Below are 72089 nucleotides of genomic sequence, written 5' to 3'. Positions count from 1 at the left end.
ACCCAGATCTGAAGAATGTAGTGAAATGCACGCGCCAACCAGCATTTAACACATGTATTTTCTTATAAATCCGTTTTTTATTAATTTTTCCCTAATTCTTCTTCTTTCCAACATACTTCCACCATTAAACGATTTCAAAGCTCCAAATTGAAGAAAAAATAGAAACCCATCATTCAAAGGCTACCAAAAATCAACAGACAAAGTATTGTTTCATTGAAAACCAAAAATTAGGATGAATTCTTCTTACCCAGCAAGAAGAAAACTTTACACTAGCTTCAATTAAAAAAAAAAAAAAGTAGCCGAAGTTGAAGAGGAAGATGGACCAAAATCCGGTGACTTGTTGAAGAGAAGAAGAAAGAAGAGAAAGAAAATGAAAAAGAAAGAAAGAATTTAAAAAATCAGAAAATTAAATAAACATACTTATAAAATTAAAGTTTTAATAATCTATGTTTGTCTCACTCTCTTTGAGAGAGTAAAATACACTTTCTTTGCCACCTCAGCATTTAGGGAGTAATATATTCCACTTTTAAAATGCTCAGGGGGTAATAGGACCCCCCGCATTTAGGGAGTAATATATGGCTCCCTATAATTATGGTTTACTACAAGAGTGTTTTCCCCAGCCCCGAATCTCCATAAGCATTTTCCTAATAGTGCCTTGCTGAAAACTCAAACATCGCTCACCCCTATTACCCACATTTGTTTAGAGACATGGCATCCTCACTTACAAGGTGAAACATTCTTAACCCCATTTGTTGAATCCCATTGAAAGTTCCTTTAAAGTCTTCCCAATTTACCTATGATGTTGGCTGGTTCATGAAGCAATGACATGAAATACGTAGATGAGTACTCTTAATTGAAGTCCAGAGATTTCAGGCAATCCTTTTTTAGCTAAAAAGAAGGAAAAACTTACATACAAGAATGAATCAGATGAGCACCATGGTGCTGCAACTCAAAATTTACAGCGAAAAGCTTCCACAACCAGAAAACCACTGTAAGGGGGAAAATGCACATGCAACAACAACCCCCCCCCCCCCCCCCCCGGCACATAGTTCAAATATGTATATGTAAAATTCCGCGGAACTACTAAAATGCCATTTGTAGGATCTGAAGGTAAAAAGGAAATGAACCTGGGATAATCCAGCCATAAATGAGTAACTCCATTAAGATTGAAACAGACTTAACATTCAATGAATTGTAATTTGTAAAGAACCATAAACAGATGGCTTAGAACTGAAAATTGATGGATAGTTGCTTCCACCAAAGTGGGATGATATGAATGTTCTCAACTGATCCTATTGAGTCTGGAAAGGAAGATGCAGATGGTCGGCCATCATCATCCTACTGCCACCAATTAGATAAATTTAGTGCTTCAATCCGAGACTGGTGACAAAGAAAACAGAATATAAATTGATTACCTCCACTTCTGAGGACTCTAAGAGAGTCTTTGCCCACTTATCATCATAACTCATGGAAGGTCTAGAAATAATATTCTCCTCCTCAACATCAGGAGCATCAGCAGCCACCAGCAAGAACTCACTAGCCTAGAAGCGAGAAAAACTCTTCATCAAGCATGACAAGATTGACTGAAGGGTTCTGAGACAAGGATATTATAATGCAACATCTAATATTTTGTACTGAACAAGTAAATATATATATGCCGAAACAATTCCAGCATATGAAGAAAATATATCAGAGCTTTTAGCAATTAAAACTTGTCGTGCTTGAATGAAGAAGCCAATTTCGGATACAAACAAAAAGAGGGATGCTTGATACAAATGACCAGTATAGAATTACCAGGACATTTAGACAGTAAAAAGCATATTAATAAATATGATAAGGAAACATATATTAAAAGATTAATAAATAAATGTCCTCTTTCTAAAAGTTTAAACTTTTGAATAAGATGGTTCATGCAATTCAACAAAATATGTCGATGAGACTTTTCCCTATAACCTTTCTGGGCTCCAGTTGTAATGTATGAATCGCCTCATTCAAAAGTTCTATGTTTTATTTGAGAAAGAGATATTTATTTCTTTTATTACAATCTCAAGAATCAACCACACCAAAACCCAATAATCAAAAAGTTATATGTTTTGTTTGAGATGGCTACAATTGATCCGCACATCTCTAAGTAGTTATAGATGCCTTTGAGCAAGTTAAGACACAATGCTAAAGCTTTTCCTCATAAATAGAAGAAAAGGGACCATCATGTTTCCTGATATCAATCAACTTCAAATTATAGATTAGATGAAAATGATACGAAGTTTCCGATCCATCACAACCCAAACTTCACTATAAACATCATTCCATAATATCAAGTAAGCCGAGCTTCTCCCCTCGGACATTTCACTATGACACCGACACCCACCCCAATGAACCTAGCTTACAATTTAGAGGTATATAACCTAAGTTGCTCGGACTCGGGTGCGTCCGCTGCGGGTATTGATCCGAGTGTCGGATTCGGCAAAATCTAAATTTTAAGATTCAGGGGTGCGGATTCAAGTATGGATACAAGTGCAGGAATTCGGCCAAAAAAATTCAAAATTATAAAAATAGAGCTGTAAAAGACCCCAACTTCTTCTTTCAAACTCTCTGGTTCTTCCCCTCAAAAGAGAAAAAAAAAAAGTCATTCAAGGCCTTCCACCAACTCTCCTTACAGATCGCTGCTATTGTCTGCCAGAAGTCAGAACTCAGAAAACAACCTCTTGAATTCTTGCTTCTCTCTGTCTGGTATGAAACATGAATCAACAAATATGAGACAAAAGGACTATAATATTGAAGGCGTGTCATTTCCATGTCTGAAATACTTTATGTTTTATCTTTCATTTTGAGAAATCAAAATTTCAATTTTCCACCCAAAATTGTTCATGGACTCCGATCAAAATATCCGAAGTTGGTTGACCATACCCGAAACGTATCCCGCACCCGCACCGTGTCGAAACAGGTGCAACAGGCAAAAATGAAGAATCCACACAACTTAGTATATAATTGGCCAAGGGTATAGTATCAGAGATAAAATCTATTAAATCACATGTTAGAAGCTTATAAACTCTTTTTTACGAGATAGAAATATTTAAGAAAACATTACACATCACAACTTCAACCTCCTACCAATTAACAAAGGAATTAAGAGCTGAGGCCCAGAAAGTGATCCATATGAATACTTGTGTCCAGAGGCGAATCTAGGATTTCTGGAGCATGGATTCACCACTAAAAAAGGAAGAAAAAAGTGTATTAAGCGGGAATTGATCCCTAGTGCCCTAGGTAAATAACTTAATTTTCAACCAAGTACATCATTTAGTCTTTTGGAGTATGTGTTCCAGTAGGTAGTATTATACTAATTTTAGAAAATATATACATAAAATACCTAGTTTTACGGCGAGACCATATGTTCACGTGCTCCAAAAATAGGGCCTAAAATCGCCCCTGCCCGTGCCCACATTAAAAGGGTGTGATAAGGATACGGCACCTCACATGGATTCCTTAAAATACATTAAAGACTAGTAAAATGGCATACTCGTACTGAATATTTTGATGCGGTCATATTAGATACATACCCATAAATAATTCTGAAACCTAGTCTATAATTATGATGACCACAATCTTTGAAAAATTGTTAGTGTCATCTTTTGGAAGAAAAAAAAGTTCTATCCTCCACATTCATTTAGGGACGGGAAATACCACATTCAAGGTAAGGCTGCGTACACATTACTCTCCCCAGACCTCACTTGTGGGATTACACTGTGTGTATTGTTGTTGTTGTTACAAACTTTAAGATCCATCTTCATTAAACCTCACTCCGTTTTAAGGTTTTCTGTCCCTTACCTGCTCGAGTCCATGTCACATTAAATGTTGGTTTTACTTCTAATTTCAGCTCTCCTCCTTGGTCATTTCCCAACTTGATGAAAGAAACTCTATTGTTGCCTAATTTCGAACCTAAAGGATCTCTATTACTACACACACGCACGCACATATATATAGCAATAGTATGATGAATCAAAGCCATCAAAATATACACATACAAACTTAACTCAAAACTATAGTTCATATAAATGAATATGGAATCCAACGTATTAGGTGATTAGCTATGAAAAATACCTTCTTCTTTTAGTGTGAAAAATACCTTATATTGTGAAAATGGATGAGAAATTACAGCAATGAGTAGGGTGTGATCTGTTGGTAGTGAAATAAATGGAAAGGAGACACCAAATTGGATTTCTGAAATTTACAGGGGAGAAAAGGAGGGAGAAAAAGATATTTGACTTCTTCAAATTATTCCTATTGTTGTTCTTCTTCCTCAAGGAGTTGTTTGATTACTAAATTATTCCAGAATTATTATCCTCAGATTATAATTTTTGGATTAATTTATCTCACTTGGGAGGTGGATATAATAATCTCAAATTTAATGGAATAAAATGTATATCATAATTAAGTCAGAGATTAAATTTATAATGTATTTGATTGACAGTTTAATGTTATCGCGCCTACTAAAAAGCCCGTAAGAGAGTAACAGATGATAGCTCCCTCTCACATCTCTGTGGACTTGGACCAGGTATTAGGCTTTGGGTTGGTTCGTATTAGAATGGGCCTTGGAAGTCCACGTCAATAGGGATTACGTGCAACAACAGCGTTTTTAGACCTCTATCTAAATAGGGTAAATTACGTATATATACATATTAAAGAGAAATATTTATGAAACGTGATGATAGTTTTCTATTTACAAAATATAACATTACAAACCCTATAACAAACATACTTTTTTTAAAAATATATATTTATTTTTTGTTTTATTCGCTCAAAAACTTATGTATGAAAGTTGTATGAAATGTGTATATCTCGCTCAAGGCTTAAAAAGTTTGCTCAAAATTTAGTGTATGAAAACTGTATGAAATGTGTATATCTCGTTCAAGGCTTAAAAAATCACCTCAAAATTGTATGTATGAAAACGGTATGAAATTTATATCTCGCTCAAGGCTTAGAATTTCGCTCACATTTTCGTGTATAAAATTCATGTTAGATTTCTCTAAAATTAATACAACTACAACAACATTGTATACAACTTTGATACAACATTCAAGACTTAAAATAATCGCTTATATTTTTGTGGATGAAATGTGTATATCTTGCTCAAGGCTTAAAAAATTCGCTCAAATTTTGTGTATGAAAAACATATGAAATGTGTATATCTCGATCAAGACTTAAACATTACGCTCAAAATTTTATGTACGAGAATGGTATAAAATGTGTATATCTCGCTCAAGACTTAAAATTTCATTCACATTTTGTGTATGAAAAAATATATTAAAAATCTCATTTACACCATTGTTTTAAAAGGCAGTGTCAGGACTCGCCCCGGGGCTCGCCTCGGGGCAGGGCAGTGGCAAAACGCCCTGGGGCTAACGTGCGGGGCTTAGTTCCTATGAGGCTTACGCCCTAAGCGCCAAACCGTACGCCCTAAACACGCCTAACGCCCAACGCCCAAGACTCGCCTAACAGTTCTTACACAAATTATATTTTAAATTCCTTAATTAAAATCATTCACCCTCATAATGGTTTAACAAAATAATGATACTTAATAGTTTTTCATCTATAGAAATAGAAGATTGGGTGTAACTCATATAACAAGTCATAGTGTTGGATATTTACTATTTGAGAACATCGTGAGGGTGAATATCACTTATTTTAAAAAAAAAACACATAGCGGAATTGTACATTTTCACTTGTCATTTGTCATCAGTCCTATGTATCAGAATTATCATATAATTTTATTTTTTGTTCATGAAGAAGTTATGTTTTAATTGTAATATTGATAAATTTTATTGATTATTTGCTTATAGGGAGATAAAATGAATAGTATGATAGTAATAGTGTTTTAAGAAACTGTGTTTTTTTCCGTGTTTGAAAGTTAAAATGTTAGAATTGTTTTGCATTTCATAATAGCTTTTATTTCATTGTATTATTTATACTTGTAAAATTATGTTATATATAATTACAAGTTATAAGCGGTGTATAATGGGCTTTGATCATTTTTTTTTGTGAGGATCAAGCGCGCGCGCTCACACACACACACATACATACATATATATATATATATATATATATATATATATATATATATATATATATATATATATATATATATTTCATTTATTTATAGTTTTCTTTTATTTTTTTTATGTAATTTTACCTATTTAAAAATATTTATTGTAATGATCTTATTTTAAGAAATACTAAAAATTAAATACCCATGGGGCTTACGCCCCGTGCCTCAAGGCTTACGCCTCGTCGAGACGTATGTAAAACGCCCCGCCTTACGCCCCCCGCCTTTTAAAACACTGATTTACACATACACATTTCATATATTTTTCATACAGCTTTCATACACAAAAATTTGAGGTAATTTTTTAAGCCTTTGAGCAAAAAAAAAAAAAAGAGTTTTTTAAAAAAATATATAAAAAATTATTTTCTGAAAATAAAATTAAAAAACTAAAAATATATGAAAATCCGTCATGTTTCGTAAAATATCGTTATGTTTTGTAAATAAGAAAAACTATCGTCACGTTTCGTAAATATTTCTCTTTAACATGTATATATACATAGTTTTCCCATCTAAATAATACTCAATGGGTCATTCGTACAAATAACCTATTTCGGGTGGTATTTAATTTAGGTCCTTTGGCACTTTAAGTGCCAAAAATACTCCTGAGATTCTAGGTTCAAACCCCAATAGAATATAAAAATAAAAACCTCAAGGAAGAATTTTGTAGCAAATTATGCGTAAAGCCTAACTTCTGCAGAAACCCATCAGAATAAAAAAAATCGTAAAGCAAAATTTTATAGCAAACTATGCCTATTCGGGATAAAGTTATGTCCTAAGCTATAGTTCTCATAGTTCTGTAAGATTCTGCAGAAGTTAGACCTTAAGATATAACTTTGCCCGAATAGGCATAATTTGCTACGAAATTCTGCCTTGCGATTTTTTATTTTTTGTCATTGCTGGGGTCCGAACCCCAATCTCTAATTTCATACACCAGTGAATAAGGATACTTTGGCCCACAACTAGGGGCAAAATTAAAGACCACCGATTTGAGCGGAAAAAATTAAAGACCAATCTATATAAAGGGCAATCCGCGCAATTTTTTGATACTCAAATCGTTTTATTATCAACTTCAGATATGCCGGTTGAAGCACGATTTGAAGTCGGACTCTGCAAAAACAATAAAAGTAACGATACATTTATTAAGCCAGCCGTTTTGCACTTTGCAGGATAGTCAAATAGAAAATAAATTTATGTAATACCACCGCCAACTTTGAAAATTGGCTGCTTATTTTTTTCGGTAAAATAGCCACTACTGATATATTAACATATATCTGCAATAACAGTTGGCTGCTTATTAATCCTGTGGGTATTATTATCAATTATGTCAAAACAAACTCCATCTAAAACTTTTTAAAAGAAAAATGGTTGGTCGTACCTAATAGCTTAGGCAAATTCTGATCTAGTTAGACAATGATTTACGAGTAAGATGTAGCATTCTCAATAATATTCCTAAAGTTGCAACACAGTCAAATATTTAGTCAAAGAATTATGCTTTGAATTTCTAGGTCATGATCAAAGAATGTTTTTACCTGTTATTTATTTGACTTTGTTTTATTTAAATATTAGCCTATTTTAAGTCATTGCTTCTTAAGAAACAAGAGAATTTTTAATGTAACTTGATCTTTAAATAAATATGTCCACATCTGAATTGTTTAATTTTATTTTGACCATTTTACTCTTTTAGTTACACATATCATTCATGCATTAAAATAGTACTAGTAATTAGTATAAAGATATTACATCTTGACTTCGTAATATGTACGCCTATTGATGTTAACCAAATAGTATAATAATATTTGTTATTGTATTTAATTTATTTCATGTTGACAATTTTTCCGACCAATATTAAAAGATTTTTTTATTAAATTTTCAATTCACCAATTTTCTGCAGTTATTATCATATATATATTATATATATACAAAGGTCAATCTAACAGGTTTTGTCGTCCTCATTTGGATTATAACTAAGCTTGTCAACTAAAGTTTCTTTTTCCAAATTCGCTTCTGTTTTTATCCTTTATTGCTTCTCCTACTAAAGGGTACTATACATGAATAAAGGCACTTTCATGCCCTTTTTGGTAAGGTGACCTATTTGACTAACTTTTTGCTGGAGAAGATATGTACTATGAACCTAATGTCACCAACTAATAAAAACACGCTTCTGTTTTTATCCTTTATTGCTTCTCCTACTAAAGGGTGCTATACATGAATAAAGGCACTTTCATGCCCTTTTTGGTAAGGTGACCTATTTGACTAATTTTTTGGTGGAGAAGATATGTACTATGAACCTAATGTCACCAACTAATAAAAACACGTGTAACTAAAAGTACAAAAAAACTCTTTGTTCATTTTTTTAATACTTTTGTACAATTTAAATTTCTAGAAAGTCCTTTATACATGTCAAACTTCCTTTTTTATAATTAATACACACATACTCCCCTGTCCCAATTTATTTTGTCATTTCTTTTTTGGTCAATCCCAAAAAAATGACACATTTTTAATTTAATAAAAAAATAATTTTAAACTTCTATTTTCCCTTAATGAAATGCTTTCTAGCCAGACAAATTTATATACTCCCCCTGTTTCAATTTATGTGAACCTTTTCGAAGTACGAAGGTCAAACTTTATAACTTTGATCATAAATTTTAACATAGATCTTTCAAGTTTGTAAAAATAAAATTTATATATTTAGAAAGTCTTCTTTCATTATTAAACTGCGTGTCAAGTCACATATCCTCATATAAGTTGAGATGGAGAGAGTAATAAAAGTTAAGAGCAGACAAGAAAATAAATAGGGTAATTTCAAAAATCTCTACCATGTTTGTCATTATAACATTTACCTTCCTTGTGGTTTGAAATGTTAATATTATGTACTTCATAACGAATAATTGAAATGTTAATTACATTTACATCTATCGATGGCTATATCTGATGAAAATAAAGTATCCACTCTTTTGATCTCTGTCATGTTTGTTCTATTTCACCTATTTACATTTGATGCTAATTACATATCCCTTATTTTCGTTTGCAGTTCAATATGACTATGGCGAGGTTGTACAAAGGTCTTTTGATGGTTTGTACATACCAAACTTTTGATGGCCTAGACGGTCATGAATCAGCAGTTGAAATATACTGGACTATAAAAATGCTTAAGAGTCCTGTAACTATATTCTAAACTGCTTGTTCAAAAATGCAACGTAAATATAATCTACATTTTGGTTTGAATCAGATTGTGATTAGATAGTTTCACTACTTTAACCTCTTCTTATAATTCTTCCTCCGGTGACATAAGTGATATACTTTGGATATGTTTAATAATCCAAAGTGCGGTTAAAAAGAATTTAATACAAATTTTTACATTTTGAGTTTGGGCCCGGGCTTAGCACGGGCCTGCCATAACTAGTATATATATATAGTATGACAAGAAAAGTAAGAATATATTTTGAGCTAAATATACTATCGATAAGTATAATAACAACACGATCCTCGTACAAGTTAACTAGTTTCAAATTGATATATTGCTTGGAAACAAGCTACAGTACGAAAGTTCAATTCAAATTTATACAGGTAAAAGTACTAAGAAAGAATATTTAAATTATTAATTGTTTGATTGACCAGTTCATTTAGAGTTTGCTCAAATTTTCAAAAAGGAAAGTGCACAATTGACTTGAAATTTCATCATACAAGTTTCTGATTTAATATAAACTGTAATTGCGAAGGTTCTGCAATATTTGATGTGACTTCAAAACTTTCAACTTTTTGACTCACCATATTCGTGTCCATTAATCGTTTTTTAGTAGTCATGATCGAAAATGGGCGTAATAAGTTTTTTTTTTTATTAATTTTAAGATTTTGAATATAAGGACGATTGACGGTAAAAATTTATATGTAACAGATGTTTACACAACACTCAATTTATCATGATTAAGTGATTTTATAAAGTTAGAATATGTAATAATTAACCATGGATAAGTGAGAAAACTCTATATGCAAACACATGTTGTACATCTATTGGTTTGACGTAAACATCCGACACCATTAAAAAAAATTCACATGTACCTTGAGTTTTGCTACTTTCTGTACTTTGATTACTCTATTTTATCTGTGCCGCTTTCGTTATTTGCATTTCCATATAGCTTTGAATTCCTTGATTATCCTGTTTTACTGTGTCGCTTGCATTATTTCATTGCAATATCGTTTTGAATCTTTTAACCTTATCTAACTCCCTTTTTATGCTTCTATTGAGCCGAGGGTCTCTCGGAAACAGCCATCCTACCTTGGTAGGAGTAAGGTCTGTGTACATTCTACCCTCCCCAGACCCCAAGATGTGGGATTTCACTGGGTTGTTGTTGTTGTATGTACCTTGAGTTATTGAAATTATTTTCAAAATAAATATTGTTATATGAGACTCTACACCTATTTTTATCCATGATTTTTTTTTAAAACACGGCAGCAAACTCTCTTCTATTTTTACCTTTAATACTCCAGAACTCGTGATATCTGTTGGAACTATTACTTTGCTCATAGAATATTATTTTTTCGGTGAATGCAAAATACTACTATTTTGTTCATTGAAAACGAATTATAGCTATCTATTTAATGCTTAATGTAACCATATCAAAATGAGTTAACGAGCTGCACAGACAAAAAGAAAAAAAAAAATACTAATATAAGGACGATTCCCTAAAAGTACTTCTTTTTTTTAATAAGTACTTATTTTTAAAAAGTGAAGTGTTTGATCAAGTTTTTTAAAAAAATAAGTATTTTTTGAGAGTAGCAAAAGTAATTTTTCATAAGCTAAAAAAATAGCTTATGCCCAAAAGCACGTTTGAGAAAAATAAATTTAGAAGCACTTTTTAAAAGTTTGGTCAAACATTAATTGTTACTCAAAAGTGTTTTTTAAATTAATTTAGTCAAACACAAACTGTTTTTTCGGATTTTTCAAAATAAGCTGATTTTAGAAGTTTGGTCAAATAAGCTATAAATAACATTAAATGGCGCGTGTTTTCGCATAAATTCTTGTCACATAATTATTTTCAATTAGAAATTTGGATAAATTGATATCATTAATTAAGTAATTTTATTTTTATTTATTACATAATCATAGTGAATTAATAATATTTGGTGCAAACTCAATGTGAATTAGCATTTTCTTGGGAAAAGACAATCTCTATCAAGAAATTACATATTCGCAACCATCAAAATAACAAGTACATAACAAATGTCTTTTATAAAGTTTATCACATAATTAAAATTAATTAATATATTAATTTATTACTTAATCTTAATAAATTAAAGGGTCACTTGGTGCGTGGGATAACTAGGGATTAAGTTTGTGATAAGATTTATACTGTATTTGGTGGATGGAAAAATTTTGTACCGTCATCCAAATACAATATATATATATATATAATCCAAACTTAATCCTGAATATCCCATATCCCATGAAAATTGAAATTATTTTATCCAATCTTTAAAATAAGTCAATCACAAAATAATTTGTCCATGAACCAAATGACCCGTTTTAACACTCTTTGGGTGCATGCACCTTTGAAGTCTTTTTTCTAGCTTAATTATATCTATAATAAGTTTTATATATTGCAGATGAAGGTAGAGCCCACCAACCAAGTGGGAATGCAAGGAAAGAAGAGTAAGGTAGGAGTGACCACACCAGATGTCTCCTCACTAAAAATACCAGACCAACACTTGCCAACAATGTAAACAATAATAAGTACCTGCTACAACGCGAATTCGGCAATCGGTTCCGCTTTGCATGCCCCTTGGTAATCAACAGGAGGTTTTCCAGGTGCAAACACCTTGATGGTAGTAAATACTCCGATTCCATACTCCTAAATCACGATTACAAGTTGTTTATCCCAGATTCGGATAATCAATTAAATTTATAAGTGGGTATAGGATATGTGTTTTATTCTTAATGTGTGTTAGATAGAGAAAATAAGTATTTGAGAGCTCCTTAGTAAAACGGCTAATGATGATAGTTTGCTAATAATGTGAACGTTTGTGAACAATGTGAGATACTTGATGGATGGAATGCAATAACAATAACAACGGGCGACCTTGGCCGAATCAAATATTGAGAGAGAGATTGTATATATGAATTCTTCTACTACAAGTGTTCTTGGAAAATAAAAGGAGCCAACCCCCTCAAAGGAGGGGGATGTGCTCTATTTATAGTGTCACTCCCATGGTTCTCATACAATATGAGCTAATAAAATAATAGTAACAAGGACTGCTCTGCACGGATTTGGTGGGATTAGACTGACGGCGCCGTCTGACACACGCATGGTGGGTAGTTGACCATGACTGGACGTTACTGGCGCGTGGCTCGTCCGCAACGGCCACACGGACAAACGGCCACTCGGGCTAACGGCCACGCGGACCAATGGCCACGAATTTAACCGGAGTCCTCGGGCTTGGCCGTTTCAACGATGCAGAAGGCAGACCAGTCGGTGCCCTTGCTCAGCTTCGGCCCAAGCATTGTTCCGGTCAGGGGCGAATAGCATCGGGCGCATTCCTATTCCCTCCTCCGGTTCCCGTTCCACCGGTTTGGCTCACATCCGGTTTTTACCGTATACAGATAGCCCCATACTTCCCGGATCTACGATCTATCGGAGTAACGGGAAGTGGATAATTCCCGAAAACCGGTGGTTCTGGCAGCTCGTCGTTATCTTTTTATTTTGGCGGGAACGGTTGCGTAATGCCTCCCCTTTCATCGGCCACGTGTCCTGCTCCGGATGGCTCGCCTCTGCCAACCGCCTTTTTCACATCGTTTCAAGTCACTTCGAATTAATGACGGGACACGTGGCGCCCCTTGATTGGCCGTCCTCGGTAACCGCTCCTCTTCTTCGCCTATATAAGGCCCTTCACCTCCTTATTTTTCCATTTTCACGCATTTGCTTTTCTTCAACTTCACTCCATTTTCTGCACTTTTTCATCTCCACTACACACAATCAACTTCCCATTTGATCTGCAGCTGGTTCATTGATTCACACAACGTGCAAAAGAACCAATTCTGCTTCCCTTTCTTTTAGTCATCACCAGTCCCTTCATCTTTCTTAAATCCCTCTCTTGGGCCTCCCTTCTTTCCTGTTACCACGATGTCTGAATCCACTTCTCATGATGCTCCACCGGTATCGTCCCCGGGGGCCGAGCCTGCGACTCCGGTTAAATTCGAGCCCACGGCCTCGGATATCATACCGGCTAAATTCAATTTTAACAAAGATCTTGAGATCGAGAAGCCTTCCTCCGTTTCAGATAGGGGATTTGACGTGAGGCGGTATCCCTCATCTATCACTGAGGAGAGGCTCGACATAGTCTGGGCCGATTGCGGGTGGGACACCCGTCCGGTTCGGGTTTTCGCCCCCGGCCAGATGAATCCGTTACCGACCATGTTTATACATACCCCTTCACTCTCAAACTCGACCCCCGGTGGACCCGGTCATTCTCGACATGTGTCGGGTTTACGGCGTTACCTTGGCTCAGATCGGCCCAAACATTTGGAGGGTCGTAGCGTGTCTCCGGATGTTGGCCAACAACGCCGAGGAGGAGTTCACACTGGCCCATCTGATACGCATTTACTCCCCGAGGCTGTTCCGGGGTGGCGTAATGAAACTGGCCAAGCGGAGCCGGAATCAATTCTTCTCGAAAATGGATGAAGATAGAGACCGGGGATGGTTGGAGCGATACGTCCGGGTGAAGACCGAAGACATAATTCCAGCCGAGCACATGCCTTTCCCGGAGAAGTGGAATAACAAGCGTAAGCCCGAAGTCTCGAACAATTGCATTAGTATTGCTTCGTCAAATTTTGATTCTGCTTTCTCACCGTTTCTTTCTTACTTTTGCTAGCCAATGGGTACGTTCCTCCGGTCATCCGAAATCTGAATGATTGGGTCACTGTGCTCCTTGCCCAGCAACCCTATGACGACCGGACATGGGCCCACCTGTCTCGTGGCCGATGGATCGCCCAAAATCACGGTAGCCTTCTATTTTTATTCTGCTGCATTCTCCTTTATTCGTTTCGTCCTTTAATCTTTGCTAACATCTTGTCTTTTCAGGTTTGCCTAAAGGCTCAGTAGCCCCAGATCGGAGTCGGGGACCGCCCCTCCAGCACCGGCGGACGAATTTGACACAGCGGGTTCTTCCCGTGTCCTCTCCGATGCTGCAAAAAGAAAGCGGCCCTCCAAAAAGGGGCAGACGCCGAAAAGGAAGAAAGCAAGGAGTGTTGCTCGTCCTTCGAGGGAAGTGACAGAGCCCGACATCATTGTTTGGAGAGTCGGCTCCGTTCCCTCCGTGGCTTCAATACCGGAGGAGGAGGTCTCTGTTCCGCCCCTTCCTTCCATCGGCGAAGGTCTCTTGGTTCCTGTTCCACATTCAGGTGCGAAAGAAATACTTTCACCAGCTCCTCTTCGGTCGATTGACTTTGTCGACATTTCAGGTGAAACTTCTTCGGAGGACGCTCCCCTGCAAAGGAAAAGGTCCGGGGAAGCGGTTTCTGTTGAAGCCGATAATAGGACCGTCCCGGTACCGAAGAGCGAAGCCCCTACAGGAACTCGCCCGTCTCCCGAGCATGAGCCCACTGCAACTGCGGAGCCCTCGGCCTTTGCCGAAAATATTGAGGCTACTCCAAGTTCATTTACCCCGTCTCTGCCGGTAGATGATTTTGACGACATGTTCTCGAGCACCCTCCCCCCCCCCCCCCCCGCGCTACCGGCGAAGCAGCGGGCTTTGGTCATCTCCCTATTCCTCGGGCCACGAGGCCAGCCAATCGGGTTTCCGAATCAGGCGGCAGGGACAGCTTGGTAAATATCTTCCCGGCCCCGAGCGTGGAGCCGAGGAGAACCAGATCTGCCGTAGTCGCCGTACCCGAGGACTGCAGCTTTCTGTCGCACCCGGTGGGCGTAGCGAGCTATTTGCGGCCCCTTATCTCTGACTCGGACAAGCGCAAAATGACCGGGCTCACTTGGCAGTGCCTCATTAACAAGGGTATGCATGCAAGCAACCGGGTAAGCTCTTCTGTCATCCTTGTACAGTTTATCTGTGGATTTTTTCCTCATTTCGCCTAAGCCTTCTGACTTGTTTCACTTGTAGAGTGTGGTACTGGTTAATGAAGCTTTCATCCGTGCCCAGCATGAGATAGATGATCTTCGAGGCCAACTGGATGCCCAAGGCCGAGAAACGGAGAAATACCGGCATCTTCTTCAGGAGAAGGAGGAAGAGTTGAATCGGGCGGCCGTGCTGGCCAACATTCGTCCTGAGCTCGATGCGGCTAAGGACGAAAACCGTCGTTTGAAGGGTGAACTGGCCGCTATGACCGACTATAACCGGAGCCTTGAGGCTGAAAAGATCGGCCTTTGCCGGGATAAAGCCCAGTTTTCTTCGAGGCTAGATGAACTGGAGACCACGGTTTCCTGACTCCGGGGGGAGCTGGACTCGGTGAAGGCTGATGCAACAACCTTGGCCGAGAGGAACCGGCAGCTCGAGTCCGAGGCTGCTTTGTCCAACGAGCGCAGGAGGGTGTTCGAAGAGAAAGCCGATGAGCGATCTCGGATATGCCAAGGCCTAAGAACCGAACTCGAGGAGGCGGCTATCGCCAACGATGCCCTTAAGGCCGAGCTGGATACAGCCACTGGTAGGATAAGTGTCCTTGAGGGGGACCGGGCTGATCTGGAAGAAACATGGAGAAGTGTTGAGGCGACCGAGGCTCATACTGCTATTGTTTCCGAGTATGAGAAGTGGAAGTCTCGGCGAATCACCCTCGAGCAAGCCGAGCATGGTCTCTCGGATCTTCCGGCCCTGATACTCGAGGCCAAGAGGATTGAGGAAGAAGCCAATCGTGCCCTCGGGTCCGAGTCAGACGACTCCGAACGAACCGAGTCCGAGCACTCATCCACCTCTAGTCATGCCGGATAGTATGGGGCTTGTGCCTTGCTTTTTGTTTTTGTTTTTTGCCTTTGTAGGGCTTTGTTTTTCTTTTGATGTAAGAGACATCCGTTGTATAAATGAAAAGTGCATCTTTCTTACTTCTTCGTTTGAATGTTTGTTTACTGCTTTTGCTATAGTTGTTGGTCCGTTCTAGGACCGGTCGACTCATAGTCGTTAATTCATTGTGCCCGCAGGTCTTATCCGATATTTTGGGGCCGGTGGCTTATCAAATTTTGGCTTGGATCATAGTGATCTCGTTGCCTTTGTCGAATTTCGACCAAGGTACCCGGCGTAGGGTATGCGAATGAGGCAGCGTCGAGATACGACAGTTATCGACTGGGCAAAGTATATTTAACAGATGTTTGTACATATGAGAATTTTAACTCTTTCTTCCTTAGCCGTAGCGAATGTAAAATGGGACACGATTCATTATGATCGTTTGGTCCTTACATCGGAGGCTATGGCCGGTGGCCGGGCCTTAGTTTTGCCGTAGCAAATGTTGAATGGGACACGATTCATTATGATCGTTTGGTCCTTACATCGGAGGCTATGGCCGGTGGCCGGGCCTTAGTTTTGCCGTAGCAAATGTTGAGCTTCTCCGTTTGTTTTAATCGGTGTCATCTTTGGTGTGGCATAATACTCCCCTAGCACTTATCCGATCTCCAAGGTCGGGTGAGTGCTATTATGTCCCCGATCGGAGGATGCGACACCGGGTATCCGGGTGCTTGCCCTTCATATTTGTCAAGTAACACGTTGTACTCATTGCCTCATTAAAAACCTTGTCGGAAAACCCATTTTGGGACAAAACCGTACTAAGAAAAAGAGTGCAACACGTGTTTTCAGATCTGTGTTCTAATTTTGACCCGCTCTTGCCTTCCTGCAAAAAAGAGAAAAGTTAACAAGAGAATACGGGGAGACCATACCTTAGCAGTAGTATCTCTTTAGGTGGGCCACGTTCCAGTTATTACGTAGACGCTGCCCATCCATGGACTCCAATTGGTACGATCCTTTGCCTGTTATACCGGTTACCTTGTACGGGCCTTCCCAGTTCGGACCTAGCTTTCCCTCGTTAGGGTTCTTGGTGTGCAAGGTAACTTTTCGCAGTACTAAATCCCCGACTTGGAAATTCCGAAAGTTGGCTCTTCTATTGTAGTATCTTTCCATCCTCTGTTTTTGGGCCCCTATGCGGACCGACGAGATTTCGCGTAGTTCATCTGCAAGGTCGAGCTTCACGGCCATGGCCTCCTCATTTGACTCCTCGGTGGCGTACCTGAAACGGAGGGTCGGCTCGCCGACTTCTACTGGGATAAGGGCTTCGGCTCCGTAAACCAATGAGAACGGGGTTTCCCCCGTGCTCGATTTGGATGTGGTTCTGTAAGCCCACAACACCTCCGATAATATCTCCCTCCAATGGTGTTTCGATGCTTCAAGTCTTTTCCTCAGATTTTGGATTATCGTTTTTTTCGTGGATTTTGTCTGTCCGTTCGCACATGGGTGATATGGGGTTGACACGATTTTCTTGATCTTCAATCCCTCGAGGAAACCGTTGACCTTGCTGCCCACGAACTGAGGACCGTTATCACAAGTTATCTCGGAGGGGATGCCGAAACGGCAGATGATGTGATCCCATATGAAGTTGATGACTTCCTTCTCTCTTATCTTTTCGAAGGCCTGTGCTTCAACCCACTTAGAAAAATAGTCAGTCATAAACAAAATGAAACGGGTCTTACCTGGTGCCCAGGGTAACGGGCCCACAATATCCATTCCCCACTTCATGAAAGGCCAAGGCGAGATCACCGAATGCAGCAACTCCCCAGGCTGATGAATCATCGGAGCATGCTTCTAACACCCGTCACATTTTCGGACGAAACCTTTCGCGTTCTCGTCCATCCGGTTCCAGTAATAACCGGCCCTTATAATTTTTCGAACCAGGGCTTCGACACCGGAGTGGTTGCCGCAGGTTCCCTCGTGTACCTCTCTCATTACGTATTCCGTTTCACCGGGGCCCAAGCACTTAGCCAGGGGACCGAGGAAAGAGCGTCGATACAGTTGGCCGTCCACCAAGCAAAAACGGGCAGCCTTGGTCCGTAGTGATCGTGACTCCTTCGGGTCATTTGGGAGTTTGCCATCACGCAAGTAGCCGATGTACTTATTGCGCCAATCCCAGGTTAAGCCCATTGTGTATATTTTGGCGTGCCCGGTTTCTATGGCCGTGTTTGATAAGTGCACCGTTGCCCCGAAGTTGATTTCCTCCCCCTCGACCGAGGATGCCAAATTTGCTAATGCGTCAGCCTCACTGTTCTGCTCCCTCGGTATGTGTTGTATGGCCCATTCCTTAAATTGATGAAGTACCACTTGGGTTTTTTCGAGGTACCGCTGCATCCGTTCGTCCTTTACCTCGAACACGTCGTTCACCTGGTTCGCGACCAAAAGCGAATCGCACTTTGCCTCGATTATATCGGCTCCTATGCTTCGAGCCAATTCCAAACCTGCAATCATAGCCTCATACTCGGCGTCATTGTTAGTCAATCTAGCAGTTCTAACGGACTGTCGGATGACATCCCCGGCCAGGGTCCTAAGGACAATCCCTAGTCCGGAACCTCTAAGATTCGAGGCCCCGTCCGTGTGTAGAGACCAAATGCCTGTGGTCTTTCCCGAGGTCAGCAAAAGTTCCTTCTCGACCTCGGGGACCATGGCCGGGGTAAAGTCTGCCACAAAATCGGCCAAGATTTGGGATTTTATGGTCGTCCGAGGCTTGTACTCGATATCGTAACCGCTAATTTCTACAGCCCATTTTGTTAATCTACCTGATAACTCAGGTTTATGCATGATGTTTTTCAAAGGGTAAGTGGTTACTACACATATGGGGTGGCTTTGAAAATAAGGTTTGAGCTTTCTGGAAGCACTTACTAGTGCTAATGCCAACTTTTCCAAATGGGGATAACGGGTCTCTGCATCCCCCAAAGTTCTACTTACATAATAGATAGGGAATTGCGTACCTGATTCTTCTCAGACCAAAACGCCGCTTACCGCCATTTCGGAGACTGCTAGGTAGAGGAAAAGTGGTTCATCGGTCCTCGGTGTGTGCAGCAACGGGGGGCTGGACAAATACTTCTTTAACTCCCTTAGGGCTTCTTGGCACTCCGGTGTCCAAACGAAGTCGTTCTTTTTTCTGAGCAAAGAGAAGAACCGATGACTCTTGTCCGAGGATCTCGATATGAAGCGACTCAGCGCCGCTATCCTCTCGGTGAGCTTCTGTACCCCCTTTATGTTGTTCACGACCTCGATATCCTCGATGGCTTTGATCTTGTCCGGGTTGATCTCAATTCCCCGATTTGACACCATGAAACCCAGAAATTTATTGGACTTCACCCCGAAAGTACATTTCTCCGGGTTGAGCTTCATGTTGTATCTGCGGAGCACATCGAAGGTTTCCTGCAAATGTTTTAAATGGTCCTCTGTTTCCAGGGACTTAACAACCATATCGTCAATATAAACTTCCATTGTTTTCCCTATTTGTTCTTCGAACATCCCATTAACTAGGCGTTGGTAAGTTGCACCGGCATTTTTTAACCCGAAAGGCATGACGTTATAACAGTAAGTCCCATAGCGGGTGATGAAGGACGTTTTCTCTTGATCCTCCGGGTGCATCCGGATTTGGTTGTACCCGGAGTAAGCATCGAGAAAACTTAACATTTCATGTCCGGCCGTCGCATCGATCATTCTGTCGATGTGAGGCAATGGAAATGAATCCTTCGGGCATGCCTTGTTTAAATCCTTATAATCGACACACATTCGAAATTTATTACCTTTTTTGGGCACCACCACCACGTTAGCGAGCCAATCCGGGTATTTCACCTCCCGGATGGAACCTATATTCAAAAGCTTTGTTACCTCGTCTTTCACGAAGGCGTGTTTTGGCTCTTCCATGGGCCTTCTTTTTTGCTTTACCGGGGGAAATTTCCCGTCCAAGCTGAGTTTGTGTGACGCTATTTCCGGTGATATACCTGTCATATCTATATGCGACCATGCAAAGCAATCAACGTTAGCTTGAAGAAACTCAATTAATTTACGCCTGAGCTCCGGGGTGAGCCCCGTGCCCAGGTATACCTTTCTGTCCGGTAAGAACTCGAACAATATGATCTGCTCCAGCTCCTCCACGGTTGACTTGGTCGCGTCCGAGTCATCCGGCATGACAAAGGATCTGGGTATCCCGAAGTCATCCTCTTCATGCACTGGATCTGGTCCAGCATACTTTAGTTGCTATTGGGGGACCTCCCCTCCGGTTGTACCCTTCTCTTCCTGAGCCGGCTCCTCGGGCCGGGGAGCTGTCTCTTCTACTGCGAACATTTCCTTTGCTGCGGGCTGCTCGCCTCGGATGGTTTTCACCCCCTCCGGAGTGGGGAATTTCAGCAACTGATGCAGTGTTGAGGGAACTGCCTTCATGCTATGTATCCAAGGTCTACCCAATAACGCATTATATTTCATGTCCCCTTCGATCACATAGAACATTGTTTACTGAATGGTGCCATCCACGTTCACGGGCAATGAGATCTCTCCCTTCGTGGTTTCACTAGCCATATTGAACTCGCTGAGTACCCGAGCCACCGGTACAATCCTATCGAGCAACCCTAGCTGTTCGACCACTCTCCATCGGATGATGTTGGCCGAGCTACCTGGGTCAACCAAAATACGTTTAACCTTAGTTTTAAAGACAAGTACAGAAATTACCAGTGCATCGTTGTGCAGTTGAATGATGCCTTCCGCGTCTTCGTCATCGAAGAAAATAGAGCCCCTGGTTGAATGGTCTCGGATGCGTTTTTCACGAACAATTGAGACCTTGGTCCGTTTCATTACCGGCCCCCGAGGGACGTCAATACCCCCAACTATCATGTTGATTGTATGCTGGTGTTCAACCTGTTCGACCCTCCGATGAGTTTCCCTTTCCTTGTAGTGATTTTTGGCTCGCTTGCTCAATAGATCTCGGAGATGGCCGTTTTTTAATAACCGGGCTACCTCTTCTCTCAACTGGCGGCAATCCTCAGTTTTGTGACCATGGGATCCGTGATATTCACACACCACGCTCGGATCCCGTTGTCCCGGGTCTGATCTTAGTGGTTTTGGCCATCGCACATCCGGGACGCGGCCACAGTTCTCGGGACAGAGCTCCAGAGTTCCAGGCTCACAGGTGAGCAGAGGTCCCGGTCAGTCGAGGCCACCTATACCCCCATGTTCCTACTGTGGGAGGCCCCACCCGGGGGAGTGTTATCGCGCTACAGGCGCTTGTTATTTTTGTGGCAGCCCAGATCATCGTGTGAGAGAGTGCCCGCATAAGGGTGGTTCAGGTTCAGTCCAGCCTACTGGGTCAGTTGCTGGCTCATCTTCTCCTTTGGCAGCCATACGCCCCACAGGGCGAGGAGCACCAGCACCAGCGCCAGCGAGTCGTGGCAGAGGTCGAGGTGCAGCTTCTGGTCACAGCGGTCCTACGAACCGCGTATTTTCTTTGACCGGCCGGCAGGACCCAGGAGCGTCTTCGAGTGCACACCCAGGTATGTTAGTGATCTTTTCTTGAGGGATATGTATATGATTGGGTCTATACTTTATCATATTATGTGATTTTCTTCTTCTGGGTATTAGTAAGAGTAAGGTAATTTTCGACCTAATAGATACTAAGGATTCGAAATGGTGATATAATAATTGTATGGTTTAGCCCGGGGTGGGACCCGCTACGAGAACTTTCCGAAAATTTACTAAGATCCCGATCTGCCCTAAATTACGTGACAAAGGTCGTGCGGGGTAGTCGACGAAATTATACTAGCCTTAACGCGTCAAAACGCGTGAAAGTTTCGAGGTTAAGCGGGCTAAGGCTAGAGCAATTCTGGGATGGGTGACCCCCTGGGAGGGATACAAAAAAAAAATTTCACAAGTATAAGTATGATATATAAATGGAAAATTGGGGTAACCTAAAGGAAAAGAGAATGTGTGGAATAGCTAGTGCCCTTACAGGAGTCGCGCAGACCGAGACAGACTAAATGGGCGAAAAGAAGAAGCGCAATACCGCTCGAGAAATTGAACGAATTTGAACAACGGTCGGAGACGTTCGCAAATAAGATATTAGTAAATGTATATGTATGTGTATGATTTTCGTCTGGTGATCATATGGATTAAGAGCCGAGTCCCGGCGACTAATGTTGTGATAGACGAAAGGTCTTACTAAACCGGATACATGAAACGAAGCGGAGGTGAGGACACGAATGTTGTCAAAGAATAGAAAAACCCCGATTACCTTACAACTTGGTTTAGTGCGACGATATCTGAAAAAGAAAATGAGTATGGATAGTAGGAAAGATGAAGGATAAGAGATGTGATTAAGCAAAAACTTTCGAAAGAGCCGATAAGCGACACGTAAGACGATTTGTATGACAATTTGACGAACAAGTTTGTGAATGAGTGAACAGATTTCGACGAGATAATTCGTGGTATAATTGTCAGGGTGAACAATGAAATGTCGACAAAGGGAAATTTTCGTAAATCACTAGAGCCTTAATAGGAGTGGTCTGATGCTAATCAAAACTCTATTTGTTATACTTCTGCACTTCTGACTGTGATGAGGTTCTGCCTATTACGCCTCTGTACTTCTGAATCCGACTACGCTTCTGTCTGATATACCTCTGTACGATTGACTCTGAATACGAATCTGTCTGATACATCTCTGTATGTCTGACTCTGATCACGAATCTGTCCGATACATCTCTGTACGTCTGACTCTGATTACGAATCTGTCTGGTACATCTCTGTACGTCTGACTCTGATTACGAATCTGTCTGGTACATCTCTGTACGTCTAACTCTGATCACGGATCTGTCTGACATACTCCCATACGTCTAATTTTGACTACGAATCTGTCCGCCATAGTTTCGTACGCTTGCCTCCGATTACGAATCTGTCCGATACGCTTCTATGCGTCCGATCCCAGTTATGAATCTGTTCGGTATGATGTGGGATTATGATAATGTGGTAAGGAACCGAGGAGTGTGACAAGAAGTAATATTAATTATAATGTTTGAAAAGCTTTGAAGGAAAGGAAGAAGGGACATAACGTCCATGAGAGAGCGAAAAGCATTCATCTGTTACTAGAATATAGTCCATGGCCCAGTGACGGTGTGGGATACGAGAAAATACGTTATGAAAACATATGAGTCAGTAATGTGAAGAATTACTCCATCATATTGGTGAAGAATCCATATCAGAAAGTTAACAAAGGATAATTATAAAAAGAACCCTCCCGAAGTAGTATGACGCCCTATGAGGTCAATTTAACATTCGAGGACGAATGTTTTAAAGGGGGGGAGGATGTTACATCCGGCATTTTTGCATATTCGAAAAAATTGAGATAACTTGACTTGTAATGAATGAGGCCATATTTGGACCTTACTTGGTATGAATGTGTCGGCTATGAACGCATTGGTGTGAAATTACGAAAGGAGGCCAAGGGAAAAATTGGAATTTTGGAAACTTGCTTCATGAATTACAACATTTAGCCACCAATTGGACTAAAATAAAAATAAAAAAATAAGGCCCAACAAAGGGAGGCCCAACCGGCCACTTATGGCCCAAGTCCATGGAAATTAATTAATTTCCATGTGATATTATATATGGTCATCCATATCCATAGAATCTTCAAGAGAAAGCAAGAACAAAATAAGAGAAAAAAAAAGAGGGAGCACGGCTAGAGAAAGAGAGAAAAGAAAAGGAAAGAAAAATTCTTGGAGCTAAATCCTTTGGTTCAAAAATCCATTTCTTGTGGGATTATTACTAAGTGCAAGATTCTCTACAACTTGGTACAATTATCTTGGCAAGAGGACAACTCTAGTGGCAAGTGAAGAACTTGAAGGAAAGGTAAGGATTTCATGCCTTTGTTATGTTATGGGAGATGTATGCATGTTGTAGTGTGTGGAAATGAATGAAAAGCATGAAAATTTTGTGTGTTGGGTGTGTATGTATATTGGCCGTATGTACGCATGTGTTGCTTGTTCATGATGACTTGAATTCATGATGAAATCTAGTTGTGGTTGTGGTAGAAATTGTATTGGAAGTGAAAGTTATGGAATTCATGGAAGCATGGATATATGTGGTGTGGCCGTGTATATATTATGGTATGTAAGGTTGATGGATTAATTTTATGTAGTAGGTTGCATGTCATTTTAATGCACGGAAAGTGGAAGAAAAATGCATGAAACTATGGGTGTAGTGTTATGGCCGTGTGGTATCATGTTGACGATGGAATGTGAATTTAATTCCGTTAGTATGTTAATTGTGTTATTGTGAAATGAATGGAAGAATAATGGTTCTTGTTGTTATGGAAAAATGGTTGTTAAGTTGTTGTAGGGAAAACATGCAAGTTTATTGTAACTTATGTAAATATGGAAATGAAAGTAGTAAGAGGCAAATTATGATTGTCATTGATGAGGTTGGAAGATAGAAATAAGTCATGAACATGTTTACTAAAAGATTGGAAGTTGTGGGTGAATTATGCCTTTGGTAGGAAACTTGTATATTGTGTATACCTTATGTATATTTGGTGAAAACGATACGATATGCCTCCAAATTATGTTGTAATGACCTTGATAAGTGATGAATATGAAAATGGTAAGATTGGTTTGGAAGTGTGAGGTCGGAATGAAAGATATTGTGTTATGTCGGAAAGATGGCTAATAATGCCATATTGCATATTTTGTAATACTTGTTGTTGTTATTGATGTTGTTATTGGGTGCTGTGTTGATATATTAAGCCGAGCTAAGTCTCGGGGATGTTATATATATAGGGGAAATGCTGCCGAAATTTCGGTAGGCAAGTATGTAATAAAATTTGGATTCTTAAAGGCTTGAATTTGACAATTGGTAAACATGACCATTTGTAGATTCTGGACGAAATTGGAAGTGAAGCTAAGCGAGCATAAGGCGCAATTGAGGTATGTAAAGCCTACTCCTTCATTCTTAGGCATGTTCTGGACGTAATAGGCTCGGCCGCGAGCCTTAAATACGACTCCGTTCCTCGGAATTCGAGATGGAAATCCGCTCCAATTCCTTCAGTAAGATTGAATCACTTTTCTTATAACTTGTCCCTAAAGTGAGCTTTTGCATGAAACCTTCCTAAACGGAGTCGGAATACTTCCAAACGATTATGGATGACCTCATAAGGTCTATTATCAGTAATTTACGTATGTCGCCTCGAGTTGGTCCAAGGTGGGCCCACGGAGCCCCGATACCTATTGTATGACCTAAATTGCCTTATTTCTGTCCGTTCTTCACAAGCAACATCTGGACTATTATTCTGATCGCGATATGACTACTTTTTATATAAATCTCACAAAATGGTTTTGACATCTGGAAATCTGATTCCGGTAATAATCTGTCGTGCCTTCCCAAGTAGGAAATAGGCGCGTATTATGAACACTATCCGAATACTCTGATTCGATTCGCCATTTGGCATACTTCAGTTTGATTGAGTCTGTATAATGATCTGTATGTATGTGGTTTCTCATTAATCTGTTCGTGGATGTCTCAATGCTTCCTTCACTGCGTCCCGGGCCAGGTTCTGTTATCGTGCATATTCCTCTGCATTGTTCACCGCGTCCCTCGGTGTGCAGGCCGGGATCTGTTTATATCTGTATGATATTATGATTTGTGTATGTGGGTTAGGGGTTGCTACGATTTTGTGACTCTGTCCGTTATGTTGGCCTCATCGGCTTATATGTAATCTCAATATGTTCGGGTATGTGTATGTTATAGCGCGCGCTGCATTTTTATTGGCTTAAGTTTGTATACAGCTAGTGTGAATTATCTGTCTGGTATGCCGATTCTGTCAGGTAGGTACGTTTGGGTATCCAGTTAGGATACCAGTCGAGGCCCACGGGGTTGGGTTGTGACACGAGGTGTTGACGTTGAAGTTGTACTCCGAAATCTTCGGTGGACCCTTATTGTTGGCAGAACTTTCGGCATCGCTCCTGAACGAGAGTCCCCGACTGTTTGACAGGCGCTCGACCCGCTTGCTACCTCGACCTGAGAGGTGGCTCGGGCTTTCCCTTGACCTTTCCGACCTGAAATTTGATCTCTCCGAGTGGGAGTATGGTCGAAACCTTTCTTTTGATGATTCGGATTTTATTTCATAACCTTTCTTCGATTTCTCGAAACTTCTATTCACTTTTAACTTTACCGAAGTGAGCTCGAACTGATCATCGTCCACCCGAATCTTCGTCTCATATCGATTGTGGACGTCGGCCCATGTCACGGCCTCATATTCCAGCAAATTTTCTTTTAATTTGGCCGAGGCAACTGAACTTAGAATGTTGAGCCCCTTTGTCAAAGCTTGTGCTGCCCATTCTTCTGGCACCGGGGGAGTTCCATCCGCTCCCTCTGAAACCGGGTGACGAACTCCCGTAGTAGCTCGTCATCCCTTTGAGTTATTCGGAAGATATCGGCCTTACGGGCCTGCACCTTTATGGCACCGGCATGTGCTTTTACGAAGGCATCGACGAGCATTTCGAAAGAAGTGATCGAGTGCTCGGGTAGGTGGTCATACCACGTCAACGCTCCCTTCGACAATGTTTCTCCAAATTTCTTTAGCAACACCGACTCGATCTCATCTTCCTCCATATCATTGCCCTTTATGGCACAAGTATATGAGGTCACGTGCTCGTGTGGGTCCGTGGTGCCGTCATACTTCTGTATGTCGGGCATTTTGAACCTCTTTGGGATCAGTTTCGGGGCCGCACTCGGTGGAAAAGGCCTTTGGATGTACCTTTTCGAATTCGGCCCCTTCAGTAAAGGTGGAGCCCCCGGTATCTGGTCCACCCGAGAATTGTATGTCTCGACCCTCTTTTCGGTCGAATCCACCCGTTTTGCCAAAGTTTCGAGCATCTTTAGGACCTCAGTAGAGGAGCCGGCTCCTGAGTCGTCGCTCTCGACCACTCGCGCTTCGTTTCTTCCGGTTTTGGCAGTACCCTTTGCCTTTCCCGGCCCTGCTTCATCCTTTCCGCTCTGCAGCTGAGCGATTGCTATCCCTTGCTCGGCGATTGCCGCTCTCTGTTCCTGCAACATTTCAAAAATTAAACGCAAGTTAACACCGTCGTTTGATGCGTCCGGTTCTCTCCGGCCCCGATCCCAGCACAATGTAGCGGAGTTGTGAGTATTTAGAGGATCAGTGGCCGGTAGGGTGGCATTCTCTTGATCTACGGTGTTTTGCCGGTTGAGCCCCTCCTTGGAGTCGAAGGGGTTTGGGTCAGCGGGGTTTGGCAATGCCCGTAGTCCGCTTTCCTCGTTTTCCGCCACAATCTTGGCGTTATTGACATGAACGGACTGTTCGACGTCAGCCATTTGGTCCGTTTTTGCAGAGATGGGTAGGGACGTTTTTGGTTTTGATGAATATGGTAGAAATCAAGGCCAAAAACCACTATTATCCTAGCCCCACGGTGGGCGCCAAACTGTTTACCCCGGATTCGGATAATCAATTAAATTTGTAAGTGGGTATAGGATATGTGCTTTGTTCTTGATGTGTGTTAGATAGAGAAAATAAGTATTTGAGAGCTCCTTAGTAAAACGGCTAATGATGATAGTTTGCTAATAATGTGAACGTTTGTGAACAATGTGAGATACTTGATGGATGGAATGCAATAATAATAACAACGGGCGACCTTGGCCGAATCAAATATTGAGAGAGAGATTGTATATATGAATTCTTCTACTACAAGTGTTCTTGGAAAATAAAAGGTGTCAACCCCCTCAAAGGAGGGGGATGTGCTCTATTTATAGTGTCACTCCCATGGTTCTCATACAATATGAGCTAATAAAATAATAGTAACAAGGACTGCTCTGCACAGATTTGGTGGGATTAGACTGACGGCGTCGTCTGACACACGCATGGTGGGTAGTTGACCATGACTGGACGTTACTGGCGCGTGGCTCGTCCGCAACGGCCACACGGACAAACGGCCACTCAGGCCAACGGCCACGCGGACCAACGGCCACGAATTTAACCGAAGTCCTCGGGCTTGGCCGTTTCAACGATGCAGAAGGCAGACCAGTCGGTGCCCTTGCTCAGCTTCGGCTCAGCCATTGTTCCGGTCAGGGGCGAATAGCATCGGGCGCATTCCTATTCCCTCCTCCGGTTCCTGTTCCACCGGTTTGGCTCACATCCGGTTTTTACCGTATACACAAGTGTCAGTTTTATCACTTCTGAATTTATCTAAAAGTGTAATACAGAAGCCTGAAGTCCGACCATATTGATACTCTGATGACGCTTGGCATCTTTAGAATTAAGAACATGCTCTGTGGGATTTTACTGGGTACGTTGTTGTTGTTGCTGCCAAACTACCGTGTCCTTTAAATGCGAAAAGTGCAAAAGAATGACAAGGTTTATGGAACTTGCAAAGAAAAGCAAGAAATTAGATCCATTGATTGATAGGAGGCATAAACGTGCACATAAAGATGTGAAAAATGAGAAACGCCATAAAGCCAGTTCGAATGACGTTTGGAAAGAGGTCAACAATTCCAAGTCCACAGATTCAACCATACTGTAGTGTCTTTTAAATTCGAAAGTGCAAAGGAATGACAAGGTTTATGGCGCTTGAAATGAGACCCATGCTTCTTTGAACTGAGCGCACAATATATGAGAAATTGAAAAGTATCCAACATCTGTGAATTTAGTATAATAAAAATTAAATTGCAATTAAAACAACTCACCATCCAATATACAATAATGAGTATATTGAAAGGGGCGACAAATTCTCTTTAGAATCACTTCGTGCATCATCATTTGAAGCACAAACTTCTCTAAAGTGCATGGCAATAACCCCTTGCTTCACATAGTTTTCTCGCTTTAAGCGACGAAGTGGTGCCTTTTAATAACACTAAACCAAATTGGCCTAATCTGACTTTACTACTCAGCTTTTTCCCCTATTCTTTTAGATTGGAATCTTACTCAGGCTAAGGGAGCTATAAGTTAATAGAGCGTGGAGCTATTTTAGATTAGTTCACAATCCTCCTAGTATTATTCTCTTTCTTAGAGCAATAGGAATTACATGAAATCAAGTCCTAAAAACCTTAGTAGATGCTGTGAAAATCAAAATAGAAGTGAACCAAGTAATTGCAACTCCCACACAGGTTCAATGATTCTTTAACTGTATTGACTGTTTTGAAGATTCTTTAAATATGTTAATATGTCAAGGATTTTAACTATGTCCCCAGAACTAAATGTTTCAAAAAAGCAAGCTAGTTGCATGTTTGATGAATAGAACCTACGTGAGATGGATAGACTTCTTGTAGATATTTTTCTCCTCACATGTACTCTAGATATACAATCTATTCAAGGAACTTCCTTGTCATGTTAATATATTCCTGAATTAATAATTTCCAAAGCATAGAAGCCCAAAACTGTACGATCGGACATAATTTGAGCAATATCTATCTCTGTTACATGAATCTGGGAACGAATATGTATTTGTTATAGTGTAAGTCTCTGGAGGGTAGGATCACATATAAATATAAAACAAAGGGTTCGAAAGAAATCATATTTCCCTCGAAGTTTTGTCCGGTTGGGAAAGACAGAACTCTTGTGAACCAACTTGATAAAGGGTAATGGTAGGGACTTTGTCAATCACAGCCTATTCTCGAAAGCATGTTGGCAGGACGCCCTTTTTTCGGACTGTCTTATTTTCAAGCCTCCATGGCACTCTGGGGGTATTATGTGCAGTTAATTTTAGTGTATCTTGAAGAATTTGCGAATGGTTTTTAGTTGAACGATTTCAGCAAGACAGAGTAATATACATCTAACTTCTTTTTTTCTTTTTCCAGAGAAAGATGACATACATCTCACCTTTACATGCTCTTTCAGTTTTTATCAATCATCAGTTATCACCATTTCATTATATCTGGTCCATAACGAATATCATACTAGAAGGTTTCATTTCATCATCTCAATACATCCTTATCTAAACTTCTTGCAGATTTCAATTGTTCTTGTTCCAGTTACATGACAGCACACACTCTATAATTGAGGAGGTAAATAGATATGCATGTTTAAGACAATATTAACTAAACGATACCTGTACGAGGTATTTGTGTGCATCAGCATCAAGAGCTGCAACAGTGGCAACACCTTCCAAGATGGGAGCTACCTATTCCTATGTGGGTGTCAGAGCTCGACAATTACCATACGATGGCGCAAAGAACTCAACAAAAACAATACGATTTGAATTTAGCACCTACAATCCCATTAAAAGTTCAATTTAAAGCAGTTATGCGGTGAAAGCAAGACGTGACGAATGCGTTGATTACAATAGGAAGCTGATATAAGGCGGTAAAACACTCCCAAAGTAGGATATAAGCACATTTAATAAAGATTCAGATGGGTACTAGTTTTACCCCTGAAAACACATATTTTTATTTGGTTTAGTTTTCTTTTTTAAATGACAATTGATGTTTTTTACTCTTTTCAAATACCCAAACATAAAATATATTTAAGTTTTGCAGTGCCAAGGTAGTCTACAGATCATTACCACTAGCATATAGGAATTTCATTTCAATAAAGCATCATTATTCTCTGATACCATCAGAACACATGAATGGAGTATAGCCATTAAGTAACAGAACATAAACAACAACAACAAAACATTAATAACCCATTTCTAGAAAATTAAATGGTGATTCCAAACAAAAATAAAGAATGCCATTTAAATAATGAAATACTTCGCACAAAACTCAAACCCCAGTTCAATCCTTCCCCAAATATTACAGAAACAAACACTGATCTCGCATTTAAACACATACATAGATTTTTTTTTGAGATGGTAACAAACTGTATTGAATCAAAAGTGCCAGTGAAAGGCCATAGTTACAGTGAGTCTAGCTAAATCTACACAAAAATAATAAACTAGCAACTAGAGTGACAATAGAAATTGTATGAGCTTCTCTGTGTCATCTATGTACTTTTCTTTACACCAAAAATACGAAAGTCAAATACAATTAAGCTCTATCTTCTGGATAGGGTTGCATTTGTTATCAAAACATCTTGAATTCCTTTCCTTCCACATAGTCCACCATATACATCCTGGTATCATACTCTAATACTTTCTTTGAGCTTTAGTCCCTCCACTTCTGTTCCAACTAGATATCATACCTAATATATGAACTGGCATTGCCCAACTCAAACCAATATTAGAAAGAAATATGTCCCACAATTGAGTAGTCACCCTACAATGCAAAAAAAGGTGACTGTTTGTTTCTGCATACAGTCCACATAAGTGACAGGTAGAGCCAACTTGTATTCCCCTTCTTTGTAGTCTGTCTTTTGCTAGACAAGCATTCTTTACTACTAACCAGACAAAGCATGCCACCTTGTATGGTATGTTTGTCTTCCAAATTTGTCTCCAAGGCCATTGTACTTGAAGACTGTTGTTGTGATTCATCCAAAGGTATGCTGTATTGACTGAAAAGACTCCTGATTTGTCTCGCAGCCATCCCACCATAATCTATCTTGCTCAGGTAAGACTCCATTGAAGAGATTAAGTGTGCTAATGAAGGCACGGAATCTGTCTATTTTCCAGTCATTCAAAAGTCTTCGGAAACTAAGGTCCCATCCTTGGTTGTTCCATACCTCATTGATATTAGCCCTTTGCTGCTGATTTAGGATGTAAACATCTGGATAAAGGTGCCGGAGAGAGCCATTACCTAACAAGTTTTCTTCCATAAAGAAATATGCTGCAGCTTTGGTTTTCCACGCATGGTCCTCCCCATATTTTTCTTTAATCACCTTCTTCCATAATGATTGATCTTCATTTGAGTACCGCCAGAGCCATTTGATAAGTAAACTTTGATTCTGCTTCCTAAGATTTTTTATAACTAGCCCTCCTTTTTGTTTGCTTAGTGTCAGAATTTTCCACTTGACAAGATGGATGCCCCTTTTATATTTGTTGCCTTGCCACAAAAAATTGCTTCTAAACATATCCAATCTCTTCTCAACTCTTGGAGGAATAAGAAAAGAGAGCATCATGTAGGTAGGTAGAGCACTAGGACAATATTTATGAGAATTAGCCTGCCACCCAAAGAAAGGTACTGGCTCTTCCATCTTGTGAGTTTTTTCTCACATTTCTCTAAATCCCCATTCCAAATGTCCAAAGATCTGTTATTTGCACCAAGTGTCATACCAAGGTAGGTTGTCGGCAGAGATCCCACTTCTCCTCCTAATGTATCAACACACTGCTGGAATTGTTGAGGCTCATTTACTGGAAACATTAGGCTCTTTCTCCAGTTTATATGCAAACCTGACACCCCTTTAAAAATAGTGACGATGATTCTCAAAATCTTCATTTGGTCAGCATCTGCATCACATAGGATAATTGCATCGTCTGCATACAGCAGATGTGTAATCTCAATGCTATCACCTTGCCTGCTACTGACCTTGAAGCCTCTAAGCCAATTTTTCCTTTAAGCTGTGATCAATATGTTATAGAGACCCTCCATGGCAATCGGAAAGAGGAAAGGAGAAAGAGGGTCTCCTTGTCTCAATCCTCTATGTGAAGGAAAAAAAAACCTTCAAGAGACCCATTGATTAAAACTCAAAATCTGATAGTACTGATGCAGAATTTTATCCAATTCACCCATTTGGTGCCAAAACCCATTCTCTTAAGCATGTTTAACAGGAAACCCCAGTTCACATGATCAAAAGCCTTCTCTACGTCTAGCTTGCATAGGATTCTAGCTCTGCCCTCTTTTTTTCTGGAGTCTAGACATTCATTTGCAATCAATGCATATAACCAAATGGGGTTTTCCCTTCAACTAAAATCAAAGTAAATTTACGTTTAATAATTGGGTATTGAATGAAAACCGAAGAAAATAAAATACCTCGAACTTAAAGTTGGATGCAGTTAACATGTGGCATACTTGCTGGAAGAATAAGAAGTCTTTGGAATATTGGAAGCCTAACTAGTGAGTTGAGTTATCATTCGTATCCACAGTATGAATATCAGTAAACTCTAACTGGTGATTTTCATCTGGATCTATCTGGTGATTTTCATTTGGTTTATAAGAAATAACATGTCCTTGATCATCTAAGTAAATAACGTTACCACCTTGACTAATATAGAGCCCGTTTGGATTGACTTATAAGTTGCTTATAATCTGTTTTCAGCTTTTTTGAATGTTTGGCTGGCCAGCTTAAAGTCATTTTGTGCTTAAAATAAGCTCAAAAAAATAATTGGGCCCATTTGACTTGGCTTATCTAAAGCAGCTTATAAGCTGAAAACAGCTTATAAGCCAAAAAAAATAAGTTAGACTACCCCAACTTATTTTTTTTAGCTTATAAGCTGCAAACAGCTTATAAGGCATAAGCCCATCCAAACAGGCTCATAGAGTAGCCTTTTCAGATAATACTTATTTGTTGGTGATAGACTATCTCCAAGGTTGTACCTGTGGTCCCACGAGTCTGGGTCACGATACCTTCTCAGTGTCAACACTTTGAAAACATTATTTCAGTCGTAGTCACCAACGATTACACTAGCATGAAGCTCGTCAAAAGAGTTTGATTAATAACTCTTTGACTCGAATGACGAGTTTCATGCTATTGTAGTCGTTGGTGTCTACGAGAGAAATAGTGTATTCAAAGTGTGGCAGTGAGAAGGTATCGTGACCCAGACTCATGGGAGCATAGATACAGCCTTGGAGATAGTCTGTCACCAACAAATAAGTATTATCTTAAAATGTCACTCTACATTAGTCAAGGTGGTGACGTTATTTGCTTAGATGATGAAGGGCATGTCATTTCTTATAAAGCAAATGAAAATCACCAGATAGATCCAAATGAAATGTCACGCCCCGAATCATGGCCTGGGCGTAACACGGCACTCGGTGCCTGACTGCATGTGACCGAGCGAACCACATGGCTTGTTGAATCATCATGAGGCATACATAAGCGGAAATATAACGTGAAGTGCATGATGAGCTTTTACAAAACATAGTAAGTCATAATATTAAACATAAGTACTTAATTAAGTCATGAATGCGGACAATATCATAAATGAGCCAAACCGGCTAACTCACTCTGGAAGTCTAACATGACACTTGTCTTGTCTATGAAACCTCTAACATGAGTCTGAAACACGTAACATACTTGCTGGGACAAGGCCCCCAGCATACCTTTAGATGCAAAACTAAATAAAAAAAGGCAATGTCTAAACCCCGAATGAGATGGGGCTTACCAATAAGCTGGTACATGCAGATCCTAATGAGCAGAGGCGTCGTCCTGTAAATTAGTACCTGCATCGTGAAATGCAGGTCCCCTGGCAATAAAAGGGGACGTCAGCACATTGAATGTACTAGTATGTAAAGTAACTAAAAGAAATAACATGGGACATGGAATAACATGATAAGAACTGAAACTGAAAACCTGGACATGAATATGAGCAGGAGCATGGGTATATATATATATATAACATAAGTAAAACATGATAAGTAGGGAGAGCATTTCATAAACCGACACATGATATCACCACGTGGATACGTGGAATCTGGTTCCTCGTCGGACCAGCAGAGCCCCCGTACCTTGCCAGGGTATAAGGCGGTAACGTGCCTGATGGATCCATTCAGTGTAAATTAAGGAATCGTCCTAACTGGGCGGAGCGATCCTTGTCCTACGGTGGCTACATAGTTTCAAGCTATCTGAGCCTTCTCGGTAATTCGTGCAACTCCTAAAAATATGAACATGATATAGTTCGCTAAGAATCCCATGATTTTCGTGAATTAACTTATACTTGACTTGTAATCATGATTTCACGAAATAACTTGTAAACATGGTTTCATGAAATAACTTGTAAACATGATTTCATAAAATAACTTGTATTTAGCATGTATGTATCTTGAGTCATGGCATGAAGATAGTTATATAATACGATTGCATGAAAACTTGTAGACATGTAGGATATTCATGAAATAAGCATTTTTATTTACAAACATGCATGCAAGAACCCATGGAATACAAGATATGGGTTTTCATGGATTACAGACGGATTCTCAATAATCATAAAGAAATATTAAGAACTCAATGATGGAATTATAACAATTTATACATAATATAATCATGGACATGGACCTAGGATTATCATGAGCATGGTATAGAAACCATAGTTTTAGTAGAGAATCATAATTTATGGATTTTGAGGCGTGGGGAAGAACAATGATGTTCTCACACGAAGATAGTAACTCTACATACCTGGTAATGCTCCAAACTTGAATTAAAGATTTTAACTTTGAAGAAGATTTCCAAAATCTTGAATTCTTGAACCTTGAGATGGGTTTTCTTGAAAACCCTAGTTTAGGAACAATGATTTCTTGCTTAGATTATGAGAGTATATGTTAGAATTGAGTTGGAAGGGTTTGGATTGACTTACCTTGATGTTTTAGATTGTTGCTAGGGCTTGGAATTGTGAATAATAAAATAAAAGAACTGAAGGCTTGAATTTATATAAAAGTGAGGCGGAAGTTATATGGACATATTATACGGTCCGTATAAAGTTATACGGTCCATATAATATGACCATATTTTATCATGGCTGAAAACAGAACGTCGGTTTGAAGCTTCATGAAGTACGGACGAGCTATACGGTCCGTATAAAATTATATGGGCCGTATAACAAGTTCGTATAACATGATCAGTGAACGGACTGCACTGTAATCCTTCAGTAAAATGACCATAACGTTTTTGTAAAGATGTTCCCTTGACCCCCATAATATACCGTTGGAAAGGTATTTCAAAGGGCTACAACTTTCTTTTAGGAAGTTTTCCCAAAGTCCTAATTAATAAAGGGTTATGTTCGTTAAAAGTAAGACCTTCTACAAACTCACTTGCAAACATGCCCCGTAGAGTGGCTTCCAACTTTGCTTTGCCCAAAGACATTTCTTATGACTTGATTAGTTTTCAAAACACTTCCTATAACCCTCATATTGGTTCCATTATATTATCATCTTACGAGTCAAACCTTCGCCCGAAGCTACGAGGTGTTTCCTAATGAGGTAAGGATATGTATCTGTAATATTTACCCACGTGCCAGTAAAGCCAGTTTTTACTGTATATAACTCAGCAATATGGTCATTATCGTTAATGAGATACCCAAAACCGAAAGCAATATCATACGATGAATGTTTGTCCCGTCGTCCTGGAAGAAACTACGGTGAATGGAATGAACGGGTTCCAAAGGTAGGAAGTTGATCCATTAGCGGCGGCAGCGAAACATCACCACGACAGCTAGACATAAGTGGATGTGAAAGGAAAAGGACTGGGCAGACCAAATGGTATTTGGGGTATCATAGGTGAAAATGATGTTATCACTATTAGGTGTACAGAAACGAATGAAGATAGTATGACGTGAAAATCGAAGATAAATTTTGGAGAAGTTAATTGATCCGCCCATTGTTTGTAGGTAGCCAAATCTGAGAATCGATAGGTAACTCAGGTACAATGACAGTTCCCTATTCGGCTTCGACTTCTTGATTTGGGAAAGACATTGTATGGTATGGTGTTAAGGTGTACGAAACGGGTGGAGAGATATACAGAAACCCTAGATGACGGACTAGATTTCACCCTTCCTATAATGCTAGGGTCTAACCTAATTTTTCTAACTTAGAGCCTGTTTGGATTAGCTGGAAAAAAGTGAGCATAAGTACTTAAAGTGCTGAAAGTTATTTTATAAATAAGCAGTTACTTGTTTGGATAAAAGTGCTTAGAGAGTATTTAGAAGTAAGGGTAGTATTGCAATTAACAAAAAATAGAAAGGATAAAAGGGTAAAGTTGTTGGTTAAACCAAAATGGCTCTTAGGTCAAAAAAATAAGTTGGGGTTGAGCAACTTCTTAGTTTTGACTTATTTTAAGCACTTTTTAACATAATTTAAGTTGTTTTCTATTTTACCAAACACCCAAATAAGTTTAAAATGGCTTATAAACTGGTTTTACCAGCTTATAAGCCAATCCAATCGGGCTTTTAAAATTATGGGCAGGTGCAAATATACCCTTTTTGCTGACATAATTTTTTTGAAAATCATTTAGCTTATTTTTAACTAAAAAAACCACGTAGCTTTAAAAAAAAAGTCTATCCATTTTTTTCCAGTGGACAATATTTTTCTGAAGTCACATGGTAATTTTTTTTCTGGTGGTTCGGGTTTGGTTCGTTTAAAAAAGAAAAAGAAAAAGAAATTTTACATGGCATAGCTAATCCTAAGAGGTATTTATGGTTAATAACTACAATTTGCAACAATTACATTTTGTAGCTACATTTTTGTTTCATAGCTATATGTAGTTGTATATATGTATTTGAATGTATTTGGTTTTAAATGAGTTATATGTAATTATATTCTAGAGTGTCTTGTATCCTTAAATGATGTAGTTTTTTTTATACACTCTGTATATTGAGTAAAATAGTTGTATTGCATTGAAATTTTGTGTATTTAATTTGATATAATTTCATTAGTATCAAATTTTGATACAATCAAATACATCAAAAAATATATGTATATGAATGTATACTTACTTTGAATGAGTTATATGCAGTTGTATTTGAATCATTGTTTTGGGCAACGTACTACAATAGCTGAATACATATGCATGTGTATTTAAATTACTTGTATATGAATGTATATTTGCTTTAAATGAGTTATATTCAGTTGTATTTGAATCATTATTTTAGGCAACATACTGCAATGGTTAAATACACATGCACGTGTATTTATATACATATGTATTTATATATGGCTTGAAGGGGAGCCTTGACGTAACTGATAAAGTTGTTGTCATGTGACCAGGAGGTCACGGGTTAGAGCCGTGGAAACAGCCTCTTGCAGAAATGCAAGGTAAGGCTGCGTACAATAGACTCTTGTGGTCCGGGGCAGAAATGCAAGGTAAGGCTGCGTACAATAGACTCTTGTGGTCCGGCCCTTCCCCGGACCCCGCGCATAGCGGGAGCTAATGCGCGGGGAGCTTAGTGCACTGGGCTGCCCTTTTTTTATTTATTTATATATGGCGAAATACATATTTTGACTGATTTTATGTGTTGTTTGTTTCATTTATATACATATGTATATGGCTGAACAGTGTATTCAAATACATACGCTTGCTCCTAAAAACTAGCTACGAAATGTAAATTTATAAAAGATAGCTACGAATTATTAACATCTCCTAAAAATAGTTATTTAGGTAAGTTACCCTTATTAAAAAGCCAATCCAAACACCCTCTTAATCACAATAAACGATTACACTCTATTTGGATGGTTATTTCTTGTGGTTCATTAATGTACAGTGTGGTATGGTATAGTATGGTAGTGTATTGTATTGTAATGTACTAATGAATACAATATTTGGATAGACTGTATAATTTGTTGTGGTTTAATGACATTTTTATTGTTTGGTTTGACAACATGGTACCATACAATAACATGTAAGTTTACGAAAATATCCTTAGCTAATATAACGATTAAAAATATCAATAATTACTAGGATAACCCAATTAAAGACGGAATAAATAACTGTGCTCATCATTTTTTTTCCTTTGACTCTTTCAGTTAAAAAAGAAAATAACAAAATTGCCTGAGAATATCTATATCGTCAAGATGTTGATTACTTCAACTTAGAAGTACCTACATAAGGGCTACAAATCGTTACTTTGATTTAAGTAAGTTTGGGTGGGCTTGGGTAGGTGGTGTGGGGTGATGTGGGTGGATGGTGGTGAGCGGTAGAAGGTGTGGTGGGGTAGGTGGGGGTGTGATGGAGGAGGTGGGTGGGGTTTGGGTGTGATGGAGGGGTGGGTGGTTGTGGGGGTGGTGGTGAAGGGGGTAGTGGGTGGGGGTGGGGTGGCAGAGAGTGGGTGGGTTTGGTTGTGATGGAAGGGCATGGGTGGGGGTATAATGAGTAAATGAACTACATAACCATGCAAAAACCATCAAATATGTGGTTACAAAAATTGAGGATTTCCATGGCTATATAACCATGGGATTACAACGGATTTACAATACCATACAACATAATTTTAAGAACAATACAAACAAACATGATTTTCTAGAAAATCATACATTAATGAACTACGAGAAACAACCATGCAAACAAGGGGTAACACTCTTTGGTACATGCAACTTTGAAGTTTTTTTCTAGCTTAATTATATTACTTCCTCCATCTTAAAATATTTATGGTCCTTACTAAAAATATTTGTCTCAAAATATTTGTCGTTTTATTTTACCAAGATAAAATTAAGTAGTTTGTTTTTCATTTTACCCTCATATTAATTACATCAATGGGTTGATTTTGTGAGTTCACATATCAATATTTAAGAGATTTTATTATTAATGGAGTAAATATTTATTAAGGAGAGAAAACATGATGAAATATGTTAAGGGGTAAAATAGTCAAAATACTAACCTTATAAATGCTTGGACATGTAAATGAAAAATGCATAAATATTTTGAGACGGAGGGAGTACACCTTTGAAGGTAGAGCCCACCAACACCAAGTGGGAATGCAAGGACAGAAGAGAAAGGTAGGAGTGACCACACCAGATGTCTCCTCACTAAAAATACCACAGACCACGACTCCGAAAAAAACAAAAAAAAAACTCATATAGTAGCTAACAACACATTCATTTATTTAGTCTTTCTAGTCTTCATTTTCCCTTCTTCTTCTTCTTCTTCTTCTTTTTCTGTCTACTTTTATTATCTATCTTTATACGTCGTCGTTTAAATAGACTTCGTTTTACAGCTATTTTCGGTGTTGCTAAATCGATCGGTTTGTTTTTGGAACATATATAGCTATAGCAAATAATTGATATTCCAAAGTCAAGTCTTTGTCGATCGAGGTAATTTTACTATAGATTTTACACCTGGATCACTTAATTTGTGGATTTTTATAGGTTTTGTCACTTGAATTAAGGGGTTTTGTGGTAATTTTCAGCTTTTGATGCTAAATTTTGTGTTGGGTTTAGCTTTAATTTTTGCCTGCTTATGCTTCAAGTATCTGACTTTATTTTTGTTGCAAAAATTGACGCGTTTTTGTTTCTATTAATTTTTGGTTGATATATATATATATATATGTGTGTGTAATTTTGTTTCAGATGTTTTAGGTTGATATATATGTGTAAGTAATTTCTGAATGAGCCGAGGGTCTTTCGGAAACAGCCGCCCTACCTTTCAAGGTGGGGGTTACGTCTGCGTACACTCTACCCTCCCCAGACCCCACGTGGTGGGATTATACTGGGCTTGTTGTTGTAGGTTTCTGAAGGTTTTTCTGCATGTAATTCAAGAAAGTTTTCATTTTTATCTGTCACTTTAGCCATTTGATCCAGATATTTGTGGCTTTACAAAACTAACAAGGCATTAATAGCTTTTTCCCAATTCTACCCTTGATGTTTCATGAATGCATACAGTCATTAATTAAGTGCAATTTATGGATTTAAATAGACGGATAAATAGGACAAGAGGGAAGTAATTGATATATCATCTTAATTACTGAGTCATTTAGCTAAATTGAAGGCATTAAATAAACTGGAAGTTGAGGATAATATTCCTTTAAATAATATCTTACCTGTTAGTGAAGACTGAAGAGGGACTATTTCTTGAGTGGTTTGTTTTCATCAAGTTTCCATTCTGTGTGTTCATTTTGAAATTAATCTTTGTTTAGTTATATTCTCCTCTTTGTTTATTGTGTTTTGATGCATGAAGTTGGAGAGAAGAATTTTCAAGAATCGAGCTCTGATTTTTCGTGTTCTTTTACAGGGTTGTGGAGAGTTAAAGTTTAACTTAGAAACCTCATGCAGAAGAACCTATAAATTTTTTTTTGCTGAAGCTGCTTTGACGGGAAAATGTTGGAGGCTCCAAAGTTTGGGGGACTTAATATAGACTTAAATGAGAACCATGATCATTATGGACTGTCACAAAACTTTTACCATAAGCTTGGTGAGGGATCAAACATGTCAATCGACAGTTATGGGAGCTTGCAGATGAGCAATGGTGGAGGTTCAGTTGCAATGTCGATGGATAACAGCAGTGTTGGATCAAATGATTCGCACACTCGTATTTTAAACCACCAGGGTCTCAAGCGTGTCCACAATAACTATTCTGTTGCAGCTAGTGTAAATAAGGGGAAAACTTCTCATGGGTTGAGTGACGATGCCCTAGCTAAAGCTTTGATGGATCCTCGATATCCTACCAATGGGCTTGAGAATTATGATGAGTGGACAATTGATTTGAGGAAGCTCAACATGGGGCCAGCTTTTGCTCAGGGGGCTTTTGGGAAACTCTACAAGGGAACTTACAATGGTGAGGATGTTGCTATCAAGCTTCTAGAGAGGCCAGAGAATGATCTTGAGAGGGCTCAGTTGATGGAGCAACAGTTTCAGCAGGAAGTGATGATGTTGGCAAATTTGAAACATCCAAATATTGTTCGGTTTATCGGTGGATGCCGTAAACCCATGGTGTGGTGTATTGTCACTGAATATGCTAAAGGAGGATCAGTTCGTCAGTTTCTCAATAAGCGACAAAATCGATCTGTGCCCTTGAAGTTAGCAGTGAAGCAGGCCTTGGATGTGGCAAGGGGTATGGAATATGTGCATGGCCTGAATCTGATACATCGTGACCTGAAATCTGACAACCTACTAATTGCTGCTGATAAATCAATCAAGATTGCAGACTTTGGGGTTGCTCGTATTGAGGTGCAGACAGAAGGAATGACACCAGAGACTGGAACATACCGGTGGATGGCTCCGTAAGCTTCTAACCTTTTAGCTGCCTTGTTAAATGTGATTTTCTTATTCTAATCCGGTCTTTTGGCAAAACCATAATACAGAGCTTCCCCCCCTCGAAATATTAAATATAACTATAACGCAGAGCTATTTCGGCTGTTCCGTCGATTTCTTTTATGGTTTCAGTTTCCTTGCTTTTAGTAGAATTCATTCAAATGTTTTGCATACTTGTGTTTGCAATACAAGTGCCTTTGACTTATCAAAGAGAACAGAGAATGGTAGCAATAAGATATGTTTATGTTCCAACATGATATTTGCCTGGACATTTGTTTTGCTTTATTATCTTCTATCTGATGATCTAAATATAGCTATACCTGCTTTGCCAAATATAGAATTAAAGTGAAAATGATGGGTTTTTATTTTTATTTTTTATGATCGAGAAACCGCTTTGGAGCCAATCCTTTGGGCCAACCAGAATCCTGAAACTCGGAGATGATGGGCTCGCCCCTCTACCCTCAATCTTTGGGCCAATCCAAGCTTCTGAAACTCAGGGATGTTGGGCCCGTCCTTCTATCATCCTCGTAAATTTCGTCTGGAGTCAACCCTTTGGGCCACCCAGAGCTTTGGAAACTTGGGGATGATGGCCCCGCCCCCTACCCTCTTAAATATTGGCCTTAATTGCTTAGCGAAGGCTTCAAACTTGTGACTTAGACACAAGTGCCCCATCCTTTGCTAATTGAGCTAACCCCTGAGGTCAAAAAATGATGGGTTTAAGAACTGTATGGCCTTTTCAAAGAACCAGATTGATTGTGCCTAATGTTTATATTGTATGCATGGTAAGAGAGAGAAGTTGTTTCTTCCTGTCAACCTTTAAACTTAGTTTTGTGTACCTCTTGCTAGAAATGTCAAAAAGACTCCTTTTTTTTGTGGTTTTAGTGTGCTTCACTCAGTCTAGCTCATGGAATTCGTTTTTGGGATGTGTCTGAGAGAGATGAACCATAGTTCACGCTTATGTGTTTTTAAGTAATGTTCTAGTTAGAACAGTATATAGAAGCTCATCTGTCACCTTTATTTTAAACTTTTAAAGGGTTAAAGTTATTATATGTCTTTTGGCTTCACCGCTTAACCATATATTTGTCTCTCATCTTCTGTTACCTCCTATACCATTCTCTCATCTTCTGTTACCTCCTATACCATTCTCTCATCTTCTGTTACCTCCTATACCATTCTCTCATCTTCTGTTACCTCCTATACCATTCTTTGGTTTGTATTTCATCTGACTGAGCTCTCTGATAATAAATTGTTCATGGCGCTTATTCCATGTAACAGTAATTGAACTGAGAAATGTTTACCATTTGTGTTTGGTAGTTGCAGGCACTTCAGCTTAAGTGGTTAAACTTATTTTTTTGGTGTATCATCTCTTATTCTTAACTTAAAATGCAATAGAATTAGCTCCAGGATTAGTGTTTCCTTTTATAACTTGGTCTCCGGGTCAACTTGCGTGCACCCCGAGTATTCACCAGGTACCTGCTACCTCCCGCTAACGCAGTTACTGGATTACTTGGTCCACAAAGGCTTAGGCAGATGCAGATGGGAAGAAATCACCTAGTGTTTCTGTCTAAACCTTGGTCTCCAAGGTTTGCACCACTTCATTGTCCACTAGGCCACACCTTGCTCCAAGATTAGTTTCTTCTCCTTGCCCTATTTCAAACAATTGAAGTAAGAAGAGTAGATTGGAAAAAATACAACTTGTATTATCATAGCATTTACTATCTTTTGCTTTGAGATTATTCCTGAATATGGCTACTGAGAGTACATTGAATATTTTAGTTCAAGTCCTACGGGTATTTCTGGTTTTAATGCTTCTTATGGAAGGTTAAGTGGGCATGGAAGACTGAAGTAGAGCCTGTAATTCCTTGTAGATCTTTTCTAGGATATTAGGTGCAAACAGTGTCTGGATATAGGTGACCATTTTGAAATTTACCTGGTGAAGCTCGACCTATGTTTAGTTTTTATTATTAGGTTTGGGGGGAGGAGGGGGGATGATGAATTTTATTTGAATATAAAAAACGTGTTTGAAACCTCCTGGTTTAAGGAGACATCTGTAGTACCTCCTCTTGATTTGGTGCTTTGCTACTTTTTAAAACAGGTCCTATGGTCCTAAATTTTGCCTCTTGGTACCAGGGCACTGATCTGGTAAGTTGAAGTCCCTTGGTTACATTTCTTAGTTTGGTACATTTTTGTGATCTCATTATAATTGTACATTTAATGTGGAGAATAATGAAAGACCTTTGTCGAAAAGGTGCTTTTTATTCCAAAACGGTTGTTGTAGCTCCTTTTTAAAGTTTCTCTATTTTCTTTGGGTCTCTTTCTCTTCTGGAAGCAAAATCGCTTGAGCAAAGATCTTGTCTATTCTTGTTCTAGAGCCCCTTGTGAATATTGCAGTAGGCGGTTCTTGTTCATACCCCTAGTGTGGATTATTCTTCATGGTACTCTGGATTTTGTTCAGTGCCAGACTGCCAGGTACAACCGCCTCAGCCCTCAAGGAGTTTATATATTCCATCTCTGAAGTATCAGAAGGAATATTTTATGCACTTTAGCCTTTTCCCTCGCATCGGATTATGTCAAACTTTTCTGCACACGGAATCCTTTTAAATCTCACTTTAATAATTTTGAAACTTGAACCACTTCCGTTCCGGTTTGCTCCTCCGTGATATGGTCTTTGCATCACTTGAGATAGTTTCGAATATGCTTTTAAACTAATAAAGTTTAATTCTACTGCATATTTAGGTAATGGAACTTATTATGCCTTCCACCTTATCCAAAAAAAAAATAAAAAATTATGCCTTCCAGCGTGTTTTAACATTTGCTATATTCTTGTCAAAGCAGGCAATTCCTTAGACGATTGGAGATCTATAATTAATTCTTCCGACGTTTTCTGTTTCTATCAGTGATCGCTTACTAGCAATCTTGATGACTTATAGACTCACGAGAGACTTTTGTTCATTTATCCTCGTCATTTGAACGCATGGTCTTGATATACATATTTCACTAATTTGTAACAGTCATTATTTGTTTGCTTTTTTTATGCTCCCCACCACCCAACCCCCCCACCCCCCAAAAAAAATTCAAATCTTCTCGTTGCCTAAACATACCAAAATGGTGTCAACTATACGAGATATATGACATCGAATATCTAAAAGTTCGACTATCTATTTCATTAGAGGGGGTTGTATCCTTGTCCAAAAAAAAAAAAAAAAAAAAGAGGGATATATCCTTTACATTAACGTACAAATAAACAAAAGATCTCCTTTGACTGAACATGCTGATCTCTCGATTCCTTCAGAAGTTTGACTATTCCTTTCTTGCCCCCGTGTCCAAAATGTTGTACGTTCTGCTATCTTCCACATCTCCATCCTCTCCAACCTCCTACTTTTGAAAGGGTGCACAATTATTTTAGAGGGTACCCTAGTGTTACCATACACCCATATCATGTATATTTTTTCTAACGATGGTGTTTGAGTAGCTTGTGTGAGTTTCTCGACTACTCCATTGAGTACCTACCACCTCCTCCAACGTGCCGGGAAACCCTGGCACCAAGGTTTCAGGTGATGAGAAAATCATCTCACCATTTTTGAACCTTAGTCTTCCATGATTTTCGTCCCACTTCTTTGAAAGTTACTGTACCATTGGGTGGAACTGTGCAAGTTCTCTCTCAAAATCCCAATGTTCTACAATTCTCCGCATCCACCCATGCATTTTACACATGCAGAACCAACTTTTCACTAAATGTCTCCTCAAATTTTCCGCTGTTAGGGTGGCATCCGACATGGCACCAGTTTATCGAAAGCCGTGATTTTGTCCCTTAAAGCAATTAAAACATGTGAAGCATTGCGGGAAACTCCTTGCCGAGGGCCTGTGCACCCCCGGGATTAGTCGGGGCTCAAAGAGACCCGGACACCCGGTGCTTAATCAAAAAAAAAAAAAATGTGAAGCAAGGGGTTATCGCATCATTGGTGAAGCCATGCGCTTCAGAGAAGTATGTGATTCAAGCAATGATGTGGTAAGTAATCCAATAAGAAGCCATCAGTTCATTGAATCTCAACTTTGAGTTAGATTAATATTGACATGATTGTTCATAGGATGCTCAAATTAGTTATTTTAGTTGCACTTTGATTACTAAATTATATATATATGGTATTTTTTTTAAAAAAATAAAAAATCGTGAATTAACTTCAAAGAAGTGTGTGTTTCATTTGTCGTTTTCCCTTCAAGGCACCTGCGCCATATCACTTTTTGCAGTTTTTGCTTTTAAACACACACATGGCACACTGTAAAGAATTCCACCTTATTATATGCTTTATACTTGCGTACTATATCCATCTTTACTCTGCCCTTACGCCCCAAGCAGACATCCAATTATGATGATTCATTGAGAAATATATTTGTTGCTTGCTCCATAACTTTAGGAAACCATCAATGTCATTCACTCATATTTTTGTTTCTTCTTGCAATATGCGTTCATTATTCCTGTTGCAAAAGAGAGAGACAATGTTCCTAGTTGTGTGCTGTTGTGGGCTACTTGAGTGCATTTTTCTGTGTTTTGCAGGGAGATGATCCAGCACCGACCATACACACAAAAAGTTGATGTTTATAGTTTTGGCATTGTTCTGTGGGAGCTCATTACGGGGATGCTTCCCTTCCAGAACATGACTGCTGTGCAGGCAGCGTTTGCAGTTGTCAACAAAGGTGTCCGTCCAACCATCCCCAGTGATTGTTTGCCTGTCCTAGGCGAAATCATGACTCGCTGCTGGGATGCTAACCCTGACAACAGACCACCCTTCTCTCAGGTGGTCAGAATGCTTGAGGTTGCCGAAACAGATATCTTGACAACGGTCAGAAAGGCCCGTTTCAGGTGCTGCATCAGTCAACCCATGACTACAGATTGATATGGAAAGAGGAAACTGTAGGCAGTAAGGGCAAGAGTAAAGGATTTGGGAAGGCTAAACAAAACTGATTCCGAAGTCTGCCATTGTGTATCTATGAGGCATAATTTCTTTATTCAGATAGAAAAAAGGGGAGAAATTTATGATAAGAACTGTTTGATTTTGTGTTGTATCTTCTTTTGATTTTCCTTTTCTCCTTGAATTTAAGATTCTGATTAGTGATAATAGAAGAGTATGTGTATTTAAATATACATGTCCATTTGTGGCCTACCTTTTATTTTACTTTGATAAAATTTTATCAGCTGCAGAAGATGTTACATGCAGATCCACCCCACAGCCAACCTTTTGCACTCCTGATGTTTAAATTTATTTTGCAGAAAATGTGGGGATGTCAGCAATATGTTTGCTTCAGATGCGGTAGGTCTTATCTTCTTTTTTCTTCTGGGTATAACATCCATGAGGAAAGTTGACCATAAGGAAGACGTGTGTGGGGGGTACTATTACCAAACATCCTGCATTCAACCTTTTTCTGAATCTTCAGTGATTATAGTAATATGTTTTGACGCTGTTTCATGCCTTTGACTTTTCTTTCTTGCAATAACCAAATTGAATACTGTAATCTCTTTGACATCGTGCTAAGTCAAAAAGTGCTACTTTATAATATTAAACTGCGGGAACCAAGACTTCTTTGTATGATTGTCTGCAATTCCTTCTTCGTATGATTGTGTGCAATTTATTAAGTATCCTGAGGTTTCTAACTTCTGTTAATTTTTTGTTTTTTAGGAGTTTATAAAATGCTTATTCAATTTAGCCAGACATGAGTTCAAGAGGGGAAAAAGATTTAATTGATCAAGCATGCACAATTGTATTCAATTTGTTCCTACTCCTACGTTTGTTAGTCATAAATTGGAATTCTATTAACGCTGTGACTGTATCTAATATTCAGAAAGGTAGATAGAATTTGGAAAAGATCGAAGACATATATTTGCTATCTGTATAAAGACTAAAGATAAACATACGTTTGGTTTATTCGATGAAACATGATTCGATCAACTAATTATAACGTACCAATAATTGGTTTCAAGTAATCATTTTATTGAGAAGATAGTTATTACTCCATTAGTTTACAAAAGCAATGTTCTTTAATACAATAGCCAACTGTCAATGGGAACTAAAAAAAAAAATAATTAATGTAGTACCTAAGATACTTGTTAAATTTGGTAACACAGTCCATTTGAACATGCTATCAGTATTTTGAAATAGTCAAACCTAATTACTATAAGCAGAAAACATATCATGTGCTATTTGGTGAAAATAATTGCGTACTTGAATTTGACAAAAAATATCAATCACCAATACATTCGCCCCCTTAGTGATTTTCAATAGTGGATGCAGCTGATAAAACATAGTATATGAAAACTATATCAGAATTCACCATTTTCTCTGAGCAGAGAGTATCATTCTCTGTTGCTTAGTTAAGAGTTAAGTTTGAAGATCACATACACATAAGAGCTAGATAAAAATCAAATATTTTTTAATACTATACTGAACTTAAGTGCAGGTTCAGTGGCCTACCGCGTGAGGCCGACGACGAAGTGAGGCTTGGTACCTAGGCCATTCAAAAGAAAGGAAGTTTCAAGTATTTTGGGTCTATTATACAGGGAGATGGGGATATCGACGACGATGTTTCACATCGTATTGGTGCAGGGTGGATGAAATGGAGGCTCGCCTCCGGAGTGCTGTGTGATAAGAAAGTGCCACCAAAACTTAAAGGCAAGTTCTACAAAGTGGTGGTTAGACCGACTTTATTGTTCGGGGCGAAGTGTTGGCCAGTCAAGAAATTTCACGTTCAGAAGATGAAAGTCGTGGAAATGCGAATGCTGCGGTGGATGTGTGGGCACACTAGGAGGGATAGAATTAGGAATGAAGATATCCGAGACAAGGTGGGAGTGGCATCGGTGGAGGACAAGATGCGGGAAGCGAGACTGAGATGGTTTGGGCATGTGAAGAGGAGAGACACAGATGCTCCAGTGCGGAGGTGTGAGAGGTTGGCTATGGACGGTTTCAAGAGATGCAAAGGGAGGCCGAAGAAGTATTGGGGAGAGGTGATTAGACAGGATATGGCATAGTTTTAGCTCACCGAGGACATGACCTTAGATAGGAGGTTGTGGAGGACTCAGATTAGGATAGAAGGCTAGTTGGCTTATCCTTTCACCATAGTAGTTGTAGTTTTGCTCATTTGTTTATTGCCATTTGATTTCTGCATTTGATTGCTGCTTATATTTGTTGCGTTGTTGTACTTTGGTTATCTTATTTATTTATAGTAGTTAATGCTCCTTTCTTTCCGGACTGTTCTACCATGACTTTCTCGCTTTTGTTATTCCTTGTTTTCATATTGTTTTCGATATGCTTGACCCTATCTGACCTTTTGTCTTGCTTTCCTCTCTTGAGCCGAGGGTCTTTCGGAAACAACCGCCCTACCTTTCAAGGTGGGGGTTAGGTATGCGTACACTCTACCCTCCCCAGACCCCACGTGGGGAGATTATACTGGGTTTGTTGTTGTTGTTGTACTATACTGAACTTAAGCGTGACAAGATATCGACGATAATATGTTAATGTGTGTTTTCATTATCTTCGTAGTATAAGCAAACAATAACTGAATTAAGAAGTACTCCTAAATTATAAAATTTTTAGCTTGGTACTTGCTAGCATTACTTTGAAACAACAGAGTGAACGAGTCTTCCGAAGTCCTAGCCATCAATCATATCACATGTAAGTGAGGGAGCAAATGAATTGATATCACCACTAATGTAGCCAATAGAAGAATAACATATTATGTACAACATATCCTTTTAAATAACAAGATACACATAAAATCCTTTCTCGGCTATTACTACTATTAGAATTGGTCTCTGCTAATTTTTCTTAGGCATCAGAGCTTCCTCCCAGGGGATAGTAAAGCCATGGTTTGATCTTTCTCAACTAAGTTTTGAATGACCACGAATTACGGCTAGGGGTGTACAAAGAAAATCGACAAACCGCACCAAACCGACAGTCCTAATTAAACCGAGAAAAAAACCCGATTAGTGATTTGGTTTGACTTGGTTTGGTATACAGAAAAAAAAATCCGATCATAATTGGTTTGGTTTGAACTAAAAAAAAAAAGTCAAATCGAACCAAACCAACCCGACATTCCATATATACAATTTTTAAAAATATTTTATACATATAAATGTTTGTTTGTAATGTAATGTATAAATATTTCTTAAGTTTTTTTCATAGGTTTTGTCTTTTAACATATTATTTCAAGCATGGACTTAGAATTTTGAATTGTCTAATAAGTTTAATAACCCATAGATGTTAGTAACTCAAATAAAGTCCAAATCAATACTAATGCTAACAAAAGAAATTCAATTTATAATGTTCGATATCTATTCTTTAGTTTTGCATTGGTTTAGACAGTGAAAATACATAACTTAATTTTATTTTTTTCTTTGTCATGTAATTAATACTTATTAGCTCAATGGAGGACGAGATGCAGGAAGCGAGACTGAGATGGTTTGGGCATGTGATGCGGATGGACGCAAATGCCCCAGTGCGAAGGTGCGAGAGGCTGGCTATGGACGGTTTCAGAAGAGGTAGAGGTAGGCCGAAGAAGTATTGGGGAGAAGTGATTAGACAGGACATGGTGCATCTCTAGCTTACCGAGGACATGACCTTAGATAGGAGGGTATGGAGGACTCAGATCAGGGTAGAAGGCTAGTAGGTAGTCGCGTTTATCCTTTCTTGCGAGTAGTTGCATTGATCTTTAGTTTCTTGTCCCTTGATTTCTGCAAGTATCTGTTTGCACAGAATGGTTTATCATGGCTTATTTACTTTCGTTGTTTTCATTTTCATAATTGCTTTGAATTGTTTGCCCGTATCTAACCTTTCCTATGCCTTTTCTTGAGCCGAGGGTCTTCCGAAAACAGTCTCCCTACCCAGGTAGGGGTAAGGTCTGCGTACACTCTACCCTCCCCAGACCCCACATTGTGAGATTCATTGGGTATGTTGTTGTTAGTATTTTTAGATTATGATCATTTTTATTATGGCTTATTAATTAGCAATATTCATTATCTTTTTTGTTGAATCTTTTATTACAATGTCATCACTCATATCACGTTTTATGTTATTTTCGTAAGAAACACCTTACTTATATAGTTGTATCTTATTAAGACTAAAGAAATATTTGAAGCAAAAACTATATGTTTTGTATAAAGAGTTCTTCGAAAAAAAATCCGTAAAAATCCGAGAATACCGAGAACACTCGAGGTTGAAGAACCCAACTTTTGTTGGTGCATTTGTAGATTTAAAAAACCGACACACTTGATTTGATTTGGTATTTAAAAAATCCGAACCAACACGATCAACCATATACACCTCTAGTTACGGCTTTGGCAAGTTGTTATCCTCAAACTATTGGAGCTTAACACGTTCAACGTGACACTTAAATAAATTTTTATATAGCCTAATAAGTTTCTATATACTCTGTACTAAACAATTGCACCTCTGAGTATGTATGTAGGGAGAACATTATGATCTTTTCGTTTGGAAGGAAAATGTAGTATATGAACCAAAATACTAGTTTAGGAGATCAATGGATTTCTCCTTTGCAGAAGCGGATCTACAGTAATCACGACTTGTGTCACCGTTCGACAGGAACCCTCAATTTCTCACAAGATGGATGAATCATTATGTTTTCACAGCTTTGATATCCTCAAAAAATGAAGTTAACTCTAGTCGTCATGTTAATTAATGTAGAAAAATTATCTGTTTTTTTAACATTCATAATGGTGTGTTCATACATTATAGGTATGATTTAGGAGGAGGACAAGCTAATAGGCTAATTAACACTCCTCATGGGTTGACCTGACCCAATAGCTATTTCCAACATCTCCCACTCTCACATAGGGGAGTATTCAAGCTTCATCAAGCTAAGGAAAACATAAATTTCTTTAAATTCTCTTATCATTTCATACATGATAAATAGGCCGTGCGACCTGCATACTATGAGAGCACATTGCTATCTCTCGTCGTCATAAATGAGAATCATCATAAGAAGTATGCTCAGTGTCCTAGATCATTTAATTGGAATCATATTGATACATCTTACTTTGATCTCATGTATCATAATTTATTGTATTCACAATTATGACCCATAAGTCATATCCTGTACCAGCAAACACTAATGAGATTTTGTTAATGATCTTCTCGTTCCACAAGTCTCTCAACTCTAGTCATGCTTTGCCAAATCGAATCTCTCATGGTCATTTGGTAGCATGCTAAGATAGCGAACATCGAAGCAAGATTCGAGCCACTGATCGGAGTCGTAAGGATACTCAATAAGTCTCACACACAATAATTAAGTTGAGATAAAACTTATGTTAACCCTTTTGGTCGACATTTACACACATGGTATGAAACATGTGCTACCATATTTTCTCCTTTTCCATGAAGTGTATGTCTTTATCTCATAAGATAATGCGGTACATATGATATTTAGAAACCATATGCATCTTAGAGCCCGTTTGGATTGACTTATAAGTTGCTTATAAGCTGTTTTCAGTTTTTTTGAGTGTTTGACTGGCCAGCTTAAAGTCAATTTGTGATTAAAATAAGCTCAAAAAAATAATTGGGCCCATTTGACTTAGCTTATTTAAAGCAGCTTAAAAGCTGAAAACAGTTTATAAGCAAAAAAAAAAAAAAAGTTAGACTCACACGTGACTTCTCAAAGTATATTTGATAAAATTTATTTCCACCATAAAATAAAGATAAAAAACACACGAAATATTTAAACTTATTTATAAATATTATTATATTATATAAATATTATAAAATTTATGTCTACAATTGGTCGGTTTAGTTCTATTTTAACTTTGCTGTATTTTTTAATAATAACATCAAACCAAATCAAACATTACGAGTATTTTAAAATCTAAAATCAAACCAAACCAAACTCAATAAATATCCGATTTATTTAATCAAATTTGATTTGATTTTCATTTGGATCTATCTTTTCGTCAATCCGTGAACACCCTATAAGACATGTATATTTCGTACACAAATAGTATATCTCAGCTAAAATGGGATAGGGTGTTTTAACATTTGCGTGTGTCCAATTATGGAAAGTTGTTGTCAAATAAGGTGCAATTGCAGAATATTAAAGGTATATTCAATTAATTTATGGCCCATCAATCAGCTGCACTGCACCAGCACCAGCCCCAGACCAAGATTCCTTGTTTACTTGTCACTCTCCTTCCTTAATATACTTTCGGTTGCACATTTTGCTAGTGTTTATGTTTATGTCGAAAATGATCATGGATTTGTCTTCTTGCTTGTCCTTACCATCATCTTTTGTGCCTAATGGACACTGCAATAGTATCAAATACCGATCATGTTACAATATCAGTACTAAGTCCAATTTGTTGAAGCTCAACAAACACTTGTACTCCCACTCACGCAATTTCAAGATTCAACTTCTTCCTCAAATTGAAGCTAAGGTGAGTGAAATTCCATCATCTTTTCTTGTATTCTGTTAGACCCTTTTTTCTTTTCTTTATATATATTTTAGTACCATAACTTTTAGAGAAGTTTGTTGATGATAGTCGAATTGCTTAACACAGTGTTGTTATTGACAGTGATCACTAGAAATTTATGGATAGGAAAGTAGAAATGCTTGAATTAAAAGAGCAAACTTAGATATGTTTGGGAGCTAAAGATTTAGAATACCCTCTTTTAGTAATTCCATATTTGCTTCAGCTTTCTGGGAACCCTTAGGGATTTCCACCCTTAGGTGTGGTTAACTTAACTACGCTTGAGAACATGCGCAAAAATTTTCCAAAATTTGAACCGGAAGTGTCTAATAGGAACACGTTATCATGTATTCAAGTGCTCAATTAGAACAAACCGTAGTTCGAGTGTCTAAATGAAATTTATTGACAAGTTTAAGTGGCTGTTGATGTATTAAGCCTTTCCTTTTTTGGTTTTTGGGTTAAGAAGCTTGCCATCATTTCAGTTAGTTTTTCCAATTATCTCCTGGACTTCAGTTTGTTTCTCCCACAGTTGGAAGCTGAGCAACTAGAAGGTACAGAAGCCGATTGTGAATCTGAAGGTCTTCGGTGGCCTTCTCCGAATGATGAAATTCAATTCTGGAAAAGAGAGTTCCCATCTTGGGACCTCAGCTCGGATGCTCCTGCTGGAGTGGAACTGGATTCTGATCTTTTGCACATTGTTCATGTAACAGCTGAAATGGCACCTATAGCAAAAGTTGGGGGTCTAGGTGACGTTGTAACAGGACTTGGACGTGCCTGTTTAATGCGCGGCCATAAAGTTGATGTTATGCTTCCTTTCTATGAATGTATTCCAAAGAATTGCATCAATGAGCTAGCCTTGATTAAAACTTACAACTCATATCATGATGGAAGCTGGGTCGCCTGTAATGCATATCGAGGAGAAGTTTCAGGCGTTCCAGTGACACTTATTGAACCATCCAACCACTTCTTCAAGGGAACAAACATATATGGAGGGTCATACAATGAGTTAGAGGCATACTTGTTTTTCAGCCGTGCTTGCCTTGAATGGATGCAGGTATTACAGCACATGAGTTTAAAATTGCTTCACGGTAGATGTATAGAAAGATTAAAACTAAACTTACTCCAATTTGACAATTCTATTGGAACATTTTGGGTTAATGTGTTTAATCCCCTGACTTATTGAGCTACATCTAGGTGAAGTGTGGAAATTTTTTATGTGATGATGGCATGCCAATATGATTTGCTGCCTCGATCAAATGCAGTCCTAAGTTTAGTTGATTAGTTGCAGTCTCAATTCAGTAGGTTCTTGATGTCCGAATGTTTCAAACTTCCTCCTGTATCTTGAGTTGATGTCTTCCTATAGCTTTCATGCAAACAACGTTGTGACTGATTTTACTGGTCAACATCCTGTTACAGGTAACTGGAACACAACCTGATATCATTCATGTACATGAATGGCAGACAAGTGCTTTACCTCTGTTCTACTGGGATATGTACCATTTTCTCTCACTCCAGGTATGATCTAGGGGCTTCTGTTTTTCATTCCCTTAATTGATCTGAAGCAGATCTATCTATCTGTTTGTTTCTTAGCATTGACATCCTGTGCAGAAACCGAGAATTGTATTGACTATTCACAACATGGAGCATTACGGAGAATGCAGGTACACTTTCAGGCTACAAATGAAGGAAGAAATACGGGTTCATTTTTCTAATACCTTTATGCTCCGTATATATCAAACCTCTTGAATGATGGTGTAGTTTAGTCCTAGGAGACCGTTGCACACCATAAATTAATCCCCTAAACACTTAAGCTGATGGAACAATAAAGAAACTGCAGAAACAACAAAGTAGACCATATCTAGGATGGTCTTTTGTCCTCTTAATGATTTTTCAAATCTCAGTTTGCAGTTGTCTGAATTGGTGTCTATTCTCTTTTAGTATGGGTGAAATATGTTAATTGTTGATTATGCCTTGGGGAATAACTTTGGAAGGTATCCAATATAGAGAAAGGTGAGTTAGTATTTCTATATGATCAGATTGCAACATTCTAGGAGAATAATTCGTAATATTTCATGTATATATTTATTTTAGGGGAAGTTACACATTTGGCCACTTACTGTTGTTAGCCTATAAACAAATATTATACACTAATTGTACATATATTATACATCTGCCGGCTATATTTTTGGGCGTGACGGCTATTTAAGTTAATTTTCCTTTTGTTATTGGATATTTGTATTTAATGTAGGATTTTTACTTGTTAGTTGTAGAGACTAACTACTTAACATATTGTACGTAGCCCAAAATCTATTGAAGAGCTATTCTTCTACAGTGTTAACCAATCAATTGAAAACATAGTCTCTTCTCCATTCACTTACTCTTCAACTTTTCTTCACTCTCTCTGTTCCTTCTACCTTAAGCAGTTGTTCTACAAAAGAATGTGATTGCATGCATACAAGCAATGCACATACACATATACTTTCTGTTGTCTGCTCACTTTGGAACCTCTGGTTTGCTTAAATGTTTGTTTTTGTTGTCACGTTTTGTAAGAATCGGTTTCTTTCTAACTGACACGCACTTCGGAACTTGGCTGGTTCTCTTGCATGGTGGTTTTGTTGTCATGTTCTCTTAACAACTCTGCTTCTTTCTAACTGAAAAACTCTTTTTTTGTTTTATGAGTGTTACTGCCTCTCTACCTCCCAAGGTAGGGGTAACGTCTGCGTACACTCTACCCTCCCCAGACCCCACTTTGTGGGAATATACTGGGTATGTTTTATTGTTTTGTTTTGTTTTGTTTTATGAGTGTAACTGCCTCACTACCTCCCAAGGTAGGGGTAAGGTCTGTGTACACTCTGCCCTCCCCAGACCTCACTTTGTGGGAATATACTGGGTATGTTGTTGTTGTTGAGTGTAACTGCAAACTGACTCTAATCATAGCGATGTAACTGCAGCTGAAATCCAAGTACTATCTCATCAATTTGTTGTTAACATAAGAGGCTATAGAGATTCTTAGTTCCATCAAATGCTGCATGGATTTGATCTGTCAAACATACATATTCCTTCTGCTCCAGTTCATTGCTATATAACACTTTGAACTGAACTATGTAATGGAGTAAAATTCTTGTAGTTTTTTTTTTTTTGCCTTTTCTTTCTTAAAAAAGCCATGATTCGATCTGCTGTTAAGCTAAACCTAGAAGGATGTGAAGCTATAGTTGGTAGCTGCATCTGATGCAAATATGCCTTTTAGATTTACCAAATTCTTTTCATGGGCTTTCTCCAATTTCTTTGACAGACAAGAGGAACTCAGTAAGTTTGGTCTTGATGGATCTGCCTATGCAACTGAAGACAAGGTGTTCTCATTTATTTAAGATTTAGTTATCATAATTTCTGCAGTCTTAAGTTGTTTTTTCAGTTAAAGATATTATCAGGAAATGCTGTGTAGTGGTTTATAGGGGAGCCTTGGCGTTACTGGTAAAGTTGCTGCCATGTGACCAGGAGGTCACGGGTTCGAGCCGTGGAAACAGCCTCTTGCAGAAATGCAAGGTAAGGCTGCGTACAATAGACCCTTGTGGTCCGGCCCTTCCCCGGACCCCGCACATAGCGGGAGCTTAGTGCACCGGGCTGCTGTGTAGTGGTTTATAGCTCTGAATGTGTTATATTATAGTCTTTCAGCGGCTTATTTGTGTGTTTCTTTTACCATTAGGGTACTGTTCTTCGTTACCTTGAATAAATTGCTTTTGTTCCCACTGTGGCAGGCTGTAGATGATCGCACAGTTGGCCATAATCCAGAGAGGTTAAGTTTGTTGAAAGGTGGCATAGTATACAGCAACGCTGTAGTGTAAGTTAGCTAAATCTAGTGCAGCTACCTAATTTTCCTACAAGGTTTACTTTTTCTTGGTGTGAATAATTTTCCCCAATTACAGTTACCAATTTTTTTTTTTTTTTTTTTTTTAAAAATTCCCCAATTGACATTGGTCACAGTTTAATAAGCCAATTTCCCTTTTCATTTCTCCCTAGTCCAATGTTTTCTTCATAAATTAAATTAATCATATTACTCCCTTTTCCTCTAATAAGAACTATAGCGTCACTACTCATGTTCTTACTTCTCCTGATTTTCTTCTTGGTGCCATCTCGTTTATACCACCTCTTTTGCGAAGCAGAATAAGAGATAATCTCCAGTTGCAACTTTATATTTCTGAACCTAATATGGCGAATCACCAAATCACCCGAATCACAAGGTGACAGAATTAACTAAAACAGAGTCTGCCCGATTGCCATCCTTGTAGAAGCAGTGGAAGGAATTGCTTGACTAGTTCAACTTAGCAAGGGAACAATCTTTGTTTTACATGGTTACCCATATTGACTTCTTAGCAAACGATTTTAGTATGGGAGTATCAAGGCCTGAGCTAAATAAGTTATTTGCAACCTGTTTTATTCAAAGTCTATTCTTTCGTTTAACGTCTCCATTTTGTTAAGGAATATGCGAACACGCTAGAGCCTGAGCTAAATAAGTTATTTGCAACCTGTTTTATTCAAAGTCTATTATTTCGTTTAACGTCTCCATTTTGTTAAGAAATATGCGAACACGCTAGATGAAGGATACCTTGCAAAGACATGAAAGATGAGAAGGGTGTGGAAAGGATATTCTATAAAGCACCACATTGATTACAAATGTTAGCACAAAAGGCTTGAAAGATAGAAAATATTCTGATATATTTCTACAACAGCTACCAGGTGAAACCGGAATAGCTATCAAATAGAACTAACACAATTTAGAGTAAACAACTTCAAACATAAGGGAAAGAATAGGGAAGGTTATTTCACTATTCACGTGAGTCACATATTGCGCATTTACCGCTTTCGAATTTTTGAAATTGGATTTATACTTTATCGACTTATTGTATATCATGGTTCAGGTGTTAAAAATCAGTGAGGTCCTAATAAAACAAATAATATTAAAAAATTTGAATCGCCAAAAAATATTTTCCAAATATTAAAACGAAGAAATACTCGATTAATATGGAAATTCCATTATTTTCTAAAATTATTCATTCAAAGATTATGCATCGATCTATTTTTATCTATCATTAATATTCCCCCAGGCGGGATACTTAACGCGTTAGCTACAACACTGCACGGGTCGATATGCACAACGCCTAGTATCCATCGTTTACGGCTAGGACTACTGAGGTATCTAATCCCACCTATGTTGCCCCGAATAGAACATAGAACGACAATAAAACAATAAAAGAGAAGAAAGATGGATATTATAGATATCTCTACACGTGTTTAAGCCATACAAACCTTCTTTTCTTATAAGTGTTGCCTTATTCTGGATTCACTTTGGGGAAGACTCACTTTGTGTTTCGCAAACTAAGATGACTCACACTCTAAATTAGACATTTTAGAGAGACTTGGGACTATCTTCTGTAACTTGGAAATATATTGATGTTTCAGACTGTTATGAAGTACCAGGCATGGTTCCTACAGTGTAGGTCAGGGTTCCCATGGTACTTCTTCGTGGCTGGCAGGCCATGGCAGTTATTCTGGGTAGTTTGGTTCTTCACAGCACTCCCAACCTGATATAATGAGGCACCAAAAGTAAAAATCGGACTGAATAACTGATACAAGTCTTGTGACTTATGTCCTTTTCCAATCACTTTCCCCGTACAGAAGTCGTGCAGAACAACAGAATTAACTAAAATAATTATAGAACAACTTAGGTTTTTGCTTAGTTATTAACAGATGCCAGATTTTATGGACAATCAGGTGCACAAACCCTTGTAGTTAAAGGAAATGAAGGAAAAAGTGAGATGTACCTAATAAATACAATTTGCTTGTACTGACTTTTTTTTTGTTTTCTTATGTCTAGTTTGAAGTCTGATTCTTGGGAAAAATTCTGAAGTTTCCACTCATAACTCTACTAGAGGCTATCCTGAGCTTGTAACAGCCATTGGAATACATTTTACTAAATACAAGATGCATGAACAATCTTCATTTGTTATGTCATCGAAAACAGAAAACTATCTTCTTTCTTTAATTTCTCCTGTTAATTTCAGTACAGTTTCACCAACCTATCTCAAGGAGACACTCTGCTCTGGATGGCTTTCTAGTGCTTTGATGAGAAATCGTGATAAGTAATGCCTTCAACACTCTACTTTAATAATATTGTCTTGTTACATTAAATTCTGTGTCATTAATCATGCTTCAGCCTCTCTTTCTGAATCTCTGTAGAAATTAACATGTAGCCACTTAATATCATGTCAATTACTATTAAATTTCTCTTTTACTCTTCTTTTTGATTTTTTTTTTAAATCTGTTTTCCTAATAAAGATGTTTTAAATGAGTTATATTGTCATTCAGGTATTCTGGCATTTTAAATGGGATTGATACTGAAATGTGGAATCCAGCAACGGATGTTTATTTGCCTGCTAAATTTGATGGTAACAATTTCTGTGATGTTGTAGAATTACTTAGACACCACTTGCTTTGAGCTACCATTGCATATGTTTTTGCCGCATCTGAGCTACCATTGCATATGTTTTTGCCGCATGAGGGATGCTAATGTTGATATGGATTCAAACAGATTACATGTTACCAAAGAAATATTAGAAAAGGTCACCTCATCCGTGTTGGACATGCGGAAGCACAATGGAGTTTATGAGATTGACTTCCTTTTTTCCTTTTCATTTGTTTGAACAACGTAGACTCGGGGTTCATGCAGAGGAGTTCAGCAGAAAATTGTCACAGTCAGTGTTGTCCATCAACAGCTTCATGGACAACAAATTAGGGTGACTTCACGTTATTTCCTGATAATCATTGACCCAATGTATTTCAATAAAGACAAGGGCTGGAAAGGACTTTAATGAAAACCTATTACACAAGGCTTACTCAGTGGATATAGGGTTTTTGATCTTGAGTCATTGTCTAGGTCTTAGGGTAATGCATAAGAAAAGATAGTTGTAACTGTTTAAAGACAAAGATTGTTGCTACTGCAGGAATTTTCGTTCTTTCGATGAAAGAAAGGATGCTAATACAACATGTCAGTTTTTTCCAATACTTTGCATATTATTGGGCACTGTTTAATATCATTATCAACTTACGGAATTAAATGTAATGATTTCTCAACTATATCTACCAATTAAGGGGGTTTTGGAGGTTGGGGTTTTTTTTTGGGGGGGGGGGGGGGGGGGGGGGGAGGTCAAAATTTACTGATTTTATTTGCATTGCTCTGGTGTTTGCTTTCATGTTGTCTTCTTCACTAGTTTATATTCTTGGAACTATGAGACACTAAGAGTTTGCACTTAAAAGGCATTGCCGTTCAATCACAGGTAACATGAGAGCTGTCAATTAGTTTTCATTCTTTAGTGGTTTAATACTTTAATTGGACATGAAACTGTCGATTTTGTGATTTCTAGTCCATATAAAATATAGTATAGAGCTCAAATCCCAGAAATGGGATGAGAAAAGTAGGACAATCTTTACCTAATCCAAAAAAAAAAGTAGACAAATTTTTAATGAAATCTTTTTGGCTTGTGTATAAGAAGTAATCCTAAGCAAGTCTTTTGGGAATTTCAAAAGCTCTTTGATCATAGCTCAGGGGCTTGTTTTTAGGCTCTATACTCTGGTTATACCAGCTTGCTGCTTTCTTGAACCGATTTCCATGGTTACAGGAAATTACCAAACTCTTTATGTGTTTTAGGAGCCTCATGATCCACTCCGTTAATATCAATTGTGATAGTTGTGTCATAGGTAGTAACAGTCATTGGTTATTGAATCTCATTGAGTTACCAAAGTGCGGTATGATGTGAATTCGCTGGCAGAAGAGAAACATATGTATCTAGAAGTTCACTCCAATATTTCTACTAAGTCTTCCTGAATGATCCCCATGTAGACGTCCAATCCACATTCTTCTTTTTCAGTTAGAACAAACCATGATTCAGTATTTCTGGTATTTGGATGTTCTCTACACACATTTCTCCCGCTTAGGAGTATAATACATTTAATACTCCTTTGATGTCTGATTGCTTTGGGATGCTTTTACTCCTTTTGAGCATATTGCTTCAGATTCTAAGAGAAGTCTCACGCATCAGAACTTCTCTACCATGCCATTTACCTTGATGTCTGTGTTACCTACGACAACTTTCTGTTATTTAGGAGTTAATTTTCATCAGTACATACATGCGACTTGACTTGGACTGCTTCACTTAATACATTTCACTTACCGTCTGCAAACCATTTCCAGTCAAGAGCTTGATGTCCCCATGGTTCCCCCTTTGACATTTATCTGTTTGTTTCTTCATTACTTATACTAAGCCTTTCTTTTCAAACCAGAGCTTAGGAAGTTTGTATAGAGATTATGCAAAAGAACAAGTTCTGCATGTTTGATGCAATCATGAGCCAAAAGGTTTATGCCACTAGGTCGTCTTCTATATGTCCACGAGTCTACCATTTGGTGTTCCTCTGAGCTTAGCCTCTGCACAAAAAGGGATGTACAATCAAGCGAAAGTACCTCCTTCTTGACCAAAGGAGAATGTGTGGCTTTCTCATGGTTAATTTCTCTTGTGAACTTCTTGCTTTGGATGTTTTCTCGTTTGAAAATACTTTTTTGATTTGTTATGTAACAAATTTTAGCTTCAAGGATATTTTCTTCAACTTTCTTCTTATTTCACTTTTGTGTTTTAGAAGCCAGCAAAACTGAAGGGAAGAGGATATGCAAACAATTTGTTCAAAAGGGACTTGGTCTGCCTTTTGAAGACATCAAACCCAATACTTGTGTGGCTGATCAAGTTCCTTTGGTTATCTGCATTACTAGATTGGTTGCTCAAAAGGGTCTCCATCTAATCACTCATGCGATCAAGCACATTGAAGAACTAGTAAGTGTTTGTCCCCATCTCGTCCTTTTTGCCAAAAGTGCACCTATACACAGGAAAACAACCATCCGATCAGTCAGATTTATACATAAACAGCACATAGGATACATTTTCGTTATGAAGATTCAATTAGATGGTCTTTTATCATTTTATGGGTAGATGAGAGTTAAGATGATGTGAGCTTAACTTTTCCATCATAGGCACAAAACTTGTTGAACTACTCTCGGCACTTCCTAAGATATTCCTGTGTCTAAACTATGACAGATGTGTAGAATCCTGATTCGTGTATCCAGTTTCAGATTTTGATATAAATGCCTACCAGTTCCCCACACTGGGGATATAGGTCACCTGAGCAAGGGAGTTGGAGAATAAATGCAGGCTGTATGGTGCAAACAATGTTATCTTACTCAAGTCTACAGATACACATGCGTCTAATAGTGCTCTATTATTGTCGCTTTCATCGTTTTTGAAAAGGTAACATTTGTTGTATATATATAAAGACTGCACAAAATCTGTGCGGAGGAATATAATGAAGGGGTGGGAAACCTTTAATGACAACATTGCTTTTAAGGTTGGGGATGGGAGTAGAGTTAGGTTTTGGAGGCAAAACAAAGTGGTGTGGAGGTTTGGTGCTAAAGAATGATTTTCCGAATTTGTATAGGGTTTCTTGCCAAAGGGAATTGATTGTATAGGGGGACACAAGGGGGTGGAATTTTTTGGGATTTAAGATTCAGGAGGAATTTCCAAGATTGGGAGGTGATCGCGCTTAGGAGGGATTTCCAAGATTGGGAGGTGATCGAGCTTCAGAGATTACTAGCTTTACCTCACAACCAATGCGAGCCAGTCGACAGACCCGATGCTTTGAGTTGGGAGGTGGGAAATAACAAAGTGTTCTCCGTCAAGTCCTTCTATGAGAACCTCCTGGTTAGGACGGAGGTTAGTTTTCTGTATGATTCGGTTTGGATACCAAAGGTGCCGAGGAAGGTGTGCTTCTTCTCGTGGTTAGCTACTAGAGGGGTGATTTTGACGACGGAGAATCTTAGAAAATGAAAGGTTGTTTGCATAAGTTGGTGTTTCCTATGTAAGGAGACAGGTGAGGGCGTGGATCATCTTTTACTACATTGCAAAATAGCCACGAGGTTATGGTGGGATATCTTTAGATAGTTTGGCGTTTGTTGGGCTATGCCAAGATCCGTGAAGGAGTTGATGTTTAGCTGGAAGAGTGGAGCTAGAATAAGAAGGCACAAGGCTTGGAATGTTACTCCTCTTGCGTTAATGTGGGTCATTTGGAAAGAGAGAAATAGGAGAGCTTTTGAAGGGGTGGAGATGAGCTTTGCTCAATTGAGGATAGTCTCCGATCCCTTATTTTCTTTTGGTGCACCCATGTAGTTCCTGTTTGTATAGAGGATTGAGTGTCTTTTGGAGAGAACCATATTTTGTAGGTTTCTCCTTTTTTGGTATATCTCTTGTATACAGCCAAGATGGCCTGTTTATTATCAATGAAATCTTTTACTTGATCTAAAATTAAAAAAAAATTAAAAAAAAAAAACATAGCACCCAACAAGGTAAAATGTTTTTCTTGGTTAGTTGCTAGAAGGGCATGCCTTACTCAGCAGGTATTGCAGAAGAAAGGATTGCCAGTTGTTCCCAGATGCTTTCTGCGTATGGAAGCCATAGAAACAAACAATCACCTTTTTCTGCATTGTAGATTCACTGCCCAAATACAACAACAACAACAACCCAGTGAAATCCCACATCGTGGGGTCTGGGGAGGGTAGAGTGTACGCAGACCTTACTCCTACCAAGGTAGGACGGCTGTTTCCGAAAGACCCTCGGTTCAATAAAAGCATAAAAAGAAGTCAAATAAGGTTAAGAGAATCAAAGCGATATGAAATGAAATAATGCAAGCGACACAGATAACACAGGATAATCAAAGCACAGGAAATAACAGATAATAGCAGAAATCTGAGCAGAAGAAATTATATTGCGATAATGCGACTACTAATAAGAACGGAAAACGAGACTATCTACTAGCCTTCTACCCTAATTTGGGTCCTCCAAACCCTCCTATCTAAGGTCATGTCCTCGGTAAGCTGTAGTTGCGCCATGTCGTGTCTAATTACCTCTCCCCAATACTTCTTCGGTCTACCCCTACCTCGTCTGAAACCATCCATTGCCAACCTCTCACACCTCCGCACTGGGGCATCTGTGTCTCTCCTCTTCACATGCCCAAACCATCTCAATCTCGCTTCTCGCATCTTATCTTCCACCGAGGCCACCCCCACCTTATCCCGAATATGCTCATTCCTAATCCTGTCACTCCTGGTGTGGCCACACATCCATCTTAACATTCTCATCTCGGCAACTTTCATCTTTTGAACGTGAGAGATCTTAACCGGCCAACACTCCGCCCCATACAACATAGTCGGTCTAACCACCACTTTGTAGAACTTGCCCTTAAGTTTTGGTGGCACCTTCTTGTCACATAGCACTCCGGAAGCAAGCCTCCATTTCATCCACCCTGCCCCAATACGATGTGTGACATCATCGTCAATCTCCCCGCAGCTTTGCAGAATAGACCCAAGGTACTTGAAATTACTTTTCTTCTGGACGGCCTGGGTACCAAGTCTCACTTCCAAGCCAGCCTCCTGAGGTGCTTCACTGAACTTACACTCCAAGTACTCTGTCTTGGTCCTACTCAGCTTAAACCCTTTAGACTCCAGAGTATGTCTCCAACTCTCCAGCTTAGCGTTAACTCCGCTACGAGTCTCGTCGATCAGGACTATGTCATCCGCAAACAACATACACCATGGCACCTCACCTTGAATTTGCCGTGTCAATTCATCCATCACCAAGGCAAATAAAAACGGACTAAGAGCTGATCCTTGATGCAACCCCATCACAACTGGAAAGTGCTCTGAGTTTCCTCCTACTGTCCTTACCCTGGTTTTGGCTCCCTCATACATGTCCTTGATCACCCTAATGTACGCCACAGGTACACTTTTAGCCTCCAAGCATTTCCATAGGATCTTTCTTGGAACTTTGTCATAAGCCTTTTCTAGGTCGATGAATACCATGTGTAAGTCCTTCTTCCTCTCCCTATACTGCTCCACCAACCTTCTCACAAGATGGATGGCTTCTGTAGTTGAGCGTCCCGGCATGAATCCGAACTGGTTCTCTGAAATAGACACACCTCTCCTCACCCTCATCTCCACCACCCTTTCCCACACTTTCATAGTATGGCTTAGCAGCTTGATACCTCTATAGTTGTTGCAACTCTGGATATCTCCCTTATTCTTGTATAGAGGGATCATTACACTCGCCCTCCATTCTTCGGGCATCAATGCTGTCTTAAAGATGACATTAAACAACCTAGTCAGCCACTCCAAACCTGCCGGGCCCACGCTCTTCCAGAATTCCCCAGGAATCTCGTCAGGTCCGGTCGCTTTCCCCCTGCGCATCCTACGAACAACACCCTTAACCTCGTCAACCTTAATACTCCTGCAATACCCAAAATCGTGACGCCTTCATGTATGTTCTAATTCTCCCAACACAATGTCTCTGTCCCCTTCTTCATTCAAGAGTTTGCAGAAGTATGACTGCCATCTCCGTCTAATGAGAGTCTCCTCTACCAATACTTTGCCATGCTCGTCCTTGATGCACTTTACTTGATCCACATCACGTGCCTTTCTCTCTCTCGCCTTGGCTAGCCTGAACAATTTCTGGTCCCCTCCTTTCTCTTCTAGTTCAGCATACATGCGTTCAAAAGCTGTCGTTTTTGCCGTCGAAACCGCCAACTTCGCCTCCTTCCTCGCCATCTTATAAAGTTCTGTATTCGTCCACTTCTCCACCTCATCCTTGCTTTCTATCAACTTCGCATACGCCACCTTCTTTGCTTCCACCTTCCCTTGAACTTTACCATTCCACCACCAGTCCCCTCGATGCTGACCACGACTACCTGTCGAGACCCCCAACACTTCCCTTGCTGCCACCCTAATGCAACTAGCCGTCTTATCCCACATACTGGTCGCATCCCCACTACTATCCCAGGACCCCATATCCTTCAATTTCTCTCCCATCTCCAGGGCACTAATCGTGGTCAAACTCCCCCATCTGATCCTAGGTCGGTCCTCCACGACCCTCTTCTTCCTCGTCATCTTGATCGCTAATTCCATCACCAAGAGCTTATGTCGGGTTGTAAGATATTCGCTCGGAATGACCTTACAATCTTTGCACATACCTTTATCATCCTTCCTAAGGAGTAAAAAGTCTAACTGAGTCTTAGCCACCGAACTACGAAAGGTTACCAAGTGTTCCTCCTTCTTTGGGAAACTCGAATTGGCTATCACCAACCCAGAAGCTCTTGCAAAATCCAAAAGTGAGACTCCTCCTCCATTCCTGTCCCCGAAGCCAAAGCCTCCATGCACATCATCATAACCTCCCGAAATAGGCCCGATGTGTCCATTGAAATCACCTCCCACAAATAGCTTCTCAATAGGCGGTATGCCTCCCACTAATTCGTCCAAATCCTCCCAAAAGCGCCTCTTCTCCTCGTCGCCTAAACCCGCTTGCGGCGCATATGCACTAATAATGTTCACAGTGAGTCCTTCAACGACCACCTTAATCGACATCATCCTATCAGTGGTTCTCCTAACCTCTACCACCTGATCCCTTAATTCACCATCTACTAAAATGCCCACCCCATTTCTATACTTCGACCTACCAGAGAACCACAACTTATACCCGTCTACCTCCTTAGCTTTAGGACCTACCCATTTGGTCTCTTGGATACAAGCTATATTAATCTTCCTCTTCTTAAGAATCTTAACTAGCTCTATGGACTTCCCCGTTAACGTCCCAATGTTCCAAGATCCTACTCTCAACCTAGACGCTCCTCTAACCCACTTACCCCTTCTAACCCTCGCCCCCGTCCCCGAACGAAAACATGACCCTAGTCTACCATCACTAAGTAAAGCCACGAAAATGAGTATGAACTAATAAATTATTCAAAAGTCTAAAGTTAGCAAAATGTAACTACAAGTGTATGGACAAATAATGGATGTGGCAACCGGAGGTACCAACTCCAGTTGAACTGAACCTGGTCGCCGCCGGAAAACACTGTTCAACGTCCGAGTTACTGTTCAAACTATTCACTGTTGAGTTACTGTTCACTGCCGGAATTCTGCTCACAGAGACCTGAAACGGGAGAAGAGAGGGGGGGGGGGGGGGGGGGGGAAGAAAAAAAGAACAAGAAAAGAAAAGGAAAAAAGGAGAGAGAGGGCTGGCCGGAAAAGGTCTCCGGCGATGACGCAGCTGTGTTCTGGAAGCAGCAGAAGCAGCTAAAAAAAGGAAAAAAGGAGAAGAGAAGAAGAAGAGGAGAAGAAGAAAAGGAAAGAGAGAAAAAAGTAGATCTGGCCGGAAAAGTGGTCGGCGTTACCTGGTCGCCGGAGTTACATGAACAGTGATGCGGTCTGGTCTCCTGACGGGGTGGCGGGTGGGGTGGAGAGTTGGAGGGCAGAGGAGAGAGAATAGACTGCCTTATTTTAGAGTTCACATCTGGGCAATTTTTTTTTAGTTTCACCAAAGTGAAGTGGACAATGCCAGAACACAGCTGATTTGCTGAGTTTCTGGATTAGAAGAGGGGGAAGTAAGAATCAAAAGAAATGGTGGAGGATAATTCCGGCTTGTGTATGGTGGACAGTTTGGTAAGAAAGAAATGGGAGATGTTTTGAAGATAAGTCTAATTCCCTTCAGAGAGTGAAGTGGAATTGTATTGTATCTTTCTACTTTTGGTGTAAAGAACAATGTATAGAAGATGTAGAGGAGATTTTTCAGTTTTTAGGATCCTTGTAATCTACTGTTTTCTGTTTCCTTCCTTTCTTTTGTCTCCTTTTGATGGGTGCCAGCATTCCCCTAAATGCTGAGGAATGCAACAGTACCAATTTCAAAATAATAATAATAATAATAATAAAAAAAATTACTATTTTGCAGCTTTTCGTGGGATTGTCTTCTAAATTTTGTGGCCAACTGATAGGTTGTTGTTTTGACCATTGTAATTGAAGTCAGCTGCTGGCATGTTTTGCAGGGTGGACAGATGGTTGTTTTGGGGAGGGCTTCAGATGGTCGAGTTGAGAGAGAATTTGAAGGTTTAGCAGAATTGGTAACCAAAATTTCTAAACTTAAACTATTCTTCCTGCTGGCTTGCTGTGGTGGTACAGACTACAGACGGTTTTCTCCATCATGAGATGGAAAATGAAAGCATTCACCACTGATATAGAGTTCATTATGACCGTTTTAATTTTTCCTTCTTATTATTATTTTCTTATGATTTTAGAATGGAATCATTTAATGATTTAGATGTCAGGTTCCAGATCAAAGTGCTGCATTTTGACCTGAAAGAAATGCCAATTGATAAAGCAAAAAAGAAAAACGAACAGAAAAAGGATAAGAGTGAAAGAATTGAAAGAATAAGTTAAGTAAAATTTACAGCACTAATTGCTTATTGATGCATGTTCCCAAATTCTCCTCTGGAGTAAGCTAGAAGTAATAAGCAGTTAGTGATTTCATATGTTAACACTTAACAGATATAATTCCATCGTGCTTATAATTTTCAACACAACTTACACATTTTAGAGAACGAAGTGTTCTGTATTGAAGGAGTCCAATAGATCTGGTTGTGTTTTTGAACCTTTTTGAATGACCATGCAATGGTGATATCACTTACTTGTCCTCTTTGTAGCATAACAAGGGCTCCAATATCCGTATCCTTTTGATGTACAGGTAACTATTTTTGAATTCAATTGATTATCTAATATTCCTAAGCTTCAACAAATATTAGTGGTAATGCGTATGCATTTACCTGGAGCTTGAACAGAAAATCTACTTTCTTATCTGATTAAGTGAACCTCAAATTATATGAATCACTTGTAAATATTAGTGGTAATGTTTATGCATTTACCTGGAGCTTGAACAGAAAATCTACTTTCTTATCTGATTAAGTGAACCTCAAATTATATGAATCACTTGTAGATATCAATTGAAGGGGAGCCTTGGCGTAACTGGTAAAGTTGCTGCCATGTGACCAGGAGGTCACGGGTTCGAGCGGTGGAAACAGCCTCTTGCAGAAATGCAAGTTAAGGCTGCGTACAATAGACCCTTGTGGTCCGGCCCTTCCCCGGACCCCGCGCATAGCGGGATCTTAGTGCACCGGGCTGCCCTCTTTTTTTTTTTTTTTACTTGTAGATATCAATTCTTTTTTTATATGAATCACCTGTATACTCTAAATGCATGAGGGAAATTTTAACCCGAGTGATCATTCTTTTTCAAATGGTGTCAAATCATGAAGCGAGGAGCTGTCCCATATGCTCTATGCTGCTGCAGACATGGTGTTAGTGCCTTCAATGTATGAGCCATGCGGGCTAGCACAGATGATTGGAATGCGTTATGGGGCTGTAAGTACTACGAGTATTACTTATTTAGAATATTTTATTTCACGTTTTACGTTGATAAATCTGGGACAGATATCTGTGTCTTTTTCTGCTTCTGAGTTGCCATAATTATATGGTAGAAGAACTTGTCAGAAAGGTTTTATTTAGGGTTGTGTGTGTGTCTCTAGAAGTATAAAATGGTGGTTGTCCAATTATTGCTACCAAAAACATACTCATTTTGCACTGTTTCAGGTTCCCATAGTTAGGAAGACCGGTGGTCTCGCAGACACGGTTTTCGACATGGATGATCAATCTCATGCTGAGATTGCTAACGGGTAACTTATCGAATTCTCAAAATCCCACTTATTGTTGTATTCAAAATTGATGCTGGTATGAACTGGGGTCTGAACTTCAACTTTGTGTGTGCGCTTCATAGTGAGGATGAGAATACAAAAAAGAAATAACCGACAAATGTGGTATTTGAAGTAGATCATCAGTAACCTTCATGAAAAATAACTCACACAGCTGCTTTTTGAGTTTGCATAGATTTTCTTTGTCAAGAATAAAATTGTCTTACTGATGTACATGCTATATTGCTAGATTTCAGAGCTAAAGGGTTTTTAAAGAAGGTGATCCCATTTTTTCAGCTTAAGTAAAATAAATATAAAGCAACTGTTGCAAGAACATGCATGGTTATTTCAGTCGGAGCCCTATTTTATGTGTTGTTTTTTTCAATAAAAAGATTAACTTGTCTGGTGATGGATCTTTAACCATTTGTAGGTTTGACTGGCATTGTAAATGTGATTCTGAAGTGCTCACTATATTTTCCATGTAGGTTTGTCTTTGAAGGAATTGATGAAGGATCCTTAAACTGCGCTTTAGGACGTGCATTTTCTTACTATCGAGAAAGTAAGTCATTTTATCCTTGAATATCCATGTAGCTCGTCCTTCTGATTTCCTTGAAAGTATACCGGTTGATTGTAGGCCGTCATTCACCTTAGACATTGAAAATTAACGGAGAGGATTCATATAACTGACTCCAACTATTTTGAGACAAAGATTTAAATGTTTGATTGATCTAATTGTAATGCAGAACCAAATGAATGGAAAGCAGTCGTGCAGAAAGATATGCGTATTGACAATAGCTGGAACAATACAGCAGGGAAATACATAGATATTTACAATTCCGCAAGAGTGAGATGAAATAATTTCTCAAGGCACAGATCATTTTGCAATGATCAAGAAATAGAACACAGTTAAGTTTATCTTTAATGTATTTTTTTTTCTTTTGTAATATAAGATGAGTGCTGTAGTTCCCTCTGCTACCAGTAGATCCAACTTGTGATAAAGCAATGATTAACAAATTCTCCTACTGTTTTGTAAATGCTTCCCTCTTGATTCCAAATCACTAATATGGATCAGAGATGTTTGTCCATGATGACGGCCTACCTGGGCGTGCTGTTCTTCTCTTTCATCCTTATTAATTGTGATGATCCAAGCAAAAGGTTGTGTAATCAGGGGCGTACCCACTAGCAAATTTTGGGTGCTCCAGCACCCATTGAACTCAGTCAGAAAATTTAAAGGAAACAGATATAAATAGTTAATAGAGCACCCATGAAATGATAATTTTACTTCTCTATTATTATCAAGCACCCCCGAACTCAAAATCCTGGGTCCGCCACTGTGTGTTATCATGTTTAAACACAACCGATCAATTTTTGTATTTATGTCAAAATGTTGCTGCCCCCTTCTTTAAAATAAGGAAATGATCTTATTGATGTTGCAGAAATGTCTTGACAATAAAAAATATCCGCCAGGAAAGTTGAAGCATACTATTCACATTACTTGCACGTGAAATTATTTTATGTTGTTATTGCAACTTTAGGTGTCGATCATGTTGATGTAGTGAGTTGGTGACTTACTCCTGTATATAGCTAGTTCGAGTCCAGTTGGTTTCCCTGCTAATTTGATAAGGACAGATTATGAAGTTGGGCAAGTATTATCCAAGTGAATTTGATGATTGCAAGTTTCAAAGTTCGGTTTTTAACTTGATCAATGCTCAAGAGTGTGGCAGTTGCTTCTCAGCTTGAAGGGAATTAAGGATCTTGCTAGAGTTATGGCTGAGAAATGATTGGTTCAAACTTGATCACTTGTTCATTTACATGTGAAGTTGAATTTAAGCAGTGTTGCTACCAATGATCGTTTTACGTATAAAGTTCATCTAAGAATAGAAAATAGATAACGTGTCAATTAACATGATATAATGTATGGTTGAAGGAAATTCTTCCACCAAGTTTTCCATGAGAGCATCATATTTATCATTAGGAATTTTCAAATTGAGCTAGTACTTTATATCTCCGTATGCATCCCATGTGCGCATGTAACAAATATTATAATTTTGTAAATGAGATTTGGGTGTGTTCGGTATAGATGAAAACATCTTCCATTGGTCAGAATATTTGAAA

General features: G+C 38.9%; 3 protein-coding genes across 8 annotated transcripts; 2 read left to right on the top strand and 1 right to left on the bottom strand.

The window, feature by feature from the left end:
* Positions 1-30829: 30829 nt before the first annotated feature.
* On the bottom strand, positions 30830-33178 carry LOC132619168 (uncharacterized). Its single transcript, XM_060334126.1, has 2 exons — positions 32981-33178; positions 30830-32875 (listed from the first exon to the last, which is right to left on the bottom strand). Exon 2 carries the CDS (start codon positions 32163-32165, stop codon positions 31503-31505), a length of 663 nt encoding a protein of 220 aa, XP_060190109.1. The 5' UTR covers positions 32166-32875; positions 32981-33178; the 3' UTR covers positions 30830-31502.
* A 6541-nt stretch (positions 33179-39719) lies between these two features.
* LOC132617513 (serine/threonine-protein kinase STY13-like) lies at positions 39720-47003 on the top strand. Of its 3 annotated transcripts, none has more exons than XM_060332524.1 (4): positions 39720-39925; positions 40842-41829; positions 43956-44002; positions 46416-46555. In XM_060332524.1, the coding sequence occupies exons 2-3, from the start codon at positions 40928-40930 to the stop codon at positions 43996-43998; spliced, it is 945 nt and encodes a 314-aa protein (XP_060188507.1). In that variant the 5' UTR covers positions 39720-39925; positions 40842-40927; the 3' UTR covers positions 43999-44002; positions 46416-46555. The 3 variants fall into 3 exon arrangements, with proteins under 3 accessions (XP_060188507.1, XP_060188508.1, XP_060188505.1); XM_060332525.1 differs by lacking the exon at positions 46416-46555 and adding an exon at positions 45623-46347; XM_060332522.1 differs by lacking the exon at positions 43956-44002 and having other exon boundaries at positions 39724-39925; positions 46416-47003.
* Positions 47004-52837: 5834 nt separating this feature from the next.
* LOC132620400 (uncharacterized) lies at positions 52838-71059 on the top strand. 4 transcript variants are annotated; one of them, XM_060335060.1, is made up of 15 exons: positions 52844-53291; positions 53854-54378; positions 54741-54839; positions 54933-54985; positions 56617-56674; positions 57080-57162; positions 59384-59461; positions 59688-59767; positions 62013-62200; positions 68283-68357; positions 68937-68977; positions 69543-69648; positions 69877-69959; positions 70460-70533; positions 70718-71059. In XM_060335060.1, the coding sequence occupies exons 1-15, from the start codon at positions 53088-53090 to the stop codon at positions 70825-70827; spliced, it is 1857 nt and encodes a 618-aa protein (XP_060191043.1). In that variant the 5' UTR covers positions 52844-53087; the 3' UTR covers positions 70828-71059. The 4 variants fall into 4 exon arrangements, 3 of the variants coding, with proteins under 3 accessions (XP_060191044.1, XP_060191043.1, XP_060191042.1); XM_060335059.1 differs by having other exon boundaries at positions 52849-53291; positions 62010-62200; XR_009574884.1 differs by lacking the exons at positions 68937-68977; positions 70718-71059 and having other exon boundaries at positions 52839-53291; positions 62010-62200.
* Positions 71060-72089: the final 1030 nt, after the last annotated feature.

The sequence above is a fragment of the Lycium barbarum genome, chromosome 11 (genome assembly GCF_019175385.1).
Source record: "Lycium barbarum isolate Lr01 chromosome 11, ASM1917538v2, whole genome shotgun sequence".
Lineage (NCBI taxonomy): Eukaryota > Viridiplantae > Streptophyta > Magnoliopsida > Solanales > Solanaceae > Lycium > Lycium barbarum.
Note: the sequence above shows the minus strand (reverse complement) of the source record. Positions and strands in the feature narration are given on the sequence as shown.

Coding starts and splice junctions, on each gene's coding strand:
- LOC132620400 (XM_060335059.1), top strand. CDS start 53,088: ATGTTTATGTCGAAAATGATCATGGATTTGTCTTCTTGCTTGTCCTTA. Junction 59,462..59,687: donor TTGATGAGAAATCGTGATAA/GTAATGCCTTCA, acceptor ATTGTCATTCAG/GTATTCTGGCATTTTAAATG. Junction 70,534..70,717: donor ATTTTCTTACTATCGAGAAA/GTAAGTCATTTT, acceptor ATTGTAATGCAG/AACCAAATGAATGGAAAGCA.
- LOC132617513 (XM_060332522.1), top strand. CDS start 40,928: ATGTTGGAGGCTCCAAAGTTTGGGGGACTTAATATAGACTTAAATGAG. Junction 41,830..46,415: donor ACATACCGGTGGATGGCTCC/GTAAGCTTCTAA, acceptor TGTGTTTTGCAG/GGAGATGATCCAGCACCGAC.
- LOC132619168 (XM_060334126.1), bottom strand. CDS start 32,165: ATGGAAGAGCCAGTACCTTTCTTTGGGTGGCAGGCTAATTCTCATAAA.